At 48.6% G+C, this 60,948-nt stretch overlaps 1 protein-coding gene across 2 annotated transcripts; it reads left to right on the top strand.

Moving 5' to 3' along the window:
* Nucleotides 1-256: 256 nt before the first annotated feature.
* LOC128341629 (major histocompatibility complex class I-related gene protein-like) lies at nt 257-57,075 on the top strand. Of its 2 annotated transcripts, none has more exons than XM_053287993.1 (9): nt 257-1,145; nt 8,872-8,964; nt 11,645-11,920; nt 13,346-13,621; nt 17,048-17,332; nt 50,597-50,857; nt 52,386-52,661; nt 54,891-55,175; nt 56,669-57,075. In XM_053287993.1, exons 1-9 carry the CDS (start codon nt 638-640, stop codon nt 56,770-56,772), a joined length of 2,364 nt encoding a protein of 787 aa, XP_053143968.1. In that variant the 5' UTR covers nt 257-637; the 3' UTR covers nt 56,773-57,075. The 2 variants fall into 2 exon arrangements, with proteins under 2 accessions (XP_053143968.1, XP_053143969.1); XM_053287994.1 differs by having other exon boundaries at nt 1,117-1,145; nt 11,763-11,920.
* The last annotated feature ends 3,873 nt before the right edge of the window (nt 57,076-60,948 follow it).

Below are 60,948 nucleotides of genomic sequence, written 5' to 3'. Positions count from 1 at the left end.
AAAAAAAAAAATCTTTGTCAGACAACCAAGAGATAACTGGAATATCCATATACAAAACGCAGGCCTTTCAAAGATGCCCACAGCCCTTCCAGAGGCCATGACAAATGAGGCTGTGTCAGCGACGCCAGTCTAGGGCCCACACCTCCTTTCACAAGTACACACAGAAACGCCCCCGTGCTGCTGTTAAGCCTGCTTGCTCGCTCCACAAGCCGCAGGCCTTTCCCATTGGTCAGGCACACAGAGCTAGAGGAAGAAGCCAATTCCAGGAACTCACAGGCTGGGCGTGGTGGGGTTCCTCTTTCAAAACCTCTGGCAGAGGTCTGATTTACAACTGCACGGAGTCAAGCTCGCTGCAGCTGTTGCAGCAGAGACGCCTTTGCTTCACCTCTGAAGGGTTCTCCATCTCGCTTCCTCTGAGTTCTCCTTCAGTGGCACAGGCTGAACGTGCCAGGAAGGCTTTTTTAGAGGGTCACCCAGAACCAGAGCAATCTACTGAGGGTAGATCCCAGGAAAGCATCGAGTCACCTCCGTCTCGCCACACAGGTGCGGAGCCTTCAAACGGGTGATTCTTTATGAGGTGAAGTCAGGAGGTTCCTCGGGCAGTAGATTATTTGAGAGGCACCAGCAGGGCAGCCGGATGCCCCCTGCCACTATCGGAGCAGCTGTCTGGGACCAAGCTGGCCTATCCAAGGAGAGCTTCTCCTCCTCCTCACACGCCCTGGAAAGCTTGCAAGAAGCACGAGCTGAGAAGAGGAGGCTGGAGGCAACCTGTCTTCCTCGCCACTCTTCGCATCACTCTCAAAGCTTGCAAGGCTCAGTTTTGAAAGGGGACTGCCGGCCCGCCCCACAGACATGGGGTAGGGCAGCATTTGGCACCTTTCCTCAGGTAGCGGCGCCACAGTGCCTTGGCCTGCCCCCACCTTCAGCGCCCCCCAGAATGGAGAAACAAAGCAGCAGTGGGTCAGAAGAAGAAGAAGCTCCTGCCCCACATTCTTCTGAGGCAAGTCAAGGAAGCAAAAGAGTGCAGCAGGAAAGTCCTTGGATCTCTCGACTCTGCTCGGTTCAGATAACAGGTCTTGCCTCGTGGTACCTCTTGCCCTTGGGAGCAGCTGCCCTTCTAGTGCTGGGAGGCCAGGGCTCCTTCGGTGAGTAATGGGGGGGGGGCTGGGCCAAAACGCCCCCTTCTCTTTACAGAGGAGGGAGATGGGGGGCAGAATTTGTTGTTCCAGCCAAGCTGGCAGTGGCAGAGTGTGTGCATGAAGGGAAAGAGCTTTTGTTGCTGGGCAAACCTGCAACTTGGGGGAGCAGATGGGGCTGGGCCATTCCCAGATAGCAATTTTATTTTCCTGTGCCACAGGAAGGGCAGGTGTGTGGGTTCACATATCGTCCAGTCAGGGGTGCAACTATAATTGTGGAGTGCGCTCCCTGCTGAGATACGATCCTCCCCATCTCTGGCAATTTTCAGAAAACACCTGAAAACACATCTCTTCAGCCAGGCTTTCTCAGCTTTTTAAAACTTGTTTTCAAATAGTTCTGAATATTTCATTGTTGTTTTATGATGTTTTTAATTGTTAATTATTGTTTTTTTGTTTTATAATTTTTGTTTTAATGATTAATTGATTTTAATGGTGTTTTAATGTAAACCGCCCTGAGCCTTTTGGAAGGGCGGTATAAAAGTTTTAATAATAAATAAAGAATAAATAAAATAATTGAGCAGATGGGTTCAAAGAACCCAGACCCCCAGCTCTTGAGGGGCCCCCAGCTCCGCCCATCCTTATTTTCTTCATTTTCTTCCTCATTCCAAGGGGCCCCCATGGAGAGGGGCGAATGAAGGCCAGGGGTCCCTCTCCCCTAGCTACTCCCCTGCGTCCAGTTTTACGTCAAATGCCCTGCAAGCTATCAAGGATCACTCCATACATGATTAGGGGTTTTCATTGTGCATTGGAGCTTAGCCCGATTTATGTCCAGGTTAAAAAATTCTGCTTTTTGCATTGGATTTTGGGGCAAATTCAGAATATCTGATATGCCCTGTAACTCGCAGTACTTCACCCCTCTTAATCCCGTGGTAAAGCCTGCTGTTTGGGAAAGGCACTGGAAAGAAACATTTGGGACTCTTTCTCCCCTTTGGGGGGCTGTGTGTATGTGTATGAAAAGCTGGATTCAGTTGGGAGTTGGCTTCAGTTATCAGATAATGGGGGCAGTTTCTGGAGGGGCAGATGGAGGAAGAACTTGAGGAGCAGTACCTCAATTTTGGGTGGGGGAGAGGAAAGATCAGGGGGATTTTATTGGGAGGGGGATATATTTTGGTGCTTAAAGAGGATGGTTATTTGGTTTGATGAGGAGCATTCAGTAAAATAAGTGGGGGACTCCTCAAGTACTTAGGATCTCTATACCCCTGGCAATTTCTAGGGGAAACTGAGTGGGTGCAAGAGATGCACAGCCTACCAAAAGGGAAATCAGGAGAATGTAAAATCTTTGACGTTTTCCCCTTTAATTGGCTGGGGATGGCGGTGGGACTATTATGATCAGAGTTGGGGGAGGAGATGTTTTATTCTTTTTCTTGTGGGTTTCCTCAAGTTCTTGCTCTAAATCTCCATCTGGACTGCCCCCATACTTTCCCCCTGCTTCTTTCAAGACGTCATTGATCCAAACCATTGATCAAGGTGGGTTAGGGGCTAGATCCCATCCAATCTGCAATCTCCTTTTAGCACATGCAAAATTGTCCTTCCTTTTGAGTCTGCTACAGTTACTAAAGCCAAAGAAGACAGGAGGAGGCCAGAGATCTGTGATCAAGAGGGCATCCATGGACTGATCAGGGAGAGGCAGCTTATACTTTACTGCACCATTTTCATGAGTCAAAATCACACATACCCTGAAGCTGCTTTTTGCCTATTGGTGGGAAAGGAATGAGTCAAGTCAGTGTCGACGCCCTGGTGAACTCAGAGTCATGAGATTTTCTTCGTAGAATACAGGAGGGGTTGACCATTGCCATCTCCCACGCAGTATGAGGTGATGCCAGCACCTTCCTATATCGGGGCTGCCCGAAAGTGACTGTAAATATATATTTACTAGGCACAGTCTGGGAAGCACACGGGCGGGGATTCGAACTAACAGCCTCTCGCTCCTATGGGTCCCCTGATGGCATCTCTAGATTTCCCCAGTAAGGCAGATAGAAACTTCAGGGGAAGGGACAGAAAGTGCCTGATCCAAAGAGAGGGTACCCTGCCAGGCCTACAGCTGCTTTGAATATCACAGCAGTGGCTTTGAATATCAGCTGCTAGGCCTGGCCCACGTCTTACAGATTCAGATGCTGAGGCAATTCAGGGGGGAAAGTTCACTGCTCAGAAAAAGCAGCTCTGCGGTTTTCCGGCCCTGACTGAGTTACGGTACACACAGCTTTCCGGAAGGCGACTTAGCATAAACATGGTGTGTAACGATAATGTGACGGATGAAGAGAAAACCACCCATCTGCAGTCCGTGTGTTTAAGAAACCGAAGGAGCTGCCTTTGACAGAATCATACCATTGTTCTCTCTAGCTCTGTATTACACTGACTGGCAGCAGCTCTCCAAGGTTTCAGGCAGGAGTCTTTCCCAGCCCTGCTTAAAGATGCTGCCAGGGCATGCAAGGGCACACTCAAGGGTTCTTGGTGTCACCTCTCCCCAGTCAATGTACAAAAAATGATAAGCTAGAATGAACTTTTCCATGAATTTACTTGGTATTCGAAACAATATAAAATTAAGACATTTTTATTGATTTTAAAAAAATTATTAATCCTAACACGGATAAACTATATGAAGCAGAGGCGTATCTAGGGAAAATAGCGCCTAGGGCAAGCACTGAAATTGCGCCCCCTGTCCAAACATCTGACACCCAACTTTCAGATAACTTTACCATAATATCAGCTGAAAATACAACTCAAGCTCGTTAATCTTTTAATATTTCAAAAACTATTTAGTAGTGGACGTAGCCAGACCAAAAGATGCTGGGAAACTACAAATTTCAGTATGCTGGGGCTCATGAAATACCCAAATACTATGCGGAGGTGTACTTGGAAAACTAAACAGAAGTGCCTGTCTAATTCTCTACTATGCATTGTAGCATCGCTATTTACATAAGTTTTAAAATTAAATGGAGAATTGGACTTTTCCCACATACTCTGAAAATAATTAAAGGATATGCAGAGTCAACTGTGTCACTGCTTGGAATATATTCTAGTCTTTTAGAAAGACAGTTAAAATGAGAGAAAGAGAGCAAGAAACTCCCAGTGGGCCTTAATACTAAGGGTTTCACACTGATTCAAAGACAAACTCACCATTAATAGCCATATTATTAAGACATCACATTTAACTCACTTATCATAAGAGCAAATGAATACAATCCTAGCTCATAAGCTTCAGCTCAGTATTCACAAGCCCTGATTCTCTGTACATAGTGCCAGTCTGAATATGTGTACAGTGTCTTATATCATATTAATTTTTTAAAAAAAAAACTTTTTACCTGTAGCCCCTTCAGGGGGCTTTCTAAAGGCCGTGGGGGCATGGGGGGTCTACAAAGAACAGCCCTGATGGATCAGGCCCAAGACCCAGCTAGTCCAGCATCCTGTTTCACACAGTGGCCAATAGCTGGAGGCTCTCTTACCCCTAGACTTTGGGGCTGAAGTCCAGGGCCTCCTCAGCCCCTGGGCCCCCCCAAATCCTCATTAGTCTGTTCCAGGTGGTGTGGTCACCCAGCCAAGCATGATGATGCTTAATTTGCAGAGGAGGGGGGCCACCAGAAGCCTTTAGGTCCAGGCTCCAAAATTACCTAGGTGTAAACCCCTCCTGTATTCTACCAAAGAAAACCACAGGGCTCTGTGGGTGCCAGAAGGCGAAATCAACTCAAAATCAACTCGAAGGCACACTTTACCTTTTACCTCTGCCTATAGCCCTCCGACTAGCAGCCGTTGATAGGCCTCTCCTCCATGAAGTTATCCAAACCCCTCCTAAAGCCATCCAGGTTGTTGGCTGTGTCACCACATCTTGTGGCAGAGAATCCCACAATTTGATTATGCGTTGTGTGAAAAGGAGGACAGGTCTATCACCGGCTAATAGTTGGAGGACTAAAGGCCACTTCCAGCCTCAGGCAGGATGCCTCTGAGTACCAGTTACAGGGGAGTAACACCAGGAGAGGGGCATGCCCTCAACTCCTGCCTGTGGCTTCCAGCGGCATCCGGTGGGCCACTTTGTGATACAGGATGCTGGACTAGATGGGCCTTCTTGGGCCTGATCCAGCGGGGCTGTTCTTATGTTCTTAGATCATATATGAATAAATTAAAAATCACCAGTCCGAATACAGATTCCTGGGGGACCCCACTTCTTACTTCCCTCCATTGTGAAAACTCTCCATTTATACCTCCCCTCTGTTTCCTGTCCTTCAACCAGTTAGCAATCCACACATGTACTTGTCCCCTCATCCCATGACTAAGTTTTTTCAAGAGTCTTTGATGAGGAACTTTGTCAGAAGCATTTTGGAAGTCCAGGTATACTGTGTCAGCCAATGCCACACTGACTATTTGTTTAGCTTTCAATAGGCAGAGAGCACCAGGACAGTAGAACATTTCAACTCTTAAGACATTTTTAAGTTTTAGAATTTTTATCTGCATTTTAAACTGTTTTAATTGTGTCAATGTTTTAATTCTTTTTATATTGTGAACTGCCCAGGGACGTATGTATGGAGCCGTATGAAAATGTGTTAAATCCTCTCTAATAAAACGCTTGGTGTCCGTCCGTGGACGGACACCAAGCGTGTGTTCGTGCCTCCCTTGGCGGTTCTGGGCATGCGCAAAGCGCATGCCCAGAACAGGCCAGGGAGCCACGACCACCAGCACCCGGCGGACATCTTGGACGGCCACAAGCGGCCGCCCTGAAGAAGCCGGAGAAGCGCCGATGGGGGAAACTGGCCGAGGCGGCGGCAGAGCCGCCGCCTCGCCCAGAAGAGACAGCAACCAAGCTGGGGAGACGGGGGATGGAATGGAGGCCAACGGAGGCCGGCGGGACAGAGCCGACCGTGAAGGGCCCGGGCCGGCCGCGGAGGATGGCAGCGGCGCCTCCAGAGACCGCCCGGCCGGTGATTGAGGGGGGAAGAGGCGGCAGGGGAAGCCTGTCCTCCCGCCGCCCGCTCACCCGCCCTCCCAGCTTTCCAAAATCCCCTTCCCTGCTCCTCCCCCCAATTGATTACGGGCCAAAAGGGCCCATGAGAAGGCCGTCGCCCCCGCCTATCGCCCACCCAGCTGCCCGAGCCCACCTTACCCGCTCCAGCCCGCGATAGTCGGGCGAAGAAAAAAAAAATTATTTGCACAGTGGAAGTGAGGAGCTCAGGAACAGAGCTCCTTTCTGTGCTATGCTGCTGCCCAAACTGCCGCTATGGACGAAAGGACGCAACGTCCTTTGCGTCCATAGCGGCAGTTTGGGCAGCAGCATAGCACAGAGAGGAGCTCTGTTCCTGAGCTCCTCACTTCCACTGTGCAAATAATTTTTTTTTCTTCGCCCGACTATCGCGGGCTGGAGCGGGTAAGGTGGGCTCGGGCAGCTGGGTGGGCGATAGGCGGGGGCGACGGCCTTCTCATGGGCCCTTTTGGCCCGTAATCAATTGGGGGGAGGAGCGGGGAAGGGGATTTTGGAAAGCTGGGAGGGCGGGTGAGCGGGCGGCAGGAGGACAGAGGGAGGAGGGGATAATGGGGGGGCGGAAACAGAGAGAGAGAAAGAAAAAAAACACTTTAAAAAAACCACTTAAAGGCGGGAGAGAAAGCTAGCGCCTGTTATCATAACGGGCTTAAAAATACTAGTAAATAAATAAAACGTTGCACTCTACCTACTGAAACCTTTGCTTGTGAGTTACTGCATGTGCAATGACAACCCCTGCTAACTTGGCAAAGAGGCACCTTTTAACGTGGTGATTCTTTTTTATTTAGCAGGGGGAGAGTAACTGGCCCTATCCGGCCCCAGCACAGTTCTGCAGTGACTGTTGCTGGTGTCGGTCTTATGTTTCTTTTTAGATTGTGAGCCCTTTGAGGACAGGGATCTATCTTATTTATTTATTATTTCTCTGTGTAAACTGCCCTGAGCCATTTTTGGAAGGGCAGTATAGAAATCAAATGAATGAATGAACAAACACACACCTGTATAAAAGTCTGGTGTACCAAATGTTTCATTTGTGACATGAGTGAGCTTGTGACATGAGTGAGCAAGGCTGCTGTCACATAAGCTGGTCTTTTGGCAGTGAGCATGAATTGTATCCTTTGCTAAGCAGGGTCTTCCCTGGTTTGTATTTGAATGGGAGACTACATGTGAGCACTGTAAAATACTCCACTTAGGGGATGGGGCCGCTCTGGGAAGAGCATCTTCATGCAGAAGGTTCCAAGTTCCCTTCCTGGCATCTCCAAATCAGGGCTGAGAGAGACTCCTGCCTGCATCCTTGAAGAAGCCTCTGCCAGTCTTTGCAGACAATACTGAGCTAGACGGACCAATGGTCTGACTCCATATAAGGCAGCTCCCCATGTTCCCTAAGAGTTCCCAAGGAGAACCAACAGTCTCCAACAGAGTTTCCATGGTAACTAATGCAAGTCACATTATGTGACATCGCCTCTCATTGCAACTCAACAGAAGCAGCTGAGAGCTTTCGTCAGTCTGTAGGCAAGCCTTCATCTCTTGCCTGTGGGCTTCCCAGCGGCATCTGGTGGGCCACTGTGTGAAACAGGATGCTGGACTAGATAGACCTTGGGCCTGATCCCACAGGGCTGTTCTTATGATCTACAAAATGTTCCTTCTGTAATTTCTATTTACTTAGGATATTAGAGGGTTGGGGGGATAATTTCCATCTCATTTGGTGCCCCTTAAAGTTTGGCACTCTAGGCGACCACCTAGTTTGCCTATATGGTTGGGCCTGCTTGGGATCCACCTATCTAATGGGAAGAAGAGTAGACTCTCCTCCCTCCCACCACTAGTAATATAAGGTATCTTTTCTGACTGAAGTTCAGGGAAGGGTCCCATGGGTGGGGTCTCAGCTCAAACCGCCTAGAGACGAAAACCGCCCAGAGACAAAAGTTTGGGGCAGTGTACAAGTTTGATAGATAGATAGATAAAATTGCTTCTGATCCCCAGTGGACTTAATGCTAAGCTCTTAAACCTGGATGAGATGTCTGGGTGCAATTGCAGATTCCAGTGACAATTGCTTGCACTTACTGAATTGCATCCTATTCAAGTGCTCAGAATTGACCTTGCAGAGGTATAAAAATATACCAGACATAGTCCATTGGCAGACTCTGTGAAGGACTTTCTGAAGCTGTACGGCTTTTTTATTTGTACCTATATGGAGCAGAATGTACTCTCAGCAATAGCCCAGCTGCAATTGGTTCTTCTATCTTCCCTCTCACCTACTGTTTTTTAAATTATTGGCAAGGGAGGGCAAGAGAATTCTGCCACCTAAAGTTAAGTGCATCCAAGCATGTACAAAGCGTGAAAGGGATCCTTCTTTCCTTGCCTGGATATGCTGTGGAATCTGTCCTAATGCTTACCTCTCTCATATTTTCTAGGTAGTAGTATTTATTATTATTTATTATTATTTTATTATTAACATTTTTATACCACCATTCCAAAAGGCTCAGGGTGGTTTACATTAAAAAGATGTGTGAAAGGCCTGGGGAAAAGTGGGGGAGGCTGGTTTTTTACCACCACCCCGCAAAAAAGGTTTTTCCCAGGCTTTCAATCACATCTCTGAGCAGTAGCAGAAACTTTTCATGGGTTTGTGGGTGACAAGCCCATTTGCAATCCACAAGTGTTTGCTATAGCTGGAAGAGCCAGCAGTAACTTGTCTGTTTGTTTCCTCCAATGAAGGGCTGCCGGTTTCCCAAACGGACCACCTCTCTCAAATGGAAAATGGGACAAGTCCACTTGTCAATGCCTCCAAGGAAGGAGAAAGATCAGCAGGTAGCTGTGCAGTTGTGTATGCTCTTGTGGTAGCAAGCATGAATTTGCCCCTTTGCTAAGAAGGGTTTGCCTTGGTTTGCATTTGGATGAGTGACTACATGTGTATTACATGGGTATTCCTTTTGGGTATTCCTTTTGGTGGATGGGGCTGTAGTTCAGTGGGAAAGCTTCTGCAGAGTTGAACGCAGAAGGCCCCAGGTTCAATCCCTGACATCTCCAGGTGGGGCTGAGAGAGACTCTTGCCTGAAACCTTGGAGAGCCACTGCCAGTCAGTGTGGACAATACTGAGCTAGATAGACCTATGGTCTGACTCAGTATAAAGCAACTTCCTATGCTCCTATGGTCCATCATCTTCATGCTGTGCTAATTTTTTGCGTGGTAGGCAGATGAGCCATTCAAAAAAAAAAAAAAAGGTGGCAACTCAGGAATCTCCAGCTCTATATGGTGGAGCTTCGAGCCTTCCTATCAAAGGGCCAAATTACACATCGGGTTAAGCACAAAGTTTGTCCTAGCATCTTAATTTATTTTCTTAATAGCTGGGCAGTGAGCATATAATGCGTTGCGGGAGGGGGGCAATCTTTTGCCCCACAATGCAGCTCCAGTGACTACCCCCCACTGTTGCTATTTGTTTTGGGAGGAAAACTGCGATTGGCACAGATGGCAGCAACAAACGGCAGCTTGTGTGGGGTGGTTTACAGTATGCCACAGGAGGGCGAAAGTTACCTTTGATGCCAATATAGTTTCTTTCCCAGGACAAAAAACTCTGTGTGTGTGTGGTATTTATAGCTACTAGCTGGAGGGCTAAAGGCCACCTCCAGCCTCAGAGGCAGGATCAGTTGCAGGGGAGTAACGGCAGGAGGGAGGGCATGCCCTCAACTCCTGCTGTGGGCTTCCAGCGGCATCTGGTGGGCCACTATGTGAAACAGGATGCTGGACTAGATGGGCCTTGGGCCTGATCCAGCAGGGCTGTTCTTATGTTGTCACACTATGCGGGGGGGGGGAAGGATTAGACCCCCCCCCCCATGCTGTATCCCAGTTCTGATTCCCCTGGGGTTACTAGTCAGAAAAAGAAACAATTAAAAATGGCAGTCATTCAAATCTAGGTTTAATGTGGGTTACTGACATTTAGCATGCTTGTGTGAACCCATGCCAAAGTGGGAATCTCAGTCTCTTCCCAAGCCATAAACTACTTTGGCATGGGTTCACACAATCACACCCTTGTCAGTAACCCACATTAAACCAAGATTCAAACCATTGTGTGAACCAGGTCGATGTGCATTTGTACTGAAAGGCAAATCTCCCTTGCTCAGGCATTGCTGAGACAGCAGAAGCAGGGAGAGGAGGACTCAGCAGCCTGCCCCATCCCTTCCCACCATGCTCTGCATTGTGCTAATGCTTGGAGAAGAAAGACCAGAAGGGCAGATGAGGGAGACAGAGAGATCACCTCTCTTTCTGGGCATGAGGAAAGCTCCTTCCCCAGCTTTTTTGGATGGTGCCACAAGCAAATGCAAAGCAATTGACAGAGGGGGCAGGACCAATTAATCTGTATTCAAAGTTTGGTGCTCATTGCCAAAGGCCAACACAACCCACCAGTTCATGTGCAGAGGCAACACACCCACTAAATGCCTCTAAATACCCATTGCAGGGAAGTTACAGCAGGAGAAAGGGCCTGCCCTCAGCTCTTGCCTGCGTGCTTCCCAGAGGCATCTGGTAGACCACTGTGGGAAACAGGATGCTGGATGGGATGGAAGTTGTTCATCTCAACAGCAGAGCTGTTCTTATGTTGGCTTTGCATATTTAAGAAATAATGTCCATAATTTTCAAATTAGACTGCTTGAATTTAGGGGGCATCACAATTTCTCTTATACCCATTGGGGGCTGCCGGGGTTGGTAGTAATGGATTTATTTTATGGTGGAGCAAAGGAGACGTTTCCTGAGCTCTAATTTCAGACCCCAAAGTCAGGTATCAAAACTCCTTCCAGAGTTTTTTGCTAGTTTTGTGCCATTTCCCTCCAGAAACCTCGAATTTTCTGCCACCTCTTTTAAGGGTATAATAGATATCTAAAATTGGGCTTCATGGCTAGTACTTGAAAAAATGAATATCATTTTATCTCCTCAAAAGCCTCTTCCAGAGTTTTGTGCTCGTTTTGTGCCACAAATTTTGATCTTTGCGCTGCCTATTTTATGTGAGTAACAAACAAGATAAGATTCCTAGTTAACAGCTGAAAAAATGAGCATTGCCATATCCCTTCGATGCCTCTTCCGGAGTTCTGTGCGCGTTTTTTGCTTTTTTAGGGTACTAACTGAGAACTCCAACTTGAGTTGTCAGTTTCACCTTTAAAATAGGAGGCACTAAATTCAGGGTTGGTGGCACTGAACGGCACAAAATGGTACAAAACTCTAGAAATAGTTTCCAGGAAATACGGCAACATGCATTTTGGGTGTATTAACTGGAAAACCTTACCAGATGCCAGTTATACCCATAAAAGAGGCAACACAAAATGTCACAAAACTAGCACAAAACTCTGTAAGCACTTTTGAGATTATTCCTGAGATTGGCGTTTGTAGTTAGCGGATCTCTTTTGCTACTTTAAAGGAGGGTCCAGAATGATGGTAAGGAGGGTTTAGGATGCTCTCGGCTGCAGGCCACCTTATTTTGCCCTCCTCTTTCTCCTTGCAGGCTCCTCCTCACACTCTCTCCGCCATTTTTACACTGCAGTTTGGGAGCCTGGCCAGCGGCTGCCCTATTTTACTGCGGTGGGATACATGGACGACCAACTCTTTGTTCATTATGACAGTGGCACAAGGGAGGCCCTGCCTCAAGTCCCCTGGATTAAAAAGGTTGAGAAGGAGGATGTACATTACTGGGAATGGAACACGGTGACTATGCGGAAGTCTGAGCGACGGTTTAGTGGGGACCTGGAGACCCTGCAGAAACATTACAACCAGAGCAGAGGTGAGTGGCAGGGTAGGAGGGGCATGAATTTTCCCTCCCCCTACACAATGAGCTGCAGTCCTCCCTCTGGTCATTTTCTGCATGGTGCTGCAGCACAGCAAAGATAAGGCCAATAATGTCTTTGTTATGGAAGTTGAATTGGTCACACAGAGTGCCTTATACTCTTGCACGCCTTGCTGATGTCCCAGTACTCTGCTACTGGATGTGACCACCTCACTTTGCCTCATGAACGGGCTGCCTCTAACCCAGTGCCTTCCTTTCAGTGCCAGCTGTCCAGTTCAGTCCAGTGGATGGTGATGGAGAAATAGAGAACTGTTCAGTGGATGGACAGCTTTCCATGGCGATGGGGAAATCGAAGCCCACATAAAAACAGCTTAGGCCTGGGCATAACATCCTTTTGCTATGAGCCCCCACTGCCCATATAATCCGGAGAGGTCCATCTGCAGTCGACTCTGGTGGCTATTCAGGGATGAGCCACCTTCATTGCTGCCCCAAGGCTTTGGAATGCACTCCCTGCTAAAATAAGAGCCTCCTCATCTCTGACAGCTTTATCAAAGATTCTTAAAACACATTTATCCATCCAATATTTTTAACTAGAATTGGGCTTTTAAACTATTGTAATGTTGTTTATTTATTTATTTAACTTCTATACCGCCCAAACCTTTGTCTCTGGGCGGTTAACATAAAAACAATTAAAACACATATAAAAGTTAAAACAATGCAACAATTTAAAAATAGCCATAAAATTAAAAAATAGACAGTTTTAAAAAGCTGGAAAAGCTTGAGTGAAAAGATGGGTTTTCAGGTGTTGTTTTTTTTTAAATTACCAGAGATGGGGAGGATCGTATCTCAGCAGGGAGCGCATTCCACAATCTCAGGGAAGCAACCGAGAAGGCCCGTCTCTGTGTAGCCACGAAACGAGTTTGTGGTAGCTGGAGACAAACCTCCTCTGATAACCTCAATGAGCGGCGTGGCTCATAGTGAAGAAGACGCTCTCTTAATTTGTTTGGTGATTGTTGTAAACGGCTCAGAGACATGAGTTTGGGGCAGTGTTCAAATATACTTACTAAATAAATGCATGAATGAATGCATTTCCTGCCAAATGCCACCCACATTGCATGCACCCCCTCTTTTTTTTCTAAACTGGAGGACAGGAAGATTTCTTGCTGCCTCACTGGTGCCCCAGTACTCTGCTGCTGCCTGAGGTGACCACCTCACCTTGCCTCATGAAAGGGTTGCCTCTGAACCAATGCTTTCCTTCCAATGCCTTGCCAGTTTTCCAATTCGGACAGTGGGTGGTGATGGGGAAATAGAAGCCCACTAAAAATTGGGAAGCAGAGCTACGTGTGAGGAAGTGGAGAGATGGGCTGTGGGCCTATCCCTGCTCTGGCTCTGATGCTCCTGTCTTCTGTGTGTCTCCTTCAGGGCTTTACACGTGGCAGCACATGTATGGTTGTGAACTGGGCAAGAATGGCCAGATAAGAGCCTATTCTCAATACAGCTACAGTGGGAGGGACTTCCTCAGCTTTGACAAGGAGACCCTCACCTGGACAGCAACTGATGCCACAGCCCAGATCTTCAAGAGGAAGTACGATGACAACCTGGAGTATTCCCAATATGTGAAGGATTACCAAGAAGGGATCTGCATTAACCAGCTGAAGAAATTCTTGGAGGATGGAAAAAAGAGTCTTCTGAAGAGAGGTGAAGATGGGAAATGGGAGTGAGGGGAAGAAACTTGTGGGAGAGGGAGAGCGGGAAATCCTCCACTCTCTCCTCTCCTCTCCTCTTTGCATTGTCTGAGACTCTACAGGAAGCCAATGGCAACCCTGCACATCCTCTAGGGTAAAATCCTTGCAGAAAATGGCTCTACATTTGGGGAAGAATGCACAACACTTCACACTTTGGCGAGCTCACTTATGCCTTCACCCCATCCCAATTATTCCTTTCTTTCCCCAGCAATGAGCAAGAGTCTGGGATAAAGATCTGCAAATCAATTTGGGCTCGAATTGGACTCAAAACAAAACACCCTTTAAATAAAGGTCCTGTTTTGAGCTCAAAACGAAACAGCCCCATTTGGACTCAAAACATTTTGAATGTTTCGAGTGCCATTTTGAGGCCTGTCCCCCCCACCCCGAAAGAGCTGGTCTACTGATTGGGGTAATGGGTAGACCAGCCCTCCACTCCAGACTTAGCGCATCGGACCACCTTGGAGGACTGGTCTACCTGGTAGACTGGTTCTCCAAGGTGGGTAGATGTGCTAGGTTTGGGGCGGAGAGTTGGTCGACACACCATGTGAGGCATGTAGACCAGCCCTCTGTCCCATACTTAGCATGTAGGCCCACCTTGGAGGACTGGTTTACCTGCCGACCCCAGTTGGTATACCAGAAATCCCCAGAAAAATAGGCCTCAAAATGGCACTTGAAGCACGCAAAACATTTTGAGTGTTTCGAGGCTGATTCGTTGAAACAGCCAGTTCTGGCCGCTTTCAATGAATCAATTTGAGGATTTTACAATTCGTTTTGAGCTGGAAACAAATCACAAAATCTGTTTCGTGCACATCCCTGGTGTGGGATGTGTGGGTCAGCAAGGAGATGGCTAGGGAGATCTTTTCCATAAAGTGGCAGATACTGCCCACAAGGAGGCGGAGAGAAACCTTACATGGGGTGAATGAAGAGAGGGATGGGTTTCATTACAACAGAAATAGGTTATGCAGAGCAAGTATCACATTCCATACCCCTCCTTCTCATCCTGCAATTTGTTTGTTTATCATATTTATATACCACCTTACATATGCATCCCTAGCCTAGGGATGCATATGTAAGGTGGTATATAAATATGATAAACAAACAAATTGCAGGATGAGAAGGAGGGGTATGGAATGTGATACTTGCTCTGCATAACGTAAGTTAAAATACAAGTATAAAACAGAATGAAATGATAAAATGATTAAAACACTTCTATTGCTCTGCAGAACTAATAGCATTCCACAGTTATAAGCCCTTAGCTTTCTATTGCTAATGAATTCTATAATATCCATCCAGTCCCACTGAAATGTTGTACACATCAACTAGGTAAGCACCACCACCCCTCTAAATTTAGTGCCCATCCATTGGGAAAGAGGCTGAGATACAGCTTTTAGATATTGACTCCTAAAAAGAAGGGGTTTGAGAGCTGGTGACTGGTTTTTATCACAGATATGTACCTTTTAAAAAATGCCAGGGCTGAGATTGGGAAAGGGAAGTCCTGGCAAATTGTAGAGAGTGACTTCCAGGTTCTGAATTTTAATGCTGATAAGGATAATTTATGAGCACTACTCCCCTCCCCAACCCTTTCCTCTTATGGGCTTTTGTTTCCTCTTCCCCTTTAATTTCACTCCCACCAAAGGGGAAAGGAAAGCCCCTCAGCAAAGTTTGGAAGGTCTTACTGAGAAGTAAGTATCTTCATTTCACTCACCCACTTTCTTTAGTTATTCTTTAATTCTAATAAACAATCCCCTGCAGAATTTATATAAGGTGCAAGTTTAACAAGGTAATATAGATGAAGTGGCTTAAACATTGTAAAGTGATGTTAAATTATAGAGGTAAAATCACAGAGTAAGTGACTGAGGATAGATTGTGGATCTGTTGAACTTCTGTCTGTAAATTTACTATAGCGGGGGACATTTTGAAGAAGCAATATGCCTTGTAGAGGTGCATCAGGCAGAAAATCATTGGAGCCACCTAAAGGAAATGATTGGATAAGCTGCACCTGTTGAATCTGGCCACCTCCCTCCCCAGCCTAATGTCTGAAAAGATGAAGGCAAAATGTGGGTGCATGGAGCGTCATGTGTAAACTCAGCATAACATATGAGACTACAAAGCTTTAACTGCGTATGTGACACAGAGGTTAAGATGATCGCCTTAACTTGCAATTTCCATGCTATTTAGAGCATGCATGAAAATTGTAAGCACCTTAACTCTCAACTTAAACCAATGTTTTTCTGATATTTGAACAAATATTAAACTTAATACAAATTGGAATGTGTGATTTATGGAAGGAAGCAATCAAGGATGATGATTCTAGAACAGGGAATGAGAAGCAGCAACATAAGCATCTCTCCCTTGGAGAGAATCTATCTATCTATCTATCTATAATTCTCGAAGGCATACCCGAGGCTAATCTCGTGTATGGCAGCTCTCGCGAGAGTTCGTGAGCAGAAGCACCGTGGTGATTGGGCAGTGGAGATTCCATATGCAGATAGGGAGGAGGAGCCTGTGATGGTTAAGTTCAGTTGGAATGCAACTGGAAATTCTTGATTGTAGAGGAGAGGAATAGATAGATAGATAGATAGTGGGCAGGGGTCTGTGAAGAGAGGGGTCATGAGGGAGGAAAGAGCCCCTTCAGGAGAAGGAGGCTGCCGTTGTGTGGATTAGATGAGGAAACAAGATGAACAAGATTGGTTCGTTCAAGAAGGGAGAGAAAGAGAGAAAGAAAGAAAAAAGAAGGGAGGGGAAGAAAGACAGAGAGGAAGAGCGAGTGGAGGAGAACGAAAGAGAGAAAAAGAAGGCAGGGAGAGAGAGAAAGAAGGAAGGGTGAGAGATGAGCCTGAGCCTTTCAGCAGCCTGAGGGGAATGAGAGGCCATGGCAGCACCTATTGGCAGCAAGGAAGGGCCCAGTCAACCACTGCTGCTATTTGGGGCTACTGAGGCCATTGGCAGAGGGAAGCAGCAGGCAAGGAACAGGCCTGGCCCTGTTAGCAGCCTGGGGGAAATTAGTGGCCATGGTGGTAGCGGCAGCGAGGAAGGAACCAGTCTGCTGCTCCTGTGGAGAGGAGCGGGGCTCGAGTGAGGGTGGGGAGGACTCTGGGGGTAGGGGGCTGCAGCTTGGCTTCCCTCCCTGGCATCTCTAAGATAGGGCTGAGAGAAATTTCTGCCTGCAACCTTGGAGAAGCCGCTGCAAGTCTGTGTGTAGACAATACTGAGCTCGATGGACCAATAGTCTGACTCAGTATATGGCAGCTACCTATGTCCCTATTGTAGGGAAGATAGAGACGGATGGCCACAGGGGCTCTCTCCCTACATTTACACTGCAGCATCCATCCTACCAGCCATGATAGAAGTGGACTTAAATTTGACACCATTTTTGCAGAACCCCCAACTGCGAAGGTGACCCGCAAGGAGGGTTATGATGGGCTGGAAATCTTCACCTGCCGAGCCCATGGCTTCTACCCCAAGGAGATCGACATCAACTGGAAGAAGGATGGGGAGGTCTGGCTGCAGGACACGTTCCATGGAGGGGTCTCCCCTAACTCCGATGGGACCTACCACACCTGGCTCAGCATTGAGATTGACCCCAGAGAGAAGGACCATTACCAGTGCCATGTGGAACATGATGGCTTGCCAGAGCCCCTGGTCTTGACCTATCGAGAGCCTGGTGAGAGAAGGCTGGGGAGAGTGGCAGGCTTCTTTGGGGAGGGTAGATTCCTCCATGAAGGGAGGCAGAGTCCCCTAACACTAACTTCAGACTCAAGAGCAGCACCCAGTAGAACCCAGTGCTTTAGAGTACAAAGCAGGTGATGTCCCCTGTGTTTAGTTGGTAAGTCTGCAGAAGCTTGAACCTAAATGTGTTTTAAAAGAGGGGGCTTTCTACAGACCTGTAATGCTTAGCTCCAGAGATCTGCCTTGAGGAGGCCATTCCATAATTTTGGAGCCATTGCAGGGAAGGTCTTGCTTTCCCCATTATCAGTTTCACAACTTTGATTGAGTCTGTTCTTCTTGTCACATGCTCTGTTTGAGAAGAAAGAGCCACAGACACTGAAACTTCAGGGCTACAGAGTCCAGACATCCTTGCAAAACTTTCTGATTAGCTTTGGCCCCACAAATGATGGCAAGTGGCATCCCTTTGCTGCCAGGCAAATTTAGGCTGGCTATCTCTGTCGCTGCCCCTATTTTTCAGACACACAGCCCACCCCTAGTACTGGGAAGTTTATCTAGGAGTTCCCTGCAATCATTTTCTTCTTTCCACAGCTTCTGCTTCAGTGCCCAATGTGGGGCTTATTGTGGGAATCACCTTGGGGGCCGTGGTTGTCATAGTGTTCTTGTTTATGGCTGGGAGATTCTTCTACACAAGTAAGTGAAGTGAATAGTGACTGCATTTGCTGGTGTGTCTGAAGGTGGATGAGAGAGACAATGAGAGTGGTTCTGTGTCATTCTCTAGTCAGTTCACACAGTTAGGGATGTGCTCGAAATGCGATTCGGTGTCCGAATCCACAGGCCCTTTAACATGGGGGAGAGCAGGTCCATGCCTGCTCCTCCTCCACTCACCGCCACTGCCATACTTGTGGACCATACAAATGGCCATCGCGCATGCTCAGAGGCCATGTGTGTGCCGGTGCCGCACAGGGGAAGCTGGGAGATGCCCCACTGGCGTATGATCATAGCTGCCATGACTATAGAAATGGCAGCAAGTGGAGGAGCAGCAGCTATAGACTTGCTCTCCTCCATGTTAAAGGGGCTGTAGAAGTCCTCAGTTTTATAGGGATTGTGCTGCAATTTGGTCACCAAATCACGTTTCGAGCATATCCCTATACACAATTATTAATGGGGTAGGACAGGGATCCTACTCGGCTTTGGAAGCTGTGTACATTCCTGATTTTCAGTCATGTGCTAGCAGGAATCTAGGTAGGAGGAGCAGGGAGTGATCATCTGTGAAACAGGAGCTGGGTATGCTGGCTTTTTCCTCCTGCTTCATCAAAATGCTGGGTGCAAGTGCTGGGTAGGATGGCGGTGCCCTATCCAGTTCCTCTCTCACAGACTATCACTCCTCCTCTTCCTTCCTAGGTTTTTGCTAGCACCGAAAATCAGGAGCACACAGCTCCCAAAGCTGGGTAGGATGCCTGTCTTACTTCACTAAAGATCAAGTGAACTGGTTTTCTCATTAAGTATAGGGGGGAAATGACTTGATTAGCAAGCCAGAGGTTGCTGGTTTGGATCCCCGCTGGTATGTTTCCCGAACTATGGGAAAGATCTATACTGGGCAGCACAATAAAGGAAGATGCTGAAAGGCATTATCTCATACTTTGTGGGAGGAGGCCATGGTAAACCACTCCTGTATTCTACCAAAGACAACCACAGGGCTCTGTGGTCACCAGGAGTCGACACCGACTCGACAGCACTCTTTACCTTTATATGCTGAGGGTATGGGTTTCTTAGTAGTGGTTGCTGGTACCTCCCAAACCTGATGGCAAGCACAAGTAGTCACCCCCACCAAATGAATATAGCATTTTGGACATAGAGCACAAAATACCTAGAAGTCACTTGGTCCATGTTAGTCCATGCTTTAGAAGCAAGGCTCTTCTCCTAATGATGAATCTACAAAATCCAGATCTCCAACGCTGGTACCCTGAGGGCCATGTAGTCCAACCTATCGCCTAACTTTCTTTCTGATCCCAAACACATTTATTCCAAGTGAGTCCTATGTAATTATTATGTAAAGACTATTTTAATTATGTAACCATTTAATGACATAATGTAATAAAGTAATTATGTGAAGACAATTAGGTAGTCTCCCCCCACCCCCAGACAAACATTCCGTTAGTAACAGAGTATCTGTTGGTGAGGGAGAAAGTAGAAGTGGTTCCTCTTCTCCATGAGTCCACCCCTTTGAGGGCTTAGATGTCGCTCTGTTTCTGCACCATGGATTCAACTTGTCTGTTCTGAGCCTCTCCCTCCTGTCAAACTTCACTCTAAACTTGGGTTGTCAACTTTTAAACGGGCTCCTTTAGCTGCTGTTAAAAGCAGAGCAACAGGCCAGGCAATTTCTGATGGTCAGTTGGCAACTCTGTCATGAGCACCACAGCTGACTTTCCTTTTAGAAACCTAGCATTATTAAGCAGCATGTTAAGGGTTGCTAGCATGGCAACCATACAGACCCTTGCCTTACTGCTGTTCCTGGTTGTAATAGACAAAGCAGATGGTGGGTAGATACCAGAAAAGGCCTCCTAATTGTACTGATAGCCGCAGAGGTGCACCTAGGTAATTTTGGAGCCTGGACCTAAAGGTCTTTGGAGGCCCCATAGTTGTTGTTTTTTTAACTTGTAGGTTCTTGAAGGGCACAAATCACACCACCCAGAACAGACTAAAGAGGATTTGGCAGGCCCCAGGGGGTGTGGAGGCCCTGGACTTCGGGCCCCAAAGTCCAGGGTTAAGAGCGCCACTGGATAGCAGTTAAGATTTCTGGAATCTTGTTCTTGGCTTGGAACTGGTTTAAGATCTCACACCCCTGCCTCACTCCAGAAGGTGGGACTGGATGGTTTCTGTGAGTTATTTTGACCCCATATCTCTGATTCTGTCTCTGCAGAAAAATATCCAGCTGGCTACACACAGACAGCACAAGGTGAGTGACAATTCCTTATCCCAACATAGGGAAGTGAGGGGATAGGAACATAGGAAACTGCCATATACTGAGTCAGACCATTGGTCTATCTAGCTCAGTATTGTCTTCACAGACTGGCAGAGGCTTCTCCAAGGTTGCAGGCAGGAATCTCTCTCAGCCCTATCTTGGAGAAGCCAGGGAGGGAACTTGAAAGCTTCTGCTCTTCCCAGAGCGGCTTCATCCCCTGAGGGGAATAACTTGTAGTGCTCACACATCAAGTCTCCCATTCATATGCAACCAGGGCAGACCCTGCTTAGCTATGGGGACAGGTCATGCTTGCTACCACAAGACCAGCTCTCCTCATCCTAGAGATGTGAATGTCTAGGCATTTGGCTGGCCCTGAAGATAAAGTGGAGCTGCTGATAACAATAACAAAACCCACCCACCTCTCCACAATGTCGTGGTCTGGGAAAGGCCAGATATATATAAAAAATAGCTCTTCAAGGCTATGGTTCTGGACCAAAGTAATTCATGATCCCCACCACACATTAAGATCATCTGAGGAGGTTCCTCTCCAATTACCACTGGTTCATCTGGTGGTGACTCAGAGGTGGGCCTTCTCTGTAGCTGCTCCTGGGCTGTGGAACTCTCTGCAGAAATCTGTAATCTGAGTTCATTATTGGCCTTCAGGAGAGCACTTAAGACCTATCTCTTTGGCCTGCTCTTCCAGGGTTTTTAAAACTGTTTTAAATGTTTTAATTGTTAATTGGTTTTATATTGTGTTTATAGTTTTTGATTTTAAGTGTTAATTGATTTTAATTGTTTTTATTTTAATGTAAACCGCCCTGAGCCATTTTTGGAAGGGCAGTATAGAAATTAAATCAAATTAAAAAAAAAACCCTAATCACATTCAGACTGACTGGGTTACTCCAAGGCACTATATACAGGTGGGGCTGCCTCTGTAGAGCATATGGAAACTTCAGTTGCCATAAAACACAGGAGCCAGTTTAATATATTAATTAATTATTCTTTCTTGTTTACACAGTCAGGCAGGTGTTATTGACTGGCTTGTTTTATCCAGACATCGAGTCCTTCCCAAGGACCTGGGATGCCAGAATTTTATTGTCAATGGTTATAGATATCGTCGTAGAATATAGGCTGTTCCCAGTAAAGCTGCTTTTTGTAATTGGCTGATGGTGATTTCTGTGGCCCCTATGGTGTTGAGGTGCTCTTCAAGGTCTTTTGGAACTGCACCCAGGACGCCAATTACCACTGGGATTATTTTGGTCTTCTTCTGCCACAGCCTTTCAATTTCAATTTGTAGATCTTTGTATTTGGTGATTTTTTCTATTTCTTTGTCTTCTATTCTGCTATCCCCTGGTATTGCTATGTCGATTATTTTGACTTGTTTTTCTTTCTTCTCGACTACAGTGATATCTGGTGTATTGTGTGGCAGATGTTTGTCTGTTTGTTATTATTATTATATATTATTATTATTATTATTATTCAATTTCTATACCACCCTTCTAAAAATGGCTCAGGGCGGTTTACACAGAGAAATAATAAATAAGATGAGCCCAATGGGCTCACAATCTGAAAAAAAGCCAAACATAAGATAGACACCAGCAACAGTCCCTGGAGGTACTGTGGTGGGGGTGGATAGGGCCAGTTACTCTCCCCCTGCTAAATAAAGAGAATCACCACATTAAAAGGTACCTCTTTGCCAGGTTAGCCCCCGTTTTGCTTGATATTCAGTGCTCTCATCCCTCACTCCACCCCGGTCACAGGTCCAACCAAGTGCTATGTTGAGCTTTAAACCGGAAAGGGCCAGGATATCTGAAGGGTCACCTCTACCTATACAAGCCAACCATGCACTCAAATCTGTCTGTGTGTTTATAATATGAAAGACAGAGGGGGAAAGAAAGGAGAGGGATCCCCCACTATAAAAGGCAACCAGCCTGACTCCCTGTTTGTTTGTTCTCTTTTGCAGGAAGTGATGGTGGGTCTGGAAGCTCTTGCAACAGTAAGTGTGTGGAGCACAGTTGACACTCATCTTGATTATGAGGAAATAATATTATTTAGTCTTCTTGATAGACCTTCCTTTATTGTGTGTATATATATATATATATATATATATATATATATATATATATATTTATTTATTTATAACATATATACTGCCCAAAATGCAAGTCCCTGGGCGGATTACAGCAAAACAATAAAAACAGATAAAAAGATTAAAACATAACAATTAAAATTGAAAATGTTAAAACTATTGAACACAATTGAAACACACACACACACACACACACACACACACACAAATCGCTAACACATACCCATGGCTAATCTGGTGGCAGCTGGGCGGGTGAGGCCAGGAAGACAATAATGGCGGCGGGTGGGTGGGAAATGGCGGCGGGCCAGTGGGGGAGTTGGCAGCAGGGGAAGCGGCGGTGATGAATGAGAGACCCGCCTGCCGGCCAAAAGCAAGGATGGCCCACACTGGGGCTGAATGTGAAGTGCGGGTGGCAGAGAGGGTGATGCAGCCTCCCTCTCCAGCCCACCTGCCAGAAAAATGTCAGGTTGGCCCACACTGGAGAACGGCCCGGCGGAGAGGGCGGCGTAGCCTCCCTCTCCAGGCCCACCTGCCGGCCAAATGGCAGACCAGTGAGCAGGCGGCGGGGAGGGGAGGGGAGAGAACTAGAGGCACAGATGCTCTGTGCCCAGTTCAGCTAATTAGAAGTCCGGGTGAACAAATGCATCGACTACCTTTTTTAAAGTTGTCAGAGAAGGGGAGGCTTTTATTTCAGAAGGAAGTGTGTTCCAAAGCCTCAGGACAGCAATGGAGAAGGCCCGTCCCTGAGTAGCCGCCGAGGAGCCAGTGGCAACTGCAGATGAACCTCTCCAGATGATCTCAATGGGCTGTGGCGTTCATAACGGAGATGGCATTCTCTTAAATACCCAAGGCCCAAGCTGTTTAGGGCTTTATAGGTTATAACCTTGTATTTTGCCCAGAAACGTATCAGCAACTAGTGTAGATCTTTTAAGATAGGAGTGATATGGTCTCTCCAAGATGACCCAGAGACCAACTTGGCTGCTGCATTCTGGACCAACTGTAAATCTAAACAAAAGGGAATCCAACAAAATTCTGTAAAGAAAAGCAAATATTTTGACATAAAATGTCATTATCAATGCTTGTTTTTTTACTGGCATTCTTATGTAGCAAAAGCTGAAACTTTCCCAGTCACCTGAAGTGAATGAGAGGTGGCCGGAGCAGGTGTGTGTGTGAGATCTTTCCCCAAGCTCAGCACCAACAAGGAGGGAATCCTGAGCTCGGGGAAAGTACTCTTATCTCCCCACTCCTGCCCCATGCTTCTCATTCACTTCAGGTGACTGGGAGAGTGTTTGCTTTTCTTTACAGATTTTTAAAAAAAATTTCTTTTATACGCAATAAAGATAAGATCTACAAAGGAGATTTGCTTTGAGTGTTGTCATGCATAATGCATTGCCACTTAACCAGCTAATTTGAAATATTGGGTTTTTAAAAATTATTTATTTATTTTATATACAGCCTGACTCCAAAATAAACACCATCAAAACAAAATAAAGCAAACCATTAAAACAGTAATTTAAAACAACTCAAAGATTACTAAAAGCCAGGCCAAAAAAAAAGTGTCATAAGGGCTCTTTTGAATGCTGGTAAAGTTGTTAAACCACACACACACACACACACAAATGTGGGACAATGTGTCCCGGACTCCGGGGATCCCGCAATGCACTATGCGACATGTGTGATGCCTTGGGAGATTGCCCCAGTGATGTGAATTCTGCAGAGCATTAAACCAAGCCTCTAATTGATTCCCACTGTGTCTGTTTGATTGGCTTAAGGCGGACCCAGGGACGAACTGAATTCACATCACCAGGAGATGGGCATTTTAGGCACCTATTTCTGTGTGTGGCGGGCCTGGAAGCTGGTCTAAAAGAGAGGAGAGCTGGTCTGGTAGTAGCAAGCATGACTTGTCCCCATAGCTAAGCAGGGTCTGCCCTGGTTGCATATGAATGGGAGACTAGAAGTGTGAGCACTGTAAGATATTCCCCTCAGGGGATGGAGCCGCTCTGGGAAGAGCAGAAGGTTTCAAGTTCCCACCCTGGTTTCTCCAAGATAGGGCCGGGAGAGACTCCTGCCTGCAACCTTGGAGAAGCTGCTGCCAGTCTGTGTAGACAATACTGAGCTAGATAGACCTGTGTTCTGACTCAGTATATGGCAGCTTCCTATGCTCCTATGAAGCAGCCTGAACTCACCCACGAGCAGGAGGCCTGGGTTAAGGGAGCACTTGCTCCCTTAACCTTGGCGAACAGCCAGGCTAGGTGGCGCTGCCCCACCGGCGTCAGGCCCGATCCCGGCGGTTCTCACATGCAGCCTAACCCAGGCTGGGCTTCCTTGGGTTAGCATGAGAGTGATCTTCCATGGGGTTGGCTTAACTTTGTCTCCTTTTCGGTTTCTTCAGAATTATATGAAGCATGAGTGCAGGAAGAAAGTAGAAGGAACCTGTCGAAGGCCTGCTGTGAATCCTCAAGAATTCCTACCAGACTCACCTCATGCTTCTTTTCCTAGCTGAACTCTGGGCCAGCACTGGCAGCAGCTAGCAGCGTGCCTCTGGGTCTGCAGCCTGTGGGCGAAATGCAGCCTGTGTGGGGGATGAAATGCCTCTCCTAAGCCCCCTGAAGAGGAACCTTTGACAGGAAGAGGGAAACTCAACGCATTTGCCTTCGGGCCACAGCCTGTGCAGCTGCTGATCCACAGAAATGTGAGACTGCCCACCACATCGGAACTCCAGGGCCCATAATACTTGCCTTCGGGATGCACGTGCTTGTATAGTTGCATGTATCTGTGCAGGTACTGAAGAAAACGGTAACTATAAACTGGGATGTGTGGATTATCTGTTACTACACATTGCCCATGGCTTCCAGTCTCTCCGCCACCTTGGAAACTTTGGGTTTGCCCTGAGGACAACTTCTGCCTTGACACCTGCTTGGTGCTGGGAGGGAGCGCCCCCCATTTTGACCAATCAGCAAAAGCAGAATGCCAACTAAAATGATGTCGCATCTTGGAGAGGTTGGGCACTAGACCTGCCCTTCCATGAAGCCAAAGCCAAACAATTTGCACCTTCCCCCTCCATATTTTGCAGAGGTAGCTGCTCCCAGTGCAGCCCCCTCCACACAGCACTGTGCACTTCAGTTCTGGAGGGTCACTTTTATAGGGAGCCGAACCCTATACCAGCCCAGTGACAGCGGACTGGCAGGAGTATTCCTTCCAAGTACATTCCCCATAGATGGGGGAAGTGTTTGGAAGGAATACCTCTCCCAGTGTTCCCTGTGCATGCCTACCGCTGTGCCCCAAGAGGCATCTCAGCAATTCTGGAATCCTTAATGAAACCAGATTCCAGATGGAGCAAAGTTACAAATGGGTCCTGAGGACTTGAGCAATTGCACCCCAAAATGCAATCCATGCTGGACCAGGACAGTTTGTTAGACATAAAATAAAGTTGTGCCATCGAGTCGGTGTCGACTCCTGGCGCCCACAGAGCTCTGTGGTTTTCTTTTGGTAGAATACAGGAGGGGGTTACCATTGCCATCTCCCGCGTAGTATGAAATGATGCCCTTCAGCATCTTCCTATATCACTGCTGCGATATAGAAACATACCTGTGGGGATCTGAACAAGCAACCTCTTGCTCCCTAGGCAAATTACTTCCCTGTTGCGCCATTAGGTGGCCACTAGTTAGACATACTGAAGCCCTTTTGCTTGGACTTCTGAGTAGCAACCACCCCACCCATGCTTTCCTCCAAGACCCTGCACAAGAGGAGTCCTCATTTTGGCTTTTGTCCCTATAGTTTTCCCACCATTGATTCCCTGCTAGGAGACCTCAAAAGGAGCGGGAGGGGCGGAATTAGAAATGGTTTTTGCTTTAGACATGTGAGTGTTCTTCAGATGTAGGATACTCTGCTCCTCTAGTGCCCTGGGTGCTGCCCAGTTGGGCATCTGTCAATTATTGCACCCTCTTGCCTAAGCTTCCGTTTGGGAGCGCTCATATGGTTGATGCCAACTGTGTAAAGCTCCCTTGTCTCCAACTCCAAACAGTCCCAAGGACCAAGGAAAATCTTCCAACAGGATTCATATGGCTGTTGCCTAGTGGGCTACAGACAAGTTCAGATGATGCATCTGAGCTGTCTTACCTACCACAATTAGACACACACATGAATACATTCTGCTACCCCTCCTGGTGTGTCTTCCTCTTCTAGTCATGGGGCAGGGTGGGGGTCAGTTCAGAAAAACCACACCCCCACGATTAGAAGATGGGGGATGTGAGTCAGGAGGGTGAGTGAGATGTGCTTAGGTACATCCCTAATTACACAGCCCAAATCAGCCCAATGCGCAACTGCATTCTAGAGACTGCATGTGTGTTTTAGCACTTTATGGAATACCATATGGTTTCTTTTCAAAGTATTTGTGTTAACCTTTAACACCCTAAATGGTTTGGGACCGGGTTACTTGAGAGAGCACCTTGTCCCAACCCGGACCTTAAGATCTTTTTTGGAGGCCCTCCTCCAGGTGCTCCTGCCAAACAAGATGAGGTGGGTGGCTACAAGGCAGAGGGCCTTTTCAGTGGTTACACCCCATTTATGGAGTATCCTCCCCAGTGAGGATCACCTGGCTTCATTACTTCATTCTTTTTAGAGTGAACCTTTTTGTTCACTCAGGCCTTTTAAATTTGGATATGTGTTTTTTTAAAATGTCTTAATTTGTTTTGTATTTTTTGTTTTCTCCCCTCCCCGTTTTTTGATCTGTTCTGATTTTAATTTGTTGTGTGTTTTTATCTCATGTTTTAATGCTGTGGTGTAAGCCACCCAAAGAACAATTTGTTATGGGGTGGCTAAGTAAGTTAATGAATTATTATTATTGCTCCCTTGAGCGTCTTAGAAATCAATTCAGGAATGTAGTTTTTACAATAGTATTTATATATCCATTCATCTTGCAATGTTGGTTTTTTACCTGATGTTGGTCAGCTGACTGATATTATTTATAAACTTTTCACAATAAAACACGGGTTTGTTAACATCTATGGCTGTGTGTGAGTCATCAGATGAGATAGATCTGGACAGTGATCTTGTTCTCTTTGGGAAAGGGTGGAAACTGAGGGGATCTCTGAGCCCCCAAAGGCAGTACAGCAGGTTCCCCCTGACCAGCTCCTGGGCATCCTACAGGACGACTCCTGCCACTACCACAAATATTTATATACAGCTTTTCAACTTAAGTGCTCAAAGTGGTTTACATTTAAAAAAATTAAAAATGATGATTCCCCTGTCCCAAATGTGCTCACAACCTAAAAGGAAATATAAGGTAGACACCAGCCACTGGAGAGATGCTGTGCTGAGTTTCGATAGGGCCAGTTGCTCTCCTGCTGCTAAATACAAGAGAATCACCAGTCTCTTATATTTAAACATTTAAAAGATGGCTCTTTGCTCAGTTAGCAGGTTCTCCGTGCCAGTTCTCAGAGCTCTTGTGTGTAGCATATTTGTTTATCATTTTTGCTACCCCACCTTTCAGGCCACAGGAGGCAGCTTACCATTTTCACTGTCCAGTATGAATTGTCACTTGTTCAACTAAGAGCACTTAAATATCAGTTTTGAAAAACCTTGGAGGGTTGAGTTAAAAACTTCAAGGAAAAAGAATATCTTCCTGGCCTTTTTGGAAACTGGCTTGGTGGATAACTCGGGGGGAAGCGTACACAACCATGGGGTCACTCTGGAGAAGACCTTGTTTCCAGAGGCCATGTTGAATGAGCCTGTTTCTGGAGCTGACTCACCTTCTAGTTGTGCAAAAGCACAGCAGACCCATCTCTGAGACGGAGGCTCTGGGCATACGTCTTGTCAGGATGGCTGCCACGAGCAGAATGAAGCAGGCCAGAAGATAGCGAGAGACTCTGCTGGGTCCTGAGAGAATGGGCAGAGACTCTGCTGAGGAAGCAGCTCTCTGCAGTGCGGACTACGCCAAGAATTTCCCCAGCTTGGGCAGTGAAGGCAGCTGCTAATTAAAGGCACTTACATCAACCAGGAATCATCAAGGTGCTCCAAAACTCTTGGGAAGGCAAAACCTCCGGAGGTGGAAGACAGTGGGAGGGGGGATTGCAGTTGTCCCCAACCCATGCCCCTCCCTCCATTTGCTGCTTGGCTTGTGAGCACCTCTTTCACCAGGGGTGGTCCTTTCATGAGGCAAGGTGAGGCAGTGGTCTCAAGCAATGGATTATGGGGGCACCAGCAGGGCAGCCAGTTGCCTCCCACTGCTACCACAGAAGCAACAGAGAGGACAGCTGGTCTTGTGGTAGCAAGCATGACTTGTCCCCATAGCTAAGCAGGGTCTGCCATGGTTGCATATGAATGGGAGACTTGATGTGTGAGCACTGCAAGATATTCACCTCAGGGGATGAAGCTGCTCTGGGAAGAGCAGAAGGTTTCAAGTTCCCTCCCTGGCTTCTCCAAGGTAGGGCTGAGAGAGACTCCTGCCTGCAACCTTGGAGAAGCCGCTGCCAGTCTGTGTAGACAATACTGAGCTAGATAGACCAATGGAATGACTCAGTATATGGCAGCTTCCTATGTTCCTATGTAACTCTTCCTTGCAAACTTTGCACCTCTCTTTAAACCTTTGCAAAGCCTGCACGAAGCACAAGGAGGGAAGCAGAGGAACAGGTCATTGTCTGTGTGCACACATACTTTGTTGCCTACTAATAATTTTAAAAACTTGTTTTAATAACTATTTTATACTATTGTTTTTATTGTCATGTATTTTAATTTGTGACTTGTAAATATTTTAAATTTTGTACGTCACCTAGAGATATACATATCAGGCGGTATGGAAATATGATGAATAAATAAATAAAATACTAGAGCCACCTTCCATGACATTTGGAGCCAGCGTGGTGTAGTGGTTAGAGTGCTGGATTAGGACTGGGGAGACCTGAGTTCAAATCCCCATTCAGCCATTATACTAGCTGGGTGACTCTGGGCCAGTCACTTCCCTCTCAGCCTAACCTACTTCACAGGGTTGTTGTGAGGAGAATCTCAAGTATGTAGTACACCGCTCTGGGCTCCTTGGAGGAAGAGTGGGATATAAATGTAAAAATAAAATAATAATAATAATAAATTGACTACAAGAAAGCCTTCGATTCATTGCCTCACACATGGATACTAAAAGTTGTATGGAAAGTCCCAGTCAGAAATTGAATCACTGCTAAACACTGTCCGTAAATTCATTAGCGATCTAGCAATGGAGTTTGGACTAGACAAGTGTGCTGCATTAATAATGAACAGAGGGAAAATAACAAAAACAGAAGAACTGCCCAATGGAGGCAAGATCAAGAACCTAGAAGAGAACAAGGGCGTAACGATAGGGTGGGCAGGCAGGGCAGGGGAGCAAAATATGCTGGGAGCACAAATTAGTTTGGTTTGGTTTACATCCCTGAGCATGTGCAATCCTATATGCACTTACCAGGGAAGGATCTCAGACAGTTGAGTGCAATGGAGTTTATTTTTAAGTAGACATGCTTTCCTAGTTAGTAAGTCCTTTAGGTTTCAGTGAAATGTACTTCCAGCTAAATGTGGTTAGATTTGCTGCCTGAGGCTGCAATTCTCCACACACTTACCTGGACTTCTACACACAGCAGGCTTTACTGCAAGTTTACTGGGAGGCTTTACTGTGAAATTGAAGTTGACCCAAAGAACCAATGCAAAACAGTGGATTTGTTTTTTTACTCCGGATATAAATCAGGCTACACTCTTAACGAGCAGTGAAAAACCTGAATTGAGTGTGAACTGCCCCCCAAAAACTCACAGGGACTTCAGGGTAAATCTGGCCAACATGTGAATGCAGGACCTCCATTCCAGAGGAGATGTGTGTTAAAGGGCTTTAAAAGCCCCGTGTGAAAAACCTCCTGGAATCAAACTGAATTTGTTCAGAATTCTGAGAAAACATACATAGGCTCACATTGCATGGTTGAAAGTCTCCTTTGCCAATTGGCAGTGAGGGGCCCATTTTAATAATTAGTGTTTCTAGTGTGTTCTAGGCATTAAAAGTAGCACAAATATATAGTACTCAATGTATATCACTATATATTGTGAAGTATACATGTGTGTATTCAATAAAATGTATATCCAGGCAGCATACCTTTTTTGAAATATCAGACTTAAATCCTTGGGGGCCTGGAGTGTGTGGAGGCCCTGGATTTTGAGGGGGGGCATTTTAAAATCTCGTCTCTGGGCCCACTCCAACCTTGCTATGCCCCAGCTTCTCAGAGTTTTAATTGCAGCCATATTTGGGGCTCAGGGAGGCATTTTTCCTGTAGGTCAGTGGTGGTCTCTCCGTGGATGCTATTCCAGTCAGTGGCATTGTTGGCACCAGGTCTAGGAGGCTCAGGCTCCCAGTGTTTGCTCGAAAGCCCCAGACGGACCTGACCCCATCTCCCCGACTCCCATGGCCTTGTTTAGAAGAAGCAGGAAACAGTGGTGATATGGAAATGTTTAATACAGGCTCATCAATAATCAATAAGTGTAAAGATTGTTTTCAGACTTCTAACAGAATGTATGGACTGAACAAGATTGTTTAAGAATGTGAGGTGTGTCTCTCTCTGCTAAGAGGTAGCAAATACCAAAGCCTGAGAAAAGATAAAATGTAGCCAAGGGTATGGGACAAATTCACTTCTCAGCAGAAAAGTAACATGACTGGCATCAGAAGATGCTGATAAGAAGTGGGCAAAGCAGTAAACAGTAGCTTATGCCAAGGCTAGTTGGCACTGTATGAAGACAGCTACTTTAGTGGGAAAGTCATTTATTGAAGAGTCTGTTTCATTTGTTTGCTGTTTTTAATCTATATAAACTAGCTGCTGGATGCCCTCAGGGCCCAGTGCTGGTCAGATTTCTTGACCTGTACTCTGCCTTTCATGATCATGAAACAGACAATTAATTAGAGCACCACCCTCATTGAGTTGAATTTCTCAGTCAAGCAGCAAGTCCAAATGTGGGAACCTGGTCTAATCCCTTCTGGTTCAGTAGGATGCCCCATTCTTCATCAAATATGATGAAAGGATGAAAGCAAGTGACTGAATCAGACAGGAGGGCAAAGGTTCCAGAAGATTTCCCACAACAGTGGGGAGAGGCATGCTCTGAGCGGGAGCTTCTAAGGCTCTTACTGCCTCCTCTGTCATGGAGCCCTTGTCAGCTCTGTGTGATTTGTAATGGAAAGGGGGAAGGCCAGAGGAGAGCGAACAGAGCTGAGTGCCTTCCCCCCTGAGGGAAGAGCAGTGGGCAGTCCTCATACTGACTAGCAACCCAACTGTTAAGCTCAGTGGAAAGGATGGGCTTTGGGACTAGGGACAAACCAGCTGTTGGACAGTGGAGGGAGCAGCAGGTGGCCCGCTTGCCCAGCTGTCAGGAAGAGCAGGTTTTGGAGGAGAGATGGCCTTGTGGTAGCAATTGTCCCCTTTGCTAAGCACAGTCTGCCCTGGCTTACATTTGAATGGGAGGCTACATGTGGGCACTGTAAGAGATCCCCCTACAGGGATGAGGCCACTCTGGCAAGAGAACCTGCCTGCTATGATGCAGAAGGTTCCAAGTTTGCTCCCTGGCATCTCCAAGATAGGGCTGGGAGAGACTCCTGCCTAGGTAATTTTGGAGACTGGACCTAAAGGCCTTTGGTGGCCCCCCCTCCTCTGCAAATTAAGCATCATCATGCTCAGCTGGGTGACCACACCTCCTGGAACAACTAAAGAGGATTTAGGGGGCCCCAGGGGCTGAGGAGGCCCTGGACTTGGCCCCAAAGTCCAGGGGTAAGAGTGCCTCTGGCTATAGGCCACCTCTAGCCTCAGAGGCAAGATGCCTCTGAATACTAGTTGCAAGGCAGTAACAGCAGGAGAGAGGGCATGCCCTCAACTCCTGCCTGTAGGCTTCCAGTAGCATCTAGTCGGGCCACTGTGTGAAACAGGGTGCTGGGCTAGATGGGCCTTGGGCCTGATCCAGCAGGGCTGTTTTATGGATCAAGGGGACCACAACACATTAATAGGCCATTTCAGTTTACCTGGATCATTAACATACTTCCATTTATACATAATTTTTAGCAGGAAGTTTCTTAAAGTGAGAACAACTGGGTGGTTTACTTCATATAGTTTAATCATGTTAGGATTAATGAATTTTTTAAATCAATAAAAAGTCTTAATTTTATATTGTTTGTTTCAAATGCCAAGTAAATTCATGGGAAAGTTCATTCTAGCTTCTCATTTTTTGTACATTGACTGGGGAGAGGGAAGAACCAAGAACACTTAAATGTGCCCTTGCATGCCCTGGCAGCATCTTCAAGCAGGGCTGGGAAAGACTCCTGCCTGAAACCTTGGAGAGCTGCTGCCAGTCCGTGTAATACAGAGCTAGAGAGAACAATGGTATGATTCTGTAAAAGGCAGCTCCTTCGGTTTCTTAAACACACGGACTGCAGATGGGTGGTTTCCTCTTCAACCGTCATATTTTCATTACGCACCATGTTGGGCTTGTTTATGGTAAGTCACCTTCCGGAGAGCTGTGTGCACCGTAACTCAGTCAGGGCCGGAAAACCACAGAGCTGCCTTTTCTGATCCGTGAACCTTTCCTCCTGAATTGCCTCAGCTTCCAAATCTGTAAGACATGGGCCAGGCCTAGCAGCTGATATTCAAAGCCGCTGCTGTGATATTCAAAGCAGCTGTAGGCAGAGTACCCTCTCTTTGGATCAGGCACTTTCTGTCCCTTTCCAAGAAGCTTCTATCTGCCTTATTGGGGAAATCTAGAGGACCCAGAGGAGCGAGAGGCTGTTAGTTCGAACAGTGTCAATAAGAACTCCTGAAGAGAGGCGGCTTTCTTTGCAGCATGGGGATGGTGAGGACCACACGGCTGCTCAAGTACCTGGGAGTAGCCATCCTCCTAGTGCTGGGAGGCCGAGGCTGCTCTGGTGAGTAATGGCCGTGGGGAGGCAAAAGGTCTCCCTTCGCTCCCTTTGCAGAACTGGAGCCGAATTTGCCCCCAGCCTAACTGGAAAGGGAAGATCCTTTTCGAGGGCAGGCAAGCCTGCATCGAGGGTGAATGCAAGGAGCTGGCAGGAGCTCTTGCATGGAGGGAATTTTTAGGTCTGCTTTAAAGAAATGATTATGTGGCAGTGGGTGGGAAAGTTCAAACACCATGTCAAGTGGCTGTGACCAACTCACCCTGAAGCAGGAGAGCCCCCCCGCGGGGGGTGGGGAGATCACCTGCTTTCTGGCCCTAACCTGAAGGTGGCAGAGGGCGGGGTGGGGGTTCATTCATGACCTGAATAGTGGGATGAGGAAGGGGGGAGGCATTTTCTGTGTGCGTCTGTTTCTCAAAGCATTGTTAATCCAGACCATGAACCTGCTACTCTTTGGGGGCAGATCCCGTCCAAGCTGCGATCTCCTCCCCTCCCTGCGTGACTCTTCCCTGCCATGGCTGCTTCTGGCCAAACTCTAAGGTAAAGATAAAGTCAAGTCATTTCGACTCCTGGCGCCCACAGAGCCCTGTGGTTGTCTTTGGTAGAATACATTTTCCTTTTGTAAAAAAAATTCAGAAAACGTTGCCTTCTTCCCAGTTGGATTCAGCAAATGTGATTCTTTGAGAAAGTAACAAGGAATGTGTAGCATGAGTTCTTGGATATTATTGCATTTCATTTTGAGTTAGTTCCATTGAATTGTCTAATGGTGTCGTTAAGTCTCTCCCTCTCCCCACTGCTGGCCGTCATCCCCTGGAGGAGAGTGTGGCTGGCCGTGCCTCTTCAACGGAGCAGGGGGAGAGCATCTGGCCCTCTCCAGCCCCAACACAATAAATATCCCAATAAATAAATGGCTGTGGCTACAGCAACAATCAATGGCTGTGGCTACAGGGTGCTTGCTGGGCGTTTCTTTTCAGATGGTGAGCCCTTTGGGGACAGGGAACCATCTCAGTCCTTTCTTTCCTACATAGATCACTTGGAAAACGCTTGGGCAGAAAAGCAGTCTAACCACAACAGCCCCACCCTTTCTTTTTGTTTTTTGCATGCAACCATATTTTCACAGGAAACGATATCTGCTGCTGTTTACTTTTGCAAATGCAACCCTAAACCTTTTTTTAAAAGAAAAATCAAGCTGTTGTTCCCCAATTTGTAGCAGCCCACACCAGCAAAAGTGCTTGGGATGAACAGGGAAGATCTGAGAAGTGGGGCAGAACAGACCAAGCACTGAGGGACGGACATATGGGGAGTAAAATGAAGTTCTTATCTCAATCTCTGCATGCATTAGAATGGGCATTCTTCTGAAGGCTGCGCTCTGCTGAATGATCAGGGCGGGGGGTGAGCTGCACGGCATCTAAAAGAGGAGAGAAATCGTCCAGTACACAGCCTCGGTCCTTCCCGGTTCTCTCTAGGAGGCACTCTTGCTCTCATTTTAACCCTTCGCCTGCCTTGTTCCTCTCTGGACAACAACTGCGCTGCACCCCCATCCTGCCCAGAAGTGAGAGAACCCGCAGGCTTAGCTGGAGAGACAGAGAGAGACCCAACAGGCGGGTCTTGGACGCTGCTCCCCCACACTCGGACTGCCCTTTCTCTCCCAGCAACGGGGATGATGGGGGTGGAGTTGAGCCGCCCCTCCGCCTCCAGCTGCTCGCAGCCACATGCAGAAGGCGAGCTGGGTCGCAGCGGCTGAACGGCTGCACGGGGCGCCCTCGGAGCGGTGGGCAGGGCGAGAGGGAAGGCAGAGGGAGGCAGGCGAAGGCGAACAACCCCCGATCCAGCCGCGCAGAGCCGCCCAGCGCCCTCCCTTTCCCCCGCTTCCTGCTGCTCGCGGCTGCTGCCCGCCGGGCTTCTCTAGAGGCGGCTGGTGTGGACTAGGGATGTGCATAAAACCGGTTCTCCCGGTTCGGTTCGGGTCCGAACCGGGTCCGGACCGGACCGGGGTGGTTCGGTTTTGGTTTTGCCAGACCACCCCCCCGGTCCAGTTCGGTTTCGAACCGGTTCGGATCCGAACCGAACCGGTTCGGATCACAAAAAGTGGCTGGTTTTGAAGGGGACATTGTGTTCTACCTGCCACCCAAATTTCAAGTCGATTGGACCTTCCTCTGATTTTTTACAAATTTTTTTCAAAAAATAAATTTTTGCCCATAACTCACAATGTGGAGCCCTTAGGGGCAAAAAAGCTGGGGTGGGTGGTAGCCACCCATGGGTGTCCTCCACCCCAAAAATCCCAAGGCAATTGGTGGCTCCTAGTATTATTGGTGAATTTCTGAAGAAAATTTTTTTCCCATTGGCTAGAATGGGGGTTCGGGGCTGCCCCAGACCCACCTCTGTGGGGTGGCAGCACCCCCAAAGTGGGTCCGGGGCCATGGCAAAAATGCCCTCAGTCCCTCCCAGCAATCCCCGTAGAGATAGGAGTGATGGTTCTGTTGTTTTTCTGAGGTATTCTGAGTGTAGATTCTATGATAGCTTATGAGATTTCCAATGAGACACCATGAATCCACTCTCATTTGCTATCACAGAATCCACACTCACTCAGAACACCTCAGAAAAACAACAGAACCATCACTCCTATCTCTACGGGGATTGCTGGGAGGGACTGAGGGCATTTTTGCCATGGCCCCGGACCCACTTTGGCGGTGCTGCCACCCCACAGAGGCGGGTCTGGGGCAGCCCCGAACCCCCATTCTAGCCAATGGAAAAAAAATTTTTTCTTCAGAAATTCACCAATAATACTAGGAGCAACCCAACAATTGCCACCCCATCTTTTTGGCCCCTCTCTCTGGGCGCCCTAACACGTAACACCTAGTCAGTCCATCTTAATGCCTACCTACTACCACCACTCCTATCCAAGCAAGTAAGAGGAGGACACTCAGAGAGACAACACCCACTCTCTGATCTAACAAAAAGGCCACTGCTGTGCTGCCTGCCAGCACAGCAGCAGCAGCGGAGCAGCACACTAAGCACAAGAGCAGCACACACAGAGAAGAAGCAGGAGGCGGAGCAGCAGAGCAGCAGACCTGCCGCTCTGCATGATGGGTGACGTGATGCCCAAAGGAACCACCGCCTCACTCAGTGCCTGCCACTGACTAGGCCCGACAGACAGAAGCCAGCCAACCTGCTCTGCTCTGCTCTGATGCTCCCCATGGATGATGCACACACACCCTACATCTGCATCCCAATGACCAGACCAGACCAAGTGCGCAGAGTCAGCACAGGCCAGCAGCCACCAGCCCAGCAACAACAACAGCTACTACTGCTACCACCACAACCAGTGTTGCCGCTACAATAACATTCCCAGTCCAGTCACGCGCGCCACAGCCTGAGCCTAGCACACAGCCAACAGCTGCTGCCAGCCAGTGCCTGGCAAGCCCAGCCAACATGAGGAGGAGAGAGCTAACAAGTAGACGGCGCACGCACATCACCAACCCATCACGACGGCGCAACTGCAAGGGGAGAGGGCACAATTACAGGCAGGAGGAGGAGGAGGAGGAGGAGGAGGAGGCGGGCGAGGCAATCCTAGCACAGATTTGAAAGTTTAAAATCCACCAGGACATCTTCTAGAATCTAGACTTCTGTTTTTTCTACCACCAGCTGTAGTGTCTAGTTAGTCAGTGTGCTGTGCAGCTGAGCTGAGCTGAGCTGAGCTGCATGTGAGGAAGGGTGATTGTAGCTAGTTCTTTAGTTTCAGCAGACTGAGCATTGAGCATGGGCAGTGGCCTTGGGAAGCAACACAATTACACGACACTCACCTGCTGCTGCTGGTTCTAGAAGTTGCCTCTTCTCGTCTTCACCTCTTCGTGTGTGTGTGTGTGTGTGTGCAGTGAGTGCATGCCTTTTGCCTTGCTGGAAAGAAATGCTTCTCTGGTCCACCACCACATATCTGCTCAAGGACACAGAGGCCCAAGGCAGAGGTGGTGGCACCAGTGTGAGTGCATGTGTGCTGGTGGTGTTTGCCACCACAGGTGTTTTGTGTGTGTATGTGTGCGCTGCTAGCTAGGAGGGGGGAGGGAGGCAGGGAGGGAGGCTGGGAGGCAGGGGGGAGGAAAGGGGAGGGGGAGAGGGATGTAGAGGGGATTGAAGGGGGGAGGGTCCGGCTCAGAGTTGGTCAGCCACATATTTGTGCACACACGTGCTCACGTGTGTGCTTCGGTGGGAGAGACCAGACTCTCATCATCTGCCAGACCGGGGTTGGGGGCAGGTGAGGCGGTGGTGGGCTGGAAGGGAGGGAGGATGGAAGGTGGTGAAGAGGAAGGGGAGAGGATGAGAGGGGAAGGATGGAGGGAGGCATGGGGGGGAGGAAAAAAAACATGTAGACAGACACACACCACACTACACACAGAAAGCATCCACACACAGAGACAGTGCTAGGCATCCATTCACACAGACAGACAGACAGACAGACACACAACAGGAAGAGACAGACTGAGCCTGCACCACACACACACACACAGACCCAATTCCCCCCCTGCACAGTTATCAATCAATATGTTGTGTTGGCAGCCAGTTCATTGCTATTCTGATGGTTTTGGGTTTTTTGCCATCAGCCAACATCAACAGTGACCACAATCAAGATGAACATAAGATGATAATAATTCATTCGTTTCATTTCAAAAAATCACCCAATCATCTTCTCCATGTAAACCAAGCCCCCCACACATGATTTCTGGTGACATTTTCAATAAAATCAATTCATTTGGCATTCATCATTTTGTTCTCCCTTTGTCACCTTTTTTTCTTTCTTTTGCATAATTTTGAGGCTTGATTTTGACATGGGGTTTTTAAAGAAAAAATTATTTACATGTTTATTTACATACAGTATTTACATATCTACACTGCATTTTTGAACGTATACCCGCCGCTGCCGCTAAGTCTAGTACTCCGTGGGCTGTGCTACTTTGGGGGTGTGTGCCGTGCCCACGCCAGGTCCCCAAATGCTGACAGGTGGATAGATAAAGGGCCTGTGCTGGTCAGCATTGGGTTTCTTTTTAGGTGGGCGTGGGCATTGTAAACATCTGGCCAGTCGCAGCACTACAACTACTACTACAACTGCATCTCTGTGTGGGCACACTACACGCTGCGACTGGCTGGCACGGCTCAGCATCTGTCACGTCAGCTCAGCTAGAGGTGGAAGGGGGGAGGGTAGGGATAAGCACAGAGTTCGAGCCAGGCAGGTGACCAACCATGGGGCAACCCACGGTAATCACTCGCCCGTCTCAAACTGCAGCTTGGGGTAGCCCAACAGGGGGAGGTTCACCTTAAGGAAGACCAGCTGCTCCACCAGACCAGGGTCCAAGCGGGAGCGAGAGGGTGTCACCACGTCCCCGGCACGTGAAAACACCCGCTCGCTCTGGACACTGGTTGGGGGGCAGGAGAGGAGGCGCACAGCCACCACCGCCAGGTCCGGCCAGACTTGGCGGCGGCTCGCCCAGAACTGTGCGCAGTCCACGCCGTCTCCCTCCACAGGCTCCTCCAAGTACTGCGCAACGCATTGCTCAGCACTGGAGGGGGGCCTGGCAGGTCGAGCCTCCCGCATACCAGGCATGGCGCCATAGCAGAACCGCTGAAACCACTGGGCGGATCTCGAGTCGGTAGCAAATGGCTGCTGCGATGGCGCCGCCTGGGATGCCGCGCTGCTGGACTGGGAAGAGGGAGGGGAAGGGGAAGCTGACGCCGGCTGGCCGCCCATGCTGCTGCTGGGTGCGGGTTGGGCCGCGAGGGCTGCCCCCGCACCACTACCAACACCCTGGTCTCTGTGGGCCCTAGCGGCCTCCTCCTCCCTAACCTTCTCGACCAGGATGCCCTTCCACCTGGGCAAGTCGTCGGCACTCACGGCATTGCCCTTGAGGGCTGGGTGACAGAGACAAGCGAGGACATACTCCTCCCTGTCTCCCAGCACATCAATGAGCCGCTTGTCAACCCCAGACCTCAGCCTCCCAGCCAGAGCACGACCCTCTGGCGTGGTCAGAGAGATATGGAGTCCACCCATCAGCTTCTCGAGACCAACAGCTGTGGGCAGCGCCTGGCTCAAGGGAGTGGTGTCGCCACACAAGCCCTTCGTGGCAAGCTGGAAGGGCTCGAGTGCCGACACCGCCTCGGACATCTGCTTCCACTCTGCGTTCGAGAAGTCGCAGACATCCAAGGACTCGTCCCTCGCCAGGGCGACAAGGGCTCTCTCCTGCTCCAACAGGCGCTGGAACAGGAAGAAGGTGGAGTTCCACCGCGTCTCCACATCCGTAGGGATGAGATGGCGAGGAAGGCCAAGGTCATCCTGCTTCTGGCGAAGCAGTCTCCTGGACTTCTCGCTGCGGTGGAAGTGGGCGGCCAGCTTGCGGGACTTATCCACAAGCGTAGCCGTGGCAGCAACAGCACCTGCGATGGGGCGGGCCCCCTTCTCCTGGGACGCCCTCAGCTCCTTAAGGCCAAGGGCGTCCCTGACGGTCAGATGGAGCGTGTGTGCCATACACCGTATGTTCACACAGTCCATGACTGTCTCGACAGCGGCGGTAACGTTGGCTCCATTGTCGGTGACAATGAAGCCGCGGGAGAGGTGTGGACACCCGCCAATCCACTCCTCTATCTGGCGGTCGAGTACGGCCGCCACCTCCTCCGCGGTGTGCCTCGTGTCCATCGTCTCCACGTGCAGGACGGCCCACCTGTGCCGTAGTGCATCGGGAGCCGCGCCGGACCCGGAAGCATCGCCCGCGGAGGTCCCCTCACTCTCCGGTCCCCACCAGTGGGCAGTGAGGGCCAGGAAAGAAGCGTGCATCCCACTGACACTGGTCCAGAGGTCAGTCGTGAAATGCACGCTTGTCCCGGCCGGAGCTGCACGCAGCTCGGCCGACACGAGCTCCCTGCACCGGCGGTACAGGGAGGGGACCACGTTCCGGCTGAACGTCGTCCTTGAGGGGATGACGTATTCGGGAGCCAGGTATTGGAGAATACGGCGGAAGCCGTTGTTCTCGACCACCTGAAACGGCTGGTCATCGGTGGAAATCATCTCCCCTATGAGGCGGGTGAGGTGATGATGGTCCACGCGAACAATACGCTGGCTGCCCGAGGACTGCGTCCACCGCTGGACGGGCAGTGTAGCCTGCCTGCTGGCTGGCACACTGCCGCTGCCCGCCCTAGTGGCAGATGCACAAGGCGCACTAGCGCTGCCAGCCTGTCCCCTGAGACCTGGGTGGTGACGCTCTAGGTGTCTCCACATAGGCGTCGTACCCAGGTGCGCAGGGTCCCTTCCATGGCTGACAAGCATCCTGCAGTGGACACAGCGGGCGTGGAATGGGGCATCTTGAGGGACCTCAAAATGCACCCATGCACCACTGCCCTTGGCCTCCTGCGCCCTGGGCGCCGTCCTAGGCCGTTTCTCGCAGGGTGGCTGCAGTCCTAGGGGGGGGGCGGCCGCCGCTGCCTGCCCACTGCTGCCACCCAACCCGCCCCTTCCGCCCTCCACAGCGGAGGAAGGGCCCGGCTCAACTGGCATCGGAGAGGCAGGCCTCTCCTCCACCACCTCGCCAGACCGCTCCCCACCAGAGTGTCGGGCTTCACGAGGGGGGGCCCCACTGAGCGGCGAAAGGATAGGGGGAAGGGGCCCCAGAGGGAGGGAGAACCTGGCTGCATCGCTGCCAGCCGCACGGTCCTCACCGCCCTCTACCTGCTCTTCCAACTCCACAGTCTCCTCCACCTCAACAACTGGCGGTAGCTCAGCAGCACCTGGTGCCGCCGGCGAGGAGGGACCCGCCACAGCCCTAACAGTGCCTCTGCCTCTGCCGCGATTGGCGGCAGCAGGCGTGGGGAACTGAATCCTGCGCACCAAAGATGGGGCCGGAGCAAAGAATTCTCCAATGGGGAGAACTGGGGTGTCCTCAGGCTCCCCGCGTCCTCTCCCTCCCCGTGCCGCAGGCGCACCCCGCACCTGGCCTCTCCCACCTCTGCCTGCCAGCCTTGAGCGAGCCCTGCCCGCCACACGGCGCTCAGACATGCTGCTAGGTCAGAAGGAGGGAGACTTTAGGAGGAAGGCCAGACAGGGTCAAAAAAATAATTTGGAGGGGCTTAGGGGCCAAAAAAAAGGCAGCTGATTTGGAGGCGGCGGGGGGGAAGTTTGTTTTCAAAAAAGGAAGCCAATTGGGGGGAAAGGAAGACTTTTTGATATGGGGGGGGAAGCCAATCGAAGTGAGGGGGAGGGTGTCCTTTTTGAATTTGGGAGTCAACCACCAAGCCAATTGGGGAGATGGGTCTGGGAGGGGTTTTTTTTAGAAAAATAGGGGGTTAAAGGGTGGAACCCCGGTGTGGGAGGGTGGCACGGGCAGTTGGGTGGAGTAGTTGTGGTGTGGGTGGCAAGTTTTTAGCTTTTTTTGGGGGGGAGAGTGGATGGGGGGAGGGCACAGCACCTACCGGGGGTGGGGGAGGGATGCAGTCAACGCTTGGGAACCTGCAGATCAAAGGAGGAAACCCTTATTTAGTGAACTGGAACACAAAGTGTGGGTTCTGGGGGGTGGTTCTCAAGTAATGCTCCTGTGGGGGGAGCATCAAACTCAATGCAGCCTATTTAGTGACTCTAAATTGCACACAACCAAAACCAGAACCCAGTCACACCAACACAGAGGTTGAACCCACCCACTCTGTGACTCTGCCTGCCCAATGCCATGGCAAGCAAGCAGCAGCAAACACTTGATGGCAGCCTCATGGATTGAACATCATGATCATCATCATACGTGTGTATTGGCCCAGCATGTAGTGGCAGCATCAGAGCCCAGCCAGGACCCCACTCAGACTGCCCCAGAGGCAAGGAAGCACTCTGGCATGGCATGGGCCCAGCATGTAGTGGCAGCATCAGAGCCCAGCCAGGACCCCACTCAGACTGCCCCAGAGGCAAGGAAGCACTCTGGAAGGCACCTGTTCAAAAACCACCTGCAAGACGCATGCAATGCAACGCAACACACAGCAGCAATTTCTTTACTGGGCATGGGCATGAAGACACAAGTTTTACAACAGTACATCTCCTCTCCAAGGTTCCCTCCCTCCTCCCCACACCCAAATGCATTTCAGAATAGGGGTGTCCCTATTTAAAACCGCCAGCTAGGGAGAGAAAGGGGCAACAAAAGGTGCACAATCGCACACGCACTAACCCCTCTTCTTCCGGTCCTTCTCCTGCCACTCACTGCTGGTCACGGATTCGCCGCCGCCAGCCAGCCACCCTGGGCTGAGACACAGCAGGGCGGCCGCACGAGGCACACAGGCAACCGGGGTAGTTCAACAACGATGGAGGGGCAGAAGTGAGGAGACAACACTATTTGTGTCGCTCAACTCACCCCCAAGCAGAGACAAAATCAACCAAAAACTATAAAAAGAAAAAAAAAACCGATGGCAGCCGCCAGGTGGGTAGGCTACTGTGTGCGGCTGCAGCTGTGGGAGAGGAGGTGGAAAGTGAAGGGGAGCAGAGAGAGAAAAGACTAAGAGAGAGAGAAAAGAGAGGGGGGGCAGGGACAAAGAGAAAGAGAGGAGAGAGAGAGAAAAGAAAGAGAGAGAGAGGAGAAAGAGAGATGATAGAGAGAAAGAGGAGAGAGGAGAAGCGCAGCGCAGCAGGGAGGGGGGATTCAGGTGTGGGGGGAGGACACAGCAGTAGCAGCGGTCCAAAGAGGTGGGGGGAGCAGAGAGGGTGTGTGTGGTTGGGGGCTAGTGTGTGGCAGGGGGCCTGGGGTAAGTGGAGAGAGTCGGGGGCAAGGAGGAAAAGAGGTGGGGTGGGGGGAGCAGAGAGGGTGTGTGTGGTTGGGGGCTAGTGTGTGGCAGGGGGCCTGGGGTAAGTGGAGAGAGTCGGGGGCAAGGAGAAAAAGAGGTGGGGTGGGGGGAGCAGAGAGGGTGTGTGTGGTTGGGGGCTAGTGTGTGGCAGGGGGCCTGGGGTAAGTGGAGAGAGTCGGGGGCAAGGAGAAAAAGAGGTGGGGTGGGGGGAGCAGAGAGGGTGTGTGTGGTTGGGGGCTAGTGTGTGGCAGGGGGCCTGGGGTAAGTGGAGAGAGTCGGGGGCAAGGAGAAAAAGAGGTGGGGTGGGGGGAGCAGAGAGGGTGTGTGTGGTTGGGGGCTAGTGTGTGGCAGGGGGCCTGGGGTAAGTGGAGAGAGTCGGGGGCAAGGAGGAAAAGAGGTGGGGTGGGGGGAGCAGAGAGGCTGTGTGTGGTTGGGGGCTAGTGTGTGGCAGGGGGCCTGGGGTAAGTGGAGAGAGTCGGGGGCAAGGAGAAAAAGAGGTGGGGTGGGGGGAGCAGAGAGGGTGTGTGTGGTTGGGGGCTAGTGTGTGGCAGGGGGCCTGGGGTAAGTGGAGAGAGTCGGGGGCAAGGAGAAAAAGAGGTGGGGTGGGGGGAGCAGAGAGGGTGTGTGTGGTTGGGGCTAGTGTGTGGCAGGGGGCCTGGGGTAAGTGGAGAGAGTCGGGGGCAAGGAGGAAAAGAGGTGGGGTGGGGGGAGCAGAGAGGCTGTGTGTGGTTGGGGGCTAGTGTGTGGCAGGGGGCCTGGGGTAAGTGGAGAGAGTCGGGGGCAAGGAGAAAAAGAGGTGGGGTGGGGGGAGCAGAGAGGCTGTGTGTGGTTGGGGCTAGTGTGTGGCAGGGGGCCTGGGGTAAGTGGAGAGAGTCAGGGGCAAGGAGGAAAAGAGGTGGGGTGGGGGGAGCAGAGAGGGTGTGTGTGGTTGGGGGCTAGTGTGTGGCAGGGGGCCTGGGGTGAGTGGAGAGAGTCAGGGGCAAGGAGAAAAAGAGGTGGGGTGGGGGGAGCAGAGAGGGTGTGTGTGGTTGGGGGCTAGTGTGTGGCAGAGGGGTGTTGGGGGGAAGGGGAGGGGGCAACAACAAACAGCAAAGGAGAAACTGGAACAACTCGGGCAGCAGCAGCGATTAGGCTGGATGGGGTGGTTGGGGGAGGAGCTGGGCCTGGGCTAGGGTAGGGTCTGGGAGGAGGGAGGGTGGGGGGGCAGGCAGGGGGGGGAGGAGGAGGAGGAGGGTAGCAAAATATATAAAGCAATATATATCAAGAGAACACAAGCCAGAAGTTTAAAAAAAAAATTAAAAGAAAGACTATAACCAGCAGAAAAAACTTGGGGGTGGGGGTGTGGGGAGGGGGAACCAAACACAGACTCTGAGGGGGGCCACTAAGTGAACAGAGACAATGAAACCACAATTGCTGCAAATTAATAATAGCAAATGAATAAGTGGAACCAAGCAAAGAAAACTGGACTCGGTTTGGCAGCAGCAAACTTGGGAGAAGGCTGGATGGGGTGGGGTTGGGGTGGGGTGTGGTTGGACTTGGAGGGGCAAGTTTGGAGCAGGGAACCAAAACTGATTATATGGGACAACAAGAAACAACAACAGAATCCTCTGGGGGTGGGGGGGAGGGATTCAGGGAACCAACTCGCAGGGCAGCAGCAGTCAGCAGAAACAAACAAAATGGTACAATTTAAGCAAAACCAGCAAGCAATATATAACTGAAACCAATGGAATGCAATGTGAAAATCAAAAAGTTGGACAACAACAAGGCAGGACAAAGAGCAATAATTAATGGAAGAAGATTTAAAGCAATGAGGATGCAGTGGGTGGGAGTGGGGGAGGGGGAGGGTAGGCCCAAAGGATGAGAAGGGAAAGGGGGGGGGAGGGGGGGGAGAAAAGCAGACAGACAAGGAACAGGGAAAATTGGGGGAAATTAAGAAGAAAGTAAAGTGAAGTAACACACAGTATACAGACAAGAGACAGACAGAGAGAGGAGACACACAGAGAGTCACAAAGGGCAGGTGGACAAAGGATTAGACAGAGCACACACAGAGAGACACAGGACACAGTCAGGACTCACAGAGACACCAGAGCAGCCAGCAAAGGGCAAGCAGGTCTCAGAGATGATCCCACAACTGCAGCCAAGAGAAGTTTCCAGAGAAGAGGCTTGGGTTTATATAGGTTTGAAATTCCCTCCTTTGGGAGCCCCCACCTTTGCACTCCCCCCACGGCCAACAGGGTGCCAGCTCTCAACAGTGCAACAGCCAAGCAGCCTACCAGACCAAAGGACTCATTCTGGCCAATCAAGGATCAATAGCGCAGCCAATACAATGCCTGGAAATAGCATCACAAAATGGATGCAAGGAGGAGCAAAAGTTTCGGGAAGGAGACACAAAATGGAGGACACACTTTAAAGAGACACTGAGTGAGACTCAATTTCATTCCCGAACCGGTTCGGGAAACCCGAGCCGGTTCGGTACCGAACCGGCTCGAATTCGGTCCGGCTCGGTCCCCGGGAGGGCCCGATTCGGTCCGGGATCGAGCCGCCGGATCCGGACCGGTTCGGACAAACCGGTCCGGATCCGAACCGAACCGCACATCCCTAGTGTGGACGGTTGGCTGCTCGGTCGGTCTGTGTGGCAGCAGAGGCGGCAAAAAAAAAATGGTGGCGCAAAAAAAATTTTTGGGGGAAAATTTTCGGGGATTGGCGGGGGCACTTTTTGGCGCCCCCTAGCATGTGGCGCCTGGGGCACGTGCCCCCCCTGCCCCCCCTATCATTACGCCCCTGCCTGGGGCTTTTTAGTTTAGAAAAAAGACGACTGCGGGGAGACATGATAGAGGTCTATAAAATCATGCATGGTGTGGAGAAAGTGGAGAAAGAGAAATTCTTTTCCCTCTCACACAACACTAGAACCAGGGGTCACTCCATGAAATTGATTGCCAGGAGGTCTAGGACCAACAAACGGAAGTACTTTTTCACACAATGCGTGATCCACTTGTGGAACCCTCTGCCACAGGATGTGGTGACAGCCAACAACCTGGATGGCTTTAAGAGGGGTTTGGATGACTTCATGAAGGAGAGGTCTATCAATAGCTACTAGTCGGAGGGCTGTGGGCCACCTCCAGCCTCAAAGGCAGGATGCCTATGGTACCAGTTGCAGGGGAGTAATGGCAGGAGAGAGGGCACACTCTCAACTCCTGTCTGTGGCTTCCAGCGGCATCTGGTGGGCCACTGTGCGAAACAGGATGCTGGACTGGATGGGCCTTGGGCCTGATCCAGCAGGGCTGTTCTTATGTTCATCTAAAGGTCCAACTGCCTCCCTGGCAGGTTTTCTACTTCTGATATATTTAAAGAAGTTTTTGTTATTCCTCTTGACACTTCTAGCTATATGCTCCTCGAACTCTCTCTTTGCACCCCTTATTGTGTCCTTGCATTTCTTTTGCCAGAGTTTGTTTGTTTGTTTGTACATTTATATCCTGCTCTTCCTCCAAGGAGCCCATCTGGGCAGGACTTCCATTTTCTGAAGGAAGTCTTCTTCCCTTTCATAGCTTCCCTGACTCTACTTGTTAGCCACACTGGCATCCTCCTGAACTTGGTATCTTTCCTCCTTCTTGGTATACATTCCAACTGTGCTTCTAGTATTGTGGTTTTAAACCAGTTCCATGCTTTCTGGAGTGATTTGACCCTCCTGACTTTCCCTTTCAACCTCCTTCTTATCAGTCCCCTCATTTTTGAGAAGTTTCCTCTTCTGAAGTCCAACGCATCTGTGTTGGATGTTCTTGACAATTCTCCACTCGCATATATGCTGAATTGGATCACACTATGGCAGGCCTGCACAACATGCGGCCCGGGGGCCGGATGCGGCCCGCAAGGCCTTTTTTCCTGGCCCCTGGGGCTATTTCCTCTTCCTCCCCCTGCTTCTTAAAAAACACCCCCCCAAAAAAATTCCAGCCGCTGCACAGCCGAGGAGATGGCTGCGGGGGTGCGGGTGTTCTTCCTTACCCTCCCCCATGGCAGCAGTGGCACACAGCGGCAGAAACCAGAGCGACACTCGGGTCTGCCATTTGGCCTGGTGTTGCTTCCCAACTGCAAGGCGCGCCTGCGCAGTTAAGTCTCTTAAGTCTCTCTCTCTCTCTCTCTCTCTCTCTCTCTCTCTCTCTCTCTCTCTCTCTCTGCCACCAAGACTGCTCCATTCCCTCTCTCTCTCTCTCTCTCTCTCTCCCACACACACACACACCAAGACTGCTCCATTCTCTCTCTCTCTCTCTCCCACACACACACACCAAGACTGCTCCATTCTCTCTCTCTCTCTCCCACCAAAACTGCTCCATTCTCTCTCTCTCTCTCTCTCTCTCTCTCTCTCTCTCTCTCTCAGGCCAAGCCTCCTGCTGCATCCTTTCCATCTTTCTTTCCCCTTCTCCCTTCTTTTCCAAAATTATGAGAAGAGGTTCTCTCTTTCCCCCCCCTTAAAAGTGTTCCATGTTTTGTGTGATGATTTGGAAGAGGTGGAAAGGAAGAACAATGCAATTTATTATGTTTTTTGTACAGATTGTATAATATTTATATTATTAGAATGAATTTTAATTCAACTTATTTCATATTAATTTAAATCAATCTTGGCCTGCCAGAACATCAAAAGTTAAATATCGATTAAATTCATTTTTAATTCATTTTTAATTCATTTCACTTTAATTCAGTTGATTGGTTGATATTAAGTGTTACTCTAATAATCAGCACCCTAGGAATTGACCTCGGCCCCCATGAACCAAGTCACGGTTGGTTTCGGCCCGCCAGGTCATTTGAGTTGTGCAGGCCTGCACTATGGTCACTGCTACCCAATGGTTCTGCAACTCTAACATCTTGCACTAGGTCTTTGGCACCACACAGGATTAAATCCAAAGTCGCCATCTCTCTGGTTGGTTCCGCGACTACTGTAACTATTCTAAGGCACAGTCATTTAGCACATCTAGAAATTTGGAGTCTCTGTCATTACCGTAATGTGAATTTACCCAGTCTATGTGTGGGTAGTTGAAGTCACCCATCATTACTGCCCTGCCTCTGACGCCTCTCTTATTTGTTGCTCCAACTCCAGGTCACTCTCAGCACTTTGATCCGGAGGGTGATACCACGTCCCTAGTAACACATTTCCTTTCAGTCCTCATAATGTTACCCATAATGATTCTGTGGAGGACTGTGGTCCACCTAGTTTTTCTAGCTTATTGGAATCTGTCTCTTCTTTGATATACAGTGCCACTCCTCCCCTCCCTGTCCCTTCTATAGAGTTTATATCCAGGAATAATTGTGTCCCACTAGTTCTCACCATTCCACCAGGTTTCTGTTACACTCACTATATCTATGTTTTTATTAGTAACCAAGTACTCCAGCTCACCCCGGAGGCTTCTGGCATTGATATACAGACACCAATATGCCGGGTCCCTCACCTGGTGCTGGCTTGTGCTATCCCCCTTACCATCATTTGACCTATTTGGCAAGCTGTCCTGGGTTTTCTTCTGCTCAATTCCTGGAGAGCTGGTCTTGTGGTAGCAAGCATGACTTGTCCCTTTAGCTAAGCAGGTTCCACCTTGGTTGCATATGAAAGGAAGACTAGTGTGAGTACTGTAAGATATCCGTAGGGGATGGAGCTGCTCTGAGGAGAGCAGAAGGTTCCAAGTTCCCTCCCTGACTTCTCCAAGATAGGGCTGAGAGAGATTCCTGTCTGCAACCTTGGAGAAGCTACTGCCAGTCTGCGAAGACAAAACTGAGCTAGATAGGCCAATAGTCTGACTCAGTATGTGGCAGCTTCCTATGTTCCCATGTTCCTATGGCTGTCCCCTTCTGGTTTATCCAAAACATATTCACCCTACAGCTTCTCCCACCAATCTCCCCCTAAACTCCTTCGTTATCTGTTTGCAAACTCCTAGGAGCAAAGTTCCTGTGGTCCGAACCTTGTATTCAACACCAGGAGTCAAACTGTCTCAGCTCAGGAATGTGGGGCCTCACCTGGAATGAATGAACCCCCCCACTCAGGCTTCTCCTCTGGCAAAGACACAAACACTGCCAGCCAGCCAGAAATCCAACCCTAGGAGATTCCCAGCCCTAGCAGACCTAGCTTCTCCTTCCCCTCTTGTTTTCTTGGTGATTTAGAAAACAAGAGGGGAAGGAGAAGCTATCCTATCTAGTCCTATCTAGTCCACCATCCAAGATGGCGATTGGCTAGCAGCTACCTAACAAGGCTCCTTACAGAATTCCATCCAAGGGCACCTCTCCCTCACTCCATCATGCCATCAAAAGGGAAACAACAAAGCAGGGACAATAAAGGAAGCCCTGAGACTGAAAATGGTGCCCAAACTCAATCTGGAAGAAGGAGGAGGAGGAAACCGCTTAAATATGGTCTCTTCCTTTCACCAACGAAGCAAAGGGAAACAGTGAGTACCATCCCATCCCACATACTAAGAACAGATTTATAGCCCTGTCCACCGATAAACCAGAAAGCCCACCACCACCACCCCAACAAGTACTGCACAGGGGAGCTGCAGATGAATCCAAATACCCCAGATCCAGCAAAATGACTGGACCACAGACATTCCCAGAAACGGAGAACAGGGGACCCTCAGTCTTCCATGTCTGACACTCATCTCCTCCGGGAACCCCTCACCCAATATCTTGGAGACACATGTCTCTTGACAGCCCAGACTTTAATTTTGTTAACATCCAAATTGAATAAAATTTTGACTAAGTTGGATTAACTTAGGCTTGACTTGGAACAATTTACACAGGGGCAATGCCCACACACAGACTGTAGTCTCCATCCAGCTCCCCCCCAACTGTGTGGGCTCGAAAACTGCCACATCGATCGGATGCTGGCACCAGACAAAGTTCTCATAGAGTCCTGCAACCACATCAAGTCCTCACTGAGTTGCCTGGGCGAGACTCCCGACTTTGGGCAAATGGGAAATACATACTGACTCATTATCGGAGCTTTTAACGCTGCAATGTGACACCATAGAACTGAAAGATTTCCATTTCCTTCCTTCTAGAACTGGTTACAAAAGACTCTTTCTCACTTTTAGCACAGCTGCTATTCCCTCACACCTCTCAAGGCTGACTGATCATCTATGTTTTTATTGCCTTGCTGTCCGGCGTTGCTTTATGGACGTGGGGGTCATACCACTCTGCTCTATGATTGATTGACCATTGACTATGGCTTCTGGACTGCCTCAGAAGGTTGGGAGGGAGGCACTGCTTTGCAGTGGTTCCACTCCTACCTCTCCGGCAGATTCAAGATGGTGTCCCTTGGAGACTGTTGTTCTTCAAAATCTGAACTTCTGTATGGTGTCCCTCAGGGCTCCATACTGTCTCCAAATGCTTTTTAACATCTACATGAAACCTCTGGGAGAGATCATCAGGAGATCTGGTGCAAGGTGTTCTCAATATGCTGAGGACACCCAAATATCTTTTTCCATATCAGCTTCATCAGGAAATGGCTTAAATGCTTGTCTGCCTCTTCTCTCTTCCCTTGCAGGTGGCTCCTCCCATTCCATGCACCATTCTTACACGGCAGTGTGGGAGCCTGGCCAGGGACGGCCTCATTTTATGGCTGTACAGTACATGGATGACCAGCTCATGGTCCGCTATGACAACATTACCAAGAAGGCCATGCCTCAAGTCTCCTGGATGGGGAATGGCTCCTACTTGGCCAGGAGCACTATGGTTATGCAAACGGCTGAGCGGAGGCTGCGTGGGGACCTGGAGACTCTGAAGAAATTGTACAACCAGAGCAGAGGTGAGTAGGGGGTGGGGAAGTGTGTGGATTTCCAAAACTGAACCACCCTCCCCTCTCCAGGCTTGGAGGTGAAAGCAGTCCGAATTTCCTGTTTTGACTGGGAGCAGGCCTTTATTAAAGCCCCCCTTTTTCTTTGCAAGCAGAAGCTCCCCAGTTTGGTCCCTGATACCTGCTTGTAGGGTTGGGAACCCTAGAACAGACACAGTGGCAGCACCAGGGGGGAAAGCTGAGGAGGGGCACAGAAGATGCAAAGTGCCTTTATGGATGGGTGAGCTGTGCCCCCGCACTCATTCCCACTGTCCTCTTAAGAACAAGAACAGCCCTGCTGGATCAGGCCCAAAGCCTATCTCATCCAGCATCCTGTTTCACACAGTGGCCCACCAGATGCCTCTGGGAAGCCCACAGGCAAGAGCTGAAGGCACAGCCTCTCTCTTGCTACTTCCCAGAGACTGGGATTTTGCCTCTTGCTTCTGAGGCTGGAGGTAGCCTATAGCCCTCAGACTAGTAGCCATTGATAGGCCTGTCCTCCATGAATTTGTCTAAACCCCTCTTAAAGCCATCCAGCCTGTTGGCTGTCACCACATCTTGTGACAGAGAATTTCATAGGTTGATGATATGTTGTGGGACTCCCTTCATGATTCCCCACCCGCCCAACCTTTCCCACACCAGGGCTGTGTCAAGATTTAGAGAACCCCCAGCTACTACTGAGCTACCTAATGGCACAGCGGGGAAATGACTTGACCAGAAGTTGCCGGTTCAAATCCCCATTGGTATGTTTCCCAGACTATGGGAAACACCTCTATCGGGCAGCAGCGATATAGGAAGATGCTGAAAGGCATCATCTCATGCTGCGCAGAAGGAGGCAATGGTAAACCCCTCCTGTATTCTACCAAAGACAACCACAGGACTCTGTGGGCGCCAAGAGTTGGAATCAACTTAACGGCACACTTTTCCTTTACAGCTGCTACCACCATTCTACTACCGGGGGCAATTGCCCTATGATCACCTGTCTCCCCATGACAAGGGACGGAACGGTGCTACTGGGAGTTCTGATACTGCCAGTTGCACATGGGAAACTCCCCTGATTGCAAAGTCGCCCTTCCACCTTCATTAGGGACTATCCTATTTACTTCCTAATCTGATTGACATTGGATCAGGAAGCAATTAATTGCAATAAAGGTGGTTCAGTATCTAAGCCCTAAAAAGCTTGGCTGTAATACTTTGTTCCAGCCAGCACACAGTAATATATAATCATAGGAAGCTCTCTTCTACGGAGTCAGACGATTGGTCCATCTAGCTCAGTATTGTCCACACAGACTGGCAGTGGCTTCTCCAAGGTTACAGGGAGGAGTCTCTTTCAGCTCTATCTTGGAGATGCCAGGGAGAAAATCTGGGACCCAGATGCTCTTCCCAGAATGGCTCCATGAAAAACTGGAAGAGCACTCGGAGGAAAAGAAGTGGGGAGAAAGGGTATGGGCCCAACCCAGCACTGGTTCTTATGTTTCTGCCTTGTGTGTGTGTCCTTCAGGGTTTTACACATGGCAGCACATGTGTCGTTGTGAGCTGAGCAAGAAGGGTCAGATAAGAGCCTATTCCCAGTACAGTTACAATGGGAAGGACTTCCTCAACTTTGACAAGGAGATGCTCACCTGGACAGCAACTGATGCCACGGCCCAGATCTTCAAGAGGCAGTACGACGCAAATTTGGATTATTCCCATCGTGTGAAGGCTTACCTAGAGGTGATCTGCATTTCCAGGCTGCAAAAATTCTTGGAAGATGGAAAGGAGACTCTGCTGAGGAAAGGTGAGGGTGGGAAACGGAGGGGAAAGAGCTTGTGGAAGAGGTGAGGTGGCAACATCTCCACTCTTTCACCTGCTCTTGCATTAATTCTGGACTCAAGATCTGATGTGCATCTCATGCAGAATGAAAAGACAGAAAAAGAGCAAAATGTATTAGAAGGCTGCATTGTCGATACACACACACACCCCGCCCACACACACACACCCGGTGAGGCCTTCTTGTATTTAGGAGGAGATTTTTGACATGAGGCAACATAAAAAATGTGGTCCTCCACATTCAGTTCACGAGCCACCTGGGCTGGTTGGAACCATCCAAGGGGGGAAATCCTCATTGTGATTTTGGCAAAGGCTACATCCCCTGCTAACTGGGAAGAAAAGAGGCACTTTTTACCGTGGTGATTCTCTTTATTTAGCAGGGGGAGAGTAACTGGCCCTATCCACCCCCAGCACAGTACTTCCAGTGACTGTTGCTGGTGTGTGTCTTATGTTTCTTTTTAGAATGTGAGCCCTTTGGGGACAGGGAGCCATGTTATTTGTTTGTTATTTCTCTATGTAAACCGCCCTGAGCCATTTTTGTAAGGGCGGTATAGAAATCGAATGAAGAAGAAGAAGAAGAAGAAGAAGAAGAAGAAGAAGAAGAAGAAACAAACCAGTCAATAACACCTGTCTGACTGTGTAAACAAGAAATAATAATAATAAATGATAGATAGATAGAGATGCAGCTAGGTAATTATGGAGCCTGGACCTAATCTGGCTACATTTTTTTCATTTTTCATTTATTTATTATTTTTGGAAGTCCCATTGTTGCCTGAACAGCCAGCACAGAAATGAGAGAACTTCGAGAGCAACCCAACAGCTCGATGAAGCAGGGAACATGCTTCACCCCCTCAGCACAACTTCCCCAGCCCCTCCACACAGCTTCCTCCAGCCCTGCCCCCTCCTTGCTGCTGATTTGCTGTTTTTGCAGGCATTTCCTGCTCTGATTCATGGCAAACCAGCAGCACCTGCTACTGCCTCAGGGAGTGCCCAAACATCAGAAATGGATGGACTTTGGACCCAAAGTCCGGGCTTGTTGGTGCCACTGCCCCTAGATATGGAAATTACAATGCTTTCAGTATGCTATCACACTTTTATTGTCCCGACCAGCGGCTTTGTAGTGGTCAAATTTGCAATTGTGTTCCAAAAGCTTCTAAAAATTGAAAGAACACAAAAACTACTATCAGATTTTATTGATGTTGTCAGAGAAATGAAAATGAAAATTGTCAGGAGTGTTCCCCAGATTATTCCATGGAGAGAGAACAATTTGTTCAATGTTACCTTAAGCCTGACCCTAACCCTGATCTATTCCTCTGTGCAATAATGACTGCAATTTTACAGTCATTTGCCAGTAGGGACAAAGAAGGGGCAATGACATGGAGAAAGGTGTAAATGCAACAATGCTATCACCTATTGTCCATCTCTAGGGCATAGAAGTTGCAAAAACCACTATGGTATTCATCCCCTGAGATGGTACTGATGTTGGGTAAAAGTGACAATCTTAGGAATTTCAAGTCAAAATGGAATGAAAACAGGGCAAGATCATTATGCATAAGTGTTCCCACTTCCAAATTATACCAACAACAACTAGGAGTCTGCGACTAACACTTATGGAACCTTCTTTGGGATATCCAGTAAATATGAAATAAGAGTTTCTGCTGTATTTTAAGATCAAAAGAAACCAGATTCATCATTTTTAAATACTTTGATATCTCAGAGATGTTGCAGGGAGGTGTGAGATACTGGGGAGATCAGACGAGGTGTTCACAGGGAGTGGCAGGAGGTTTTTCACGCCCAGCTTTTAGTTCACATCTCCTCCGGAATTGAGGTGTGCATTCACATATCAGCCAGATTTACCCCAAAGTCCCTGTGAGCTATTGGAGAGCACTTCACTCACAATTCAGGTTTTTCATTGTGTGTATAGCCTGATCCAGGGTAAAAAATTCCACTTTTTGCATCAGTTTGTTGGGGGGCAACTTTGAACTTGCAGTGAAGCCCTGCAGCAAATTTGTGGTAAAGCCTACTGTCTGAAAATTCCCCAGGAGAGGAATGGCAGCAAGACGCTTCCAGAGCAACCCAAGAAGCAGCATTTAGTGATGGGACGCAACGGCACTGGATGTCCTGCAATTGCAATGAAGCATTTATCTTGCCAGCCAGTGGGAAAGTGTGCTTAACCATATTGATATTATCTTTACAGAACCCCCAACAGTGACACTGACACAGAAAACAGGTTACGGCGGACTAGAAGTCTTCACCTGCCAAGCCTACGGCTTCTACCCCAAGGAGATCGACATCAACTGGAAGAAGGATGGGGAGGTCTGGCTGCAGGACACGTTCCATGGAGGGGTTACTCCTAATTCAGATGGGACCTACCACACCTGGCTCAGCATTGAGACTGACCCCAGAGAGAAGGACCACTACCAGTGCCATGTGGAACATGATGGCTTGCCAGAGCCCCTGGTCTTGACCTATAGGGAACCTGGTAAGACATGGCTGATGAGAGTAGCAGATTCCTTTGGGGGTAGTAGATCCTGGAAAGTAAACTTGGGTAGGGTAGGTCTTGGAAGATGAAGGGAGGAAGGAGGATCGCAGAGACCCCTCAGTAGCATCCCTGGGTACAATGCTCAGTAGGACTGTATGCTTTCGGGTGCAGAGCAGGTGATGCATCCCTGTGCTGATGGATGGGGGGAGCATCCTCTGATAGCTGGTTCATCTGCAGTTGCCACCAGCTCGTCTGGTGTCTACTCAGGGATGGACCTTCTGAGGCTTTGGAACACACTTCCTGCTGAAATAAGAGTCTCCCCATCGCTTACAACTTTCAAAAGGGCAGTCCAGACGCATTTGTTCACCCAGGCTTTTAATTAAATACTGTTTTAATGGTGTTTTAATAGTTTTAACTTTTTAATTTTAATTGTTGAAATGTTTTAATCTTTTATTGGCTGTTTTTATTGTTTTGTAAACCGCCCAAAGAACTTGTGTTTTGGGCTGTATAGAAATGTAATAAACAAACAAACAAACAAACAAACAGATAGATAGCAGAGTGGGCCTGAATAGCATGGAGTAGATTTTGGGCAGGGGAGAAACAGAAGGAAACGATACAATGGGTAACCTGCAGCTCTATCTATCTATTTATTTATTTATTTAAAATATTTCTATACCACCCAAAACTTGCGTCTCTGGGTGGTTTACAACTAAAGTCATTTAAAACGTTAAATCAATTAACAATTAAAATCATTTAAAAGATTAAAAACATTTAAAACCCAGTATTAAACCTATTTAAAACTATAAATCTAATTAAAAGCCTGGGTGAATAAATGTGTCTTCAGTGCCTTTTTAAAAGTTGCTGGACAGGGAGCGTATTCCAAAGTCCAGGGGCAGCAATGGAGAAGGCCTGTTCCCGAGTAGCCATCAGACAAGTTGGCGGCAGCCACAGCAGCCGAACCTCTCCAGATGATCTTAGCAGGCGATGGAGCTCATGGTGAAGAAGACATTCTCTTAAATACCTGGGGCCTAAGCTGTTTAGGGCTTTAGACCCTGTTCAGCAGGGTCTGCTCCCGGGTAAGGGTGCATAAACTCCCGGCATAAATGTCTTTTTTCAAAGAGAGAGGCTTCTGAAGCACTTCAATAGGCCTGTGACACTGGAAGGACATTCCTTGAGGAGGCCATTCCATAATATTGGGGTCACCACAGGGAAGGTGGTGCTTATCCCCATTATCTTCACAACTGGAGTCTCTTCTTTTTCTGATCCTCTGTCTTTGAGAAGAAAGAGACACCGACACTCAAACTTCAGCTTTATAGAGACTTGTCACTTAGCTGTGGGCCCCTCAAGTGATGTCAAATGGTATCCCTTTGCCACCTCCTACTGGCAAATCTGTTGCAGCCCCCAATTCTCGGACATGCAGGCCTCCCCCAATGATGGGAAGATGGTTCTGAGTTTCCCTCCCATCATCATTTTCTTTCTTTCTCTGGTTTCAGCCTCCATGCCCATTATGAGGCACATTGTGGGAATCACCGTGGGAGTTGGTGTCATCCTGATTGGGGCTGCTGGGATCTTCATCTATATGAAGATGGCTATATGAAGAGGAAGAGGAAGAGGAAGAAGAAATGCTTTGAAGTGTGGAAATGCGTATTTCATCACCCTTATACTGTCTTATTCAAAGTTTTGGATTGGACCTGTCTCAGAAGGAGGTGATGCATTGAGTGGTTTTGATTTTTGAACAGCATACAAGGACGGAATGTGCCTAACAAGACTCAGCCACCTTTGTATAGCACTGAGGATAATTTTATTTATTTATGTATTTATTGTTGAATTTATATACCACCTTTCATTAAAACAATCCCAAGGCAGTGTTTTACATCAAAACATTTGCTGTTTTACTACATCTGTGGTTTAGTTTTTATGTGTGTTTTTTAAAAAATGTTTGAATGTTTTTTAAACTTTTAACTTTCAATTGTGCATTAAAGACGGTCATAAGAACATAAGAACAGCCCTGCTGGATCAGGCCCAAGGCCCATCTAGTCCAAGGCATGCCCTCTCTCCTGCTGTTACTCCCCTGCAACTGGTTCTCAGAGGCATCCTGCTTCTGAGTCTGGAGGTGGCCTATAGCCCTTTGACTAGTAGCCATTGATAGACCTCTCCTCCATGAAGTTATCCAAACCCCTCTTAAAGCCATCCAGGTTGTTGGCTGTCAACACATCTTGTAACAGAGAATTCCACAAGTAGATTATGTGTTGTGTGGGGAAAGTACCTCCGTTTGGTGGTCCTAAATTTCCCGGCAACCAATTTCATGGGATGACCCCTGGTTGTAGTGTTATGTGAGAGGGAGAAGAATTTCTCTCTATCCACTTTCTCTACACCATGCATGATCTTATCTATCATGTCTATCCGCAGTTGTCTTTTTTCTAAACTAAAAAGCCCCAGGTGTTGTAGCCTTGCCTCATAAAGAAGGTGCTCTGGGCACCTGATCATCTTGGTTGCCCTCTTCTGCACCTTTTCCAGTTCTACAATGACCTTTTTAAGATGTGGTGACCAGAATTGTATGCAGTACTCCAAGTGTGGTCGCACCATAGTTTTGTATAATGGCATTATAATATTAGCCGTTTTATTTTCAATCCCCTTCCTAATGATCCCTAGCATGGAATTGGCCCTTTTCACAGCTGCCGCACATTGAGTCAACACTTTCAACGAGCTGTCCACCACGACCCCAAGATCCCTCTCCTGGTCAGTCACCGACAGCTCAGATCTCATCAGCGTATGCTTGAAGTTGGGGTTTTTCGTCCCAATGGGCATCACTTTACACTTGCTGACACTGAACCTCATTTGCCACTTTGTCGCCTGCTCACCCAGTTTGGAGAGATCCTTTTGAAGCTCCTCCCAATCCGTTTTGGATTTCACTACCCGAAAGAGTGACATGTGAGATGGCCTCTGCACAAGCACAGAGTCCATCTGCATCACCATGCAAATTTGGATATCAGAGGCCTGTAGGAGCACTGCTGCTGCCCTGGGGATTGGCAGTGTGGCACTGGCAGCACCGTGGAGAACAGTACAGTGGCAGGTGGCGGGTGAGCTTGCCAGTGGGGGAAGGGAGGTGAGTGAGGCGGTTCCTTGGCAGGGCGAGGGGCCTCTTGATAGGTTCTTTGAACCCATCCATCTTATTGTAGCTCTGCCCCTGCCAGAACAGTTCTAGGCCTGAGCAAGCGTCTTAGTCAGGGCTCCCAGAAATAGACAATGCGGAGGGATGGCTTGCATCCTGGGAGCTGAAGGTTTACGGGTAAAGAAGACAGGCAGACAAAAGGTGGTGTGACCGTCTGAGACATTCGCTTTATGGGCAGAGAATGTGTTCCCTCAAGCGACTTCCTTTGTATTTGTCCTGCTGCCTAAGTGAGACATGGCAAGTTCACCTCGAAGAAGTAAGGAGAGTTTAGCACTGGGCTTCCAAAAGATCTCTGCTGGATTACTGTAGGAAACAAGACACTGGGCTAGAGGGCCCTTGAACATGACCCAGCAAGGCTCTTAGGTTCGTCCATTAGGACAGAAACTGGATTCCATACACAGTGACGCTGGCAAGCTGTGAGGTGGCTACCTGGCTGGAAGCAGCTGGCCTGTGGATGACTAAGCAAAAAGAAAGGAAGGTTGCCTCCCAGGCTCATCGAGCACACCTGGCCAAGGTGGGGAATGGAGCCTGCTTACAAGCTTTGAATGGGCAGGGCAGTAAAGAAGATAACAAGTTGTTCTAGTAAGAACTAATCAGCCTACTTTCCTTTCACTGTCTCTACATCTGGACTAAATTTGGTGCAAATCGAGGCCCACAAGTTAGATCTCTTAAGCCTCAAATGTTCATGTGTCTGCCATCTTGGACTGGGGTGGATGCCATCATTACAAACTGTACTATTGAGGTGTCCCTGTATGTCACTCACTATAGCTGTTCCAAATTTAGTTCAGATTGGTTAGGCAGTGCTCAAATTAGTGCATCTGTGTCTCAAAAAGTTTATGCATCCACCATCTTGGATGGGGTGGATGACATCCTCACAAACTACACCATTCAGCTGAATCAAATTTGGTTCAAATCGGTTAGACTGTCCATAAGTTAGTGCACTTGTACCTCAAACGTTCACACGACTGCCATCCTGAACTGGGATGGATTACATCATCACAATCTTTGTCATTGAGTTGTCCCTACAGCTTAACAAATTTGCTTCAAATCAGTTAAGCAGTTCACAAGTTCACTTGCACCTCAGAAGTTTATGGTTCCATCATCTTGATTCAGGGTGGATATCATCATTACAAACTGCACCATTGAGGTGTCCCTGTGTGTCACTTGCTACAACTGTACCTAATTTGGTTCAAATCAGTTAGACAGTCCACATTAGCCCACTTGCACCTCAAAAATTCACATGTCCACCATCTTGGATTGAGGTAGATGACATCATCACCAACTATTATTTATTTATTTATTTATTCATTCATTCATTCAATTTCTATACTGCCCTATATACTATGCCAGTGAGGTGTCCCTACAGCTGCAGCAAATTTGTTTCAAACCAGTTAAGCAATTTGAAACAAATTAGCTCACATGTGCCTCAAAGGTTTGCATGTCTGCCATCTTGAATTGGGGTGGATAACATCATAACAAACTATGCCACCCCTATGTGTCACTCACTGCAACTGTACCCAATTTGGTTTAAATTGGTTAGACGGTTCACAAATTTGCCCACTTGCATCTCAGATGTTCACGTGGCTGCCATTTTGAATTGGAGTGGATGACATCATCACATACCATGCCATTAGGGCATCTGTTGTAAATCTGTTGGCACGGCTGACCCGACAGGATTTACGATCCCTTCAGCTCTATTTGTGTGAGTCAAAATAAAGTTCTGTAGCTAAAAGAAGCAGCTTAGCTGCATGAATGAAAAGCAAAAAATGGATCAAGATAAAATATTATAAACAAAAGAAAGTCCCTTGAAACTAAACTAGGTACCCCCCTCTACAATAACTGAGTAATAACTGAAATATCGGAGCAAGGAAGAACAGAACAAGGACAGCCTGGAACAGGGAAGATTGAGAAAGTACAAATAGGAGGACACTGTCTGTGAAAAAAGGCAAAGTTGCTGATATTGCTGACTTAGAAACCGCATTGGCTTGATATGGGGCTCGAGAAACTGGCAGCCAATCAGGCTTTCCTGACTCAGCATTTCTATTACCTCTCCTGTGAGATCTTGCGCCTGCGTGTCTCCCACTGAGCCTTTCTCTTGAGATGTCTTCTTAACACAGGTGAAATTCCAGCTTCCTCCTGATCAGATTCCTCAGCCCTCATCTCTGTCAGCTGTCCAGATTCCCCTGTCTGTTGCTGACCCTGCTCAGCTTCAGCATTTGTTCTCACAGCCAAATCCTCCTGCTGTGCTTCTGAGCCTGTTCTCCCAAACAAGTCCTCTCGTTCCTCCTCTGACACTTCTGACTCAGAGGTCTGAGCCATGACAGCATCCCTATGTGTCACTACAGCTGTAGCAAATTTGGTTCAAACTGGTTAAGTGATTCACAAGTTAGCCCACTTGTGCCTCAAAGGTTTGTATCCACCATTCTGGATTGGGGTGGATGACATCATCACAAACTACACTGTTGAAGTGTCCCTATTGGGTTTGGTTCATATTTGTCCAGGTTCAAACCCTGTTCAAACCCAGTTTGGTTCATATTACCAGGCATTGCAAAGTTGATAGGGGGGACACACGGACATGAACAAACACACAGAATGCCAGGT

Source organism: Hemicordylus capensis, chromosome 2 (genome assembly GCF_027244095.1).
Source record: "Hemicordylus capensis ecotype Gifberg chromosome 2, rHemCap1.1.pri, whole genome shotgun sequence".
Lineage (NCBI taxonomy): Eukaryota > Metazoa > Chordata > Lepidosauria > Squamata > Cordylidae > Hemicordylus > Hemicordylus capensis.
Note: the sequence above shows the minus strand (reverse complement) of the source record. Positions and strands in the feature narration are given on the sequence as shown.

What these genes read in the sequence shown, in the direction of transcription:
- LOC128341629 (XM_053287993.1), top strand. Translation starts at nt 638, where the DNA reads ATGCCCCCTGCCACTATCGGAGCAGCTGTCTGGGACCAAGCTGGCCTA. An exon ending in GGGAGGCCAGGGCTCCTTCG is followed by an intron (nt 1,146 to 8,871) that starts GTGAGTAATGGG and finishes CCTCCAATGAAG; the next exon opens with GGCTGCCGGTTTCCCAAACG. An exon ending in GGAAGGAGAAAGATCAGCAG is followed by an intron (nt 8,965 to 11,644) that starts GTAGCTGTGCAG and finishes TTCTCCTTGCAG; the next exon opens with GCTCCTCCTCACACTCTCTC.